A 72,089-nucleotide genomic window follows, 5' to 3' on the forward strand; every position below is an offset into this window, starting at 1 on the left:
AACCCACTCGCCAGTGGGAACAGTTTCTCCCTCTTTACTCTATCAAAACCCCTCATAGTTTTCAACACCTCTATTAAATCGCCCAATAACCTTCTCTGCTCCGAAGATAACAATCCCAGCTTCTCTAATCTCTGCACATAACTGAAGTCCCTCGTCCCTGGTGTTATTCTGGTAAATCTCCACTGCACCCTCACCTCCAATATAGGTGACATCATCTGGTAATGCAAAAAAATTCACCTGTTCTGAACTGCAAAAAGGAAACTTGCCGACACAAGCCCTTTGGGACAGCAATGTCACTATTAGAGAGACACACATGAGCAATGTTGTTCAAAGTTGGATTCATAGTCATTCACCAGCAATTCAGAATATTCCAAATCTGAAATGCTTACAATTGCACCATTTTCATGGGCATTAATCATTTTAATTTATCACTTTATATCACTAATTTGTGATTTGGCATCTAACAAAGCCTTCAATTTACAAAATGTATCCTTGAAGCTCTGCAACTGAATCCAAGAAATTTAGGTTCCTTTCAACTTATCTGAATTGGCTGAATTTGGATTTTTAATTCATTTGAGGCTTGATCCTTAACAAGAATTAAGGAGCAGCTTGCTCTGTTTGCATTTATCCCTGAAAATGAAAGCCAGATTATTCTGGAATTAACTTCTGAATTTTCCACTCTTTCTCAGGCACATACAGAACATTTCATTAATATTTTTACCCCCTGAGCTATTCAATGTATAACGATGGTCTGTGGGTAAGATAATGTCCCCTCCATTTCCTCAAAATTTATGGACTGGGAAGCTGCAAATTTGTGAATTGTTCCAGCAGTTGTAAACGGGGCTGCTCCCAACCCTTGGCCTGTAACCAGTGCAAACATTCCCCGGCACCCATTAAGCCGATGTTTGAGCAGCATTTTCGCAGCTGACACTTCCAGGAAGTTGGTTTACCTGAAAAGACCCTCAAATGGCGATAATAATCATTGAAGCAGTGCATTGAGTTGGAGGTTACACTTAGCGTGGAAGCTGCAGCTTATAGGCTGAGCAGTGGTGGGCTTTCACACCAGAATGTTATTTATTTGTGGTTTGGCAGACCTGTGAGGAATGGAGTGATTTTGTGCCATGTTCTAAAAATAAGACAAGATTGAGGTTTCCATTTTCTTCAGAAAGTGCTTCAAACAGACACAAGCCTCATTTGTTCTACATTTTGTTTTCGTTGTGGTCTGTATCTAGGTGAAGGTCAAGTAGTTAAAAATAATAAATGATAGAAAGTATCCTTGGGTTTCAGAGCCAGAGGAGCAATCCACAAAGTAGGAAGATTCCAATTGAGGAAATCAGTGGATTTCATAAATGTGTCTCAAGGCAATGGGCTCAACTTAATGTTCAGGAGGTAGAACATTAACCCTCGACCCGTTTGTTCAGAGATGGCACTGGTTGGGTTATCAATCATTTAGTTTAATAAGTGCTCTTTAGTTTAATAACCTGCTCTTCTCCAAAATAGTGCCATGGGATCTTTTATGTCCATCTGAGGGAGTAGACCGGGCCTCGGTTTAACGTCTCATCCAAAGGGGAACAACCAGGATAGGCGAGAGTAAAGGTTTTACTTGGGACAAGGGTGCCAAAGGTGAAGGAGGGAGTGGTCGAACAGATCAATAGGTGCAGAACTATTGTGGCAAATGGAAGGCTTAAGGCTAAGCAGTTGAGAGGTTAAAAGTTCAGTTGTAAGTGACTTGTGGAAGAATTTTTTTCCGGGGTGGATGCAGAAAGAAGTAGGTTTGGAATGGGAAGAAGGATACCCTGAGGTTTCCATTTTCTTCAGGAAATGCTTCAAGAGATGACCTTGTCTGTGATAAGGCTTGAGGAGGGGGAGGCAGAGAAATACATTTTTAAAAGAGATGTGAGAGGGTGAAATGAGGTGAGGTTCCTGAATGAGAAGAAGGTGCCAGAGGAGTAGAGGGAGAAACTAACGGTGACTTTTGTTGCTAAAGGACAGACAGCCATCACTGTGGTTTGAGCAGGGTATGTGATGGAAAGTGTAGCCAGGTGTGGACGCTTCATTAAGGGTCAAGGTGTCACCATCTGTGAGCCAGAACTGATCAATCTCGTCAGATTCTTTTGAATGAATTAGGTTAAAATTCATCATCATAGGCAGTCCCTCGAAATCGAGGAAGACTTGCTTCCACTCTAAAAGTGAGTTCTTAGGTGACTGAACAGACCAATATGGGAATTACAGTCTCTGTCACAGGTGGGACAGGCAGTCGTTGAAGGTCAGGGTGGTTGGGGAGTCTGGTTTGCCTCACGCTCCTTCCGCTGCCTGCACCTGATTTCTGCATGCTCTCGGCGATGACTCGAGTTGCTCAGTGCCCTCCCAGATGCACGTCCTCCATTTAGGGCGGTCTTAGGGACACCCAGGTGTCGATGGGGATGTTGCATTTTATCAAGGAGGCTTTGAGGGTGTCCTTGAAACATTTCCTCTGCTCACCTGGGGCTCGCTTGCCATGTAGGAGTTCCAAGTAGAGCACTTGCTTTGGGAGTCTTGTATCAGGCATGCAAACAATGTGGTCCGCCCAGTGGAGCTGATCAAGTGTGGTCAGTGCTTCGATGCTGGATATGTTGGCCTGAGCGAGGACACTAGCGTTGGTGCGTCTGTCCTCCCAGGGGATTTGCAGGATCTTGCGGAGACATCGTTAGTGGTATTTCTCTAGCGATTGGAGGTGTCCACTGTATATGGTCCACACCTCTGAGCCATACAGGAGGACGGGTTATCACTACAACCCTGTAGACCATAAGCTTGGTGCCAGGTTTGAGGATCTGATCTTTGAACATTCTCTTCCTCAGGCGGCCGAAGGCTGTGCTGGCGCACAGGAGGCGGTGTTGAACCTTGTCGTTAAAATTACCCCTGCCCCGAGTCACAGGAAGGGAAGAAATCAGACAAATGATTGCATACCACCCCTGCCTGAGCTACATTTTAAGAGAAACTTCAAGCTCAGATTTTGAAATAAATTTTGAATTCCCAGGAATTTTTTGTTTTGTTTTGGAAAGGCAGTGAAATGTATTTGCATTTGAATGCTTGAATGGCACATTTAAGCATAGAACTTCTGCTCTGTGTGGTAGAAGTGATTGGTACAGTCCTCCAACTATTCAGACAGCGTTCCTTTGTCATGTCTGATTAAATATTTAGCCCATAAGCGCTCAAAATAGACCAATAAACTCATGAACTCTAAATTTGAGCTATGCTTTATTTTAAGCTCACATTGCACTTATAATAATGCTTTTTGAATGCAAACTATATTTCAAAGACCTACATGGAGCAACAAGAGGAAGTATAATACTCCGTATGGAAAAATGAATGGCTGCTCTGAGATTATGTAGTGCCAGTTGTACATGTGGATAGACCTGACCGCTGTGTTAAAAGTCAAGAAGGCTCATGCTGTAGATGTTTGAATTCTTGTTCACGAGGCCTCTGCTTCAGTCCTATCGCCTACCAACTTGCAAACACTCCTTGATGGCGTCTCATGTTAGTAACACTCTCTCAAGCAAATGTAACAAGAGACTTACCTTACGCCACTATGACTGACATTGCCAGCTAATACGGAGGTCCTATGGAAAGACTAAAAGCTCAGATTGCCTCAACCAAGGAGCAGCCAAGTTCCTATGTGAATTGGTGGATGAAAAAAAAGTTCAGGTGGGTTAGAAAACTCAGAGTAACTTCTCTTCTATCCTTCCAAGTTTCTGTCTTTCCTTAGGTCCTCACGCTATTTAGCATTTCCAGAATGAATTTGCCATAAAGAGCACTATTTCTAAGCATCTAAGCATGCCAGGGTTTATCTAAAGGCGAAGATATGGGTAACAGTGGTCTTGATTGTTATTTTCTGATTTATACTCCTTCCTTGCAGGGAAGTACACAGTTTCCACTAAGTTTCTTCCTCGAACAACACAGCTGAAATTGGATGCGGGTAATTCTGAGAATAACTACATTGCAACAGTGGCTACATTCCCGAAAGTATACTATTGGCTGAAAAGCGCTTTGAGACATCTGGTGGTCTTGATAGGCACTATATAAATGCAAGTCTTTATTTATTTATTTATTTCTAAACCTTTGCATCCCCTAGCCACAGAGTGTGCGCTGTGGTGATGCTGTATGTCTAATGAACAGGATTCTGAGTTGGGGATGGAAGGTTAGCCTCACTGGTTCCTCTGAACCTCCCTTCCTCTTGTCAGGCACTGTGCAAGCACAAAGGTGGTAAGATGATTTTGTGCCATTGTGCAGCAATACTCCCAGATACTACAGTGCAGCCGCACAGCTTACAGCAATTTTAGAGAATGTAATTTCTCGTTTAAATTTTCGGACCTAACAACATCAGATTCTCAAAAATCAGACATTTCAAACCCATGTGTTTCTGAAATGTTGTTAGTGGGCCATTAATTATGGAGAATAACAGATAGTCTCCCATTTCTCTTTGCAAGAGGAATTTCACCAAATCTGCAAAACCAGGACTGAAACAAAAACAAGTCAGAAGGTTGGTACTTTATGAGGTGAAACCCACGCAGAATATTGCTGACTGAATTTGTGATGGCACTTTTCTCATCTAGATAAAATTCCTCCTGTATAAACTGAAATATATCTACATCATTTTGTAATAACATCTTTGTGCATTTGCCGAACGTTTTGAAAATTTTACAGCAGTTTGCAGAATATTATGAGTAATGTGAACAAAAACGCCCCACCAAAAAAAGCAGCTTGTTCTTTAAGTGTTGTTTGCCAAGATGTTACATGTCAGTGTTGGGAAATGGAACATTCTTTCCATTCTTTGTATCCAACATCAACACTTAAATCAGGCACCGAAATGATAAGGCTGGCTTAAAAATACTCCTCAAAAACTTCACCTCAACACCTTTCTCCTATATCTATTTGACATTGCACTTTGCCACAGCCATTCATCCTGGTGATGCCTGAAAAAGACTACTAATTAGTGCAGAATTATAGACCGGTTTGTACTGGAGACTGACTTCCGTCATCGGTTTGAGCTGCAAGGTCCATGATGTGAAAGGTCATTTGTAGAACTCACTGTACTGCCCAATCCTCTCAAATGTGCACTCAAAAGTCTGAATCCCGATTATTCTTGTCAGTAGTTCATATTTCCATAGTGTTGATCCTAAACCCTATACCTGATGGTAACTTGCTGTTAAGCCATTTGTTTTTAAAGGACCATTCTGTAATATACTATAAAAACTTTGTAACTGGAAGTATTTACCATGATGCCACTGATTGTATGGAACAAAAGTACACACTGTGGCAGCGCAGCCCCTGTTGCAGCATACGTTTGTCACAGTTACCAATTTTCTATAATTGTTCCCAGAGCTAAAACCCCACTCATAATATTACATAGAATAACATAGAATATACAGCACAGAAACAGGCCATTCACCACAACTAGTCTGCGCTGGTCTGTATACTCCACATAAGTCTCCTCCCATTCCATCTACCTTACATTAACGTTTCAGCATATCTTTCTGATCCCTTTTCTCTCATGTACTCGTCAAGTGTCGTTTTGAAAGAATCTAAGCTATTTGCCTCAAACACTTCCTGTGGTAGCAAGTTCCACGTTCTAGTCACATTATAGTGATGGCTCCTTTAATAGAAGCTGGTTGCATCAGCTTTCAACTTCATTCCATGATTCTGGCAGCAAAGAGTTTGCCTGCTGTTGTAGCTGGTCTTTGATCCACTTTTCAGTATAAATGGGGCCAATTAGAAATAAAAACATAAGAACTTAAGAAATAGGAGCAGGAGTAGGCCACCTGGCCCCTCGAGCCTGCGGTCATTTAATAAGATCATGCCTGATCTGATCATGGACTCAGCTCCACTTCCCTGCCTGCTCCCCATAACCCTTCACTCCCTTATCGCTCAAATATTTGCCTATCTCCGCCTTAATTATATTCAATAAACCAACCTCCACAGCTCTCAGGGGCAGAGAATTCCATAGATTTATAACCCACTGAGAGGAGAAATTCCTCCTCATCTCAGTTTTAAATGGGCGGCCCCTTATTCTGAGACTATGGGCCCAAACTTGGCAGAAGCTAATTTCCGTGCCAGTGCCGCCCAAAGCACCGCTGAGATACCTGATGGGTGGGAGTTTCGTGGGAAAGTCCTGCGGCTAGATTTTCCACTTTTTTTGCATACATAACGCTCACTTAAAGTGCATGGCTGAAATGACGTATATCGCCCAGATATTGCTCATTTAGCCACAAAATGGAAACTGATGCCCATTTTTCGGACACTTATCGGCGAGTGTTACTTTCCCCATGTGTGTAATGCCGGGAAAAAATAATATCGCCCGCCCACTTTTTTTGGGCGGAATCAACAGAATGGGCAATACCATAATATCGCCCAGCATTATTTTCCGCACGGAATTAACGCCAAGATTTAATAATACTGACCGCCCACTTTATTTTGTAGTGAAGATCACATTTGCCGAAACGAATGCCCAGGAGATCGCCCAACATCATTTTCACCACCTCACACACATCTTGCCCACAATATCGCTCGCCCAAAAAAACGCTGAGAAAAAGTAGAATTAGCCGGAACTACTCACAGCGTTATGGACACCACGTTCTAAATCACGTATCGCATCATTTAAAAGGCTGCTCTGCTTCAACCTCGGGGGAGTTCGGATGTACTCTGGAGGTCTTTGGAGGTGATGTGAACATCTGAACAAACATCTTTATCATACTGTGAACGATTGGAATTTAATAGGTGTCTTCGTCGGGACATTCATTTTTTGTGACCAATCGGTGGAAAACAGATAGCTATTGGAATGGGGCCTGTCCTTTCACACCCTCTCTTGATGACCAATTACATGCTGCAGACTCGAGATGGCAGAAGGTACGCTCCACAGCATTATGTGCCCAATGTAAGACGTGTCAGACTGATGAGGAGGACTAGACATTACATCCCACTCCCCCCCGCAAGTACAGGGATGTGGTCTTACCTCAACTTGCCCGACACCACCTGCCTTCAGAGGCTGCACTTCCAAAAATAGGTTATCACCGAGGTATGCCAGCTCATTCATGGTGGTGTGCTCCATGCTGCACAACTTGGCTATCAGGAGGGGACAAGAATTGCCAGAAGAGTCTGACAGTCCACCTCACCAGAGGGAGGAAGAGGAGGACGAGGAGGTGGATGCTGACCCCGGGCCAGACAATCAGGCTGACGTTGAAGCCATGCCCCCGTCCCCCTGTTTTCCACATGAAATGGCCCGTGGTGGCATGATAGCTGCAAGAGCCTTAAGTCAGGAGTTCATTAATGAGCACTTTGCCTGAAAGAACGTTGGTGTTATTTACAAGGCTGACACACTGCTGGGTGTGCAGGTCACACCTCAATGGCGGGCATCACCTTGGTGACAGTTAAAGTTTAAGTTGGTTGAAGTTAAGTGTAATTATAGCCTTTGATGTTAAGGGATCACAAGCGTGTAATGGTGTAGCTATCTGAGCCAATGTGCTACAAGATTTTGTTGAACAAAAAACATTTAAACCGAACATTTGTCTGAAATCATCATTATTTCTGTAAAATCCAACCCTTCTTGCGCACCCCCCGCTTCTCCTCCCCACCTCTACCCCTTCTACTTTCCCTCCTGACTCCAAGACATCTGCCGAGTTGCTCTTCAGGCGGTGCTTCACTGCGGGGGGAGGGATGACGGCCGAATCGCTGCTTGGACGGATACAGGAGAGGACGGTCCCGAGGTGGGAACGTGCTCCGAGTCAGAAGCAAGATGTTGCTCCTGGCTCTCATATGCCGTTGGCAATGGGGGTACAGCACCTTGGGGTGCAGTGCCACGCTCCGGGACCACTGGGAGCCCTCTGCCATCAGTGTTCCTGGCTACCAGCTCCAGGGCCTCCTTCATCCCTTCCATGTTATATATTGTTGTACAAAAACTCGGTGCCAACAACGTTCTTGATGCTTAATCGGCTATTTGCTGCTGGTGAGTCTCCCTCGTGCCTCCCACAACAGCCAAACAAGCACACACCACAGCCACACATGCCTTTAGTCCCTCTCAGCTCCCTCTCTCTCTTCTGCGCATGTCATGATGACCCTTGACCTCCTGAATTGCAGGAATCGAGTGTTGCTATGCCGTTGCTAAGGACTGTGACACTTTGGGCCCTAGTTTCAGGCCGCGCCTAGAACGACGCAGCCCTGACCTGGACGCCCGTTTTTCACGCTGGAAAGTGCGCTGATAAAATACTTGCATATTCTGCGGCTCCCTGCAGATCTTCAGCAGCTTGGTGCGGCGCGCACAGAACCGCGGGGGGCGGAGCAACAGACTCGCGCCGATTCTACAAGTAGTGGGGGGCGGGGCTAATTTAAATAAGGCAACGTTGTGCCGGCAACCCTGCGCGTGCGCATTGGAGCATGCGCGCACATGCAGTGGCACATAAACATTGGCACTCGGCCATTTTTAAAGGAACTAGAGGAAAAGTGAAGATTTGTCTCGTGGACCCCTGGAAAGGCTTGTGATTTAATTTTAGTGATTTTTTTTTGTGTCTGAAGGAGTGCTTTTAGCAGCACTGTTGAATAAATCACCAGCTGAAATCAGTGAGTGCAGCTTTTCACTGCTAAACTTGCAGAACAGGTGCTGCATTGGTGCATGCAAATTAAGGAGTGTGTTTTGAAAAATCAGAGAGTCAATTCAACTTTGTAATGGAACAACGTCCACCAAGAACAAAGAATTTCTTGGATGAGGAAGTGGCGATATTAGTCAACGTCATTGAGCAGAGATGGCAGGAGCTAGATACCAGCAACAGAAGTCGCATAAAAGTGGCACCAAAAGAAGTGAAGAAACGCTGGAACCAAGTTGCAGAAGATTACTGCGCAGTGGTGCATACCATGAGATCTGGAAGCCAGTGTAAAAAGAAATGGCACGACCTTGGTCAAATAGTTAGTGTAAGTAATATTTTCCATTTTTAATGTAATCGTAATTGTAACGTGACTATCTGTATGTTCCACCTTGCAGAAAGACGCACTCTGTAAAAAGTTATATTTTACTCTTTGCAGAAGAAATTGGTCCACAACAAAAGGGATGCAACTCGGACAGGAGGAGGCACGCCCAGTCTGCTTGGAACAGAAGGTAGCTGCTATGATGAGTCGTACATGGAGAAAAGCAATCAGTACAGCACAAGCTGGGCCCGCATGCGAGGAAGAGGGTAAATCCTGAAAATGCATCGTGGCCCTTCAAATCAACCTGCTGCCTAGCCTGCTATGTGTGAGAGTACTCATGCCACCCATCCTGCCCCCTCCCTTGCTGTTAAACATTTGACTGTTCTGATGTATTTTGCAGAACATGATGATGATGTTGATGATGATAATGCTGCTGCTGCCAACCCTGAGGATCCTGAAGATACAGAACAAGAACCAGTACAACCAGATGCGGACGATCCATACTGGATGATGGCAGCGATGACTGAAATGTCTGCAGGGGAGAGCTTCCAAATTAATGTTTATGAGCCCCCATCAAGGGGCATCAGAGTTTCAACCCCTTGCATAGGTTCTGGTTCCACCTTCCATAGTTTGGATTCCGATGTTGTGGGTCCCAGTGGTGCTGCTGGTGTAATGCAGCAGTCTACAGTCAGTGCACTACCGTCCGAGCCTGCGCCTCCTACTCGCATAGGTTCTGGTTCCACCTTCTATGGTTTTGATTCCGACTTTGCGGGTCCCAGTGGTGCTGGTGATATAATGGAGCAGTTTACACCTATTCAGTCACCATCCCAGCCCACGGCTCGCACTCGAGTGCTGTCATCGGGAACACCGAGAGCCCCACCTTCCCAGCCCGTGCCTTGCTCTCTAGTACTGCTGTCTGGAACACAGAGCTTCCCACCATCCCAGCCCGAGCTTCTCTCTCTAATACTGCTGTCTGGAACACAGAGCTTCCCACCATCCCAGCCCGAGCTTCTCTCTCTAATACTGCTGTCTGGAACACAGAGCTTCCCACCATCCCAGCCCGCGCCTCTCCCTTCAGTACTGCCTTCTGGAACATGGAGCGTCCCACCGACCCAGCCCGCGCCTCTCTGTGTAGTGGTGCCGCTTGCAACACCGAGCGTCCCACCGTCCAAGCCCGCATCTCCCTGTGTAGTGGTGCCGCTTGCAACACTGAGCGTTCCACTGTCCGTGCCCGCGTCTCCCAGTGTAGTGGTGCCACGAGGCAGACCCAGGCAGAGGAGAAGGAGATTGAATACACGCTCTCCTGACATGCAGTGTGCAACAGATGTAGCTCAGGTTGTGGCACTGGGTATGGAGACCAATGAGCTTATCCGACCACTCATCGGTGGCGTCAGTGCAGTGGGTGACGGGGTGACGGTCCTGACGGGAGAAATAGCAGTAATGACACGGGAACTTAGGGAGGGAATGTCCGAGGGAGTGCAATCGATGGCACAGGCCGTCAGGGAGGGCATGCAAGTGTTGGCACAGGCCATCATAGAGGTAGCTGCTGTAATAAGGGCACACAGCCCCGGCCAATCAAATGACACCCCCATGAAGAAGTGAAGTGAACATTCACTGAGATGTGGATGAGACATGGTTGTAGCCTTTCTTTGCTGCTTTTGTTTTTTGGTCTTGATGTAGCTGTAGTAGAGTTTTTCACATTGAAATTGTTCTTAAAATTTTGTTACTTTACAACTTATAAGTGATCTTAGGGTTTTTAAGTGATGCTATAGTGTAAATGCTCTCACATTTTTTATCTTATTTAATTTTGCACCTAAAAAGTGATCCTGAAGTTTAAGTGTCCTTGAGAGTGTAAGATTTTTCAAATTGAAACTGTTTTGTAAGTTTTGTAACTTTACAACTTATAAGTGATCTCAAGTTTTTTAAGTGATCTTATAGTGTAAATGCTCTCAAATTCTGTAACTTATTTAATTTTGCATCGAAAAAGTGATCTTGAAGTTCAAGTGATCTTAAGAGTGTAAGATTTTTCACATTGAGATTGTTTTGTAACTTTTGTAACTTTACAAGTTTATAAGTGATCTTAAAGTCTTTAAGTGATCTTCAAGAGTCATATTAAAAAGTAAAGTTTGATACAACAAATATTTTATTACAGTGACGTTAGCTTTTCAATAAAATATTTTTTCATTAAAACTGTTTCATGTTCCATTAACACAACACAACGTAGGAACAACTGCAAAGAATAAACATGTCCATGCGCAACAGTGGTCGCAGAGCCCTCAGACATCAGTAGTTGAAGCGTTCACGGATAAGCTGCTGGCGCAAGGCTCGAGCAATCGTTAAAGGAGCACGATGGATGACCCTCCTCCGACCTCGTGCTCTGGCATCAGGCACTTGCATGCTTTCCTGATTGTCGTTATCATCCACATCCTGGTCTTCCGTAATACTATCATCATGCACTGGACCCTCACGTCGGTTTTCTGGTTCCACTACCAGCTCCTGCTGCCTCATGATGGCTAAGTTATGGAGCATGCAGCACACAACAGTGAAGTGACCGACAATCTGAGGAGAGTATAGCAACTGTCCTCCGGAATGGTCCAGGCATCGGAATCGCTGCTTCAATGTGCCAATGGTCCTCTCAATGATGCTGCGCGTTGCAATGTGCGACATGTTGTATTGACGGTCAGCTTCTGTTTGTATCACGCGTAGGGCGTCATGAGTCAGGTAGTCAGGCCGTACCCTTTGTCTCCCAGTAGCCAGCTCTGCCCTTCTGGCTGCTGCTCAAACATGTCAGATATAACGCTGTCGTGTAGGATGAATGCATCATGGGTGCTGCCAGGTATCTCGCATCGACTGACATGATGCGCTGCTTGTCGTCACACACGAGCTGTACATTGATGGAGTGGAAACCTTTCCTATTCCGGTACTGCTCAGAATCCTCCACGGGTGCTCGCAAGGCTATGTGGGTACAATCAATGCAGCCCTGTACCTTTGGGAAGCCGGCAATCCTGAAAAAGCCCACAGCCCTCTCATGGATCGCTTGTGCGGTCATTGGGAAATTGATGAAGTCATTACTTCGCGCATACAGTGCAGCCGTGACCTGGTAAATGCAGGCATGTATTGCACGTTGAGAGATGGCACACACATCTCCAGTTGTAGCCTGAAACGATCCCGAGGCATAGAAAGAAAGTGCAGCTGTTACCTTCACTGCAACAGACAAGGCAGTTGTCCTTCTGCTTCTGGGCTGCAAATCTGCTCTCACCATATCACAGATCTCAGCGACAACTTCTCTGCGGAAACACAGCCTTTTGACACAATCAGTCTCGCTCATATCCAGGTACGAGCACCTGGCTCGATATTGTCGATGTGGGTAAGGTCTCCTGCCCATCAACCTGAGGGCTATGACGTTCCTGGTGGGGTGAGCTCTAATCAATTCTCTCCTATGCAGTGAATTGATGGCGAACCATTGCATAATACGTGGTGTTGAGAATACAGCACCCATTCTGCAAATTTAAATTTAAAAGTGTCTATCTGGCTGCCTCTCCCTGTCCCTCAGTCCACTTCGCAGCTCAAAAGCTGCTTGATGTTGCCTCGGCTGCCATCCAGCCACTGACGCCGCCTCTATCGCGTGGCCAAATGGCCTCAGTCCCCTGCAGCTCGAAAGCTGCTTGCTCTTTCTTCGGCTGCCGTCCAGCCACTGTTGGAAGGAAGGCCTGCCTGAAGCACCGCAGCTCGAAGGCTGCTGCTGCTTCACACAGGTAGGAACATGGAATATTTAATCTTTGCTTTCTTTATAAATTTTTATTCAGGTTGGATCTTTATTTGTATAAGTATGACTGTTGAATGATTGTAGAATTTAATTACTTCCCTTCACCCCCCCCCTCCCCCCGCCTCGTTCCCTATGCCTAATTTGTAACCTACGTCTGATTTGTAAAGTGTAGGCAAGGTTTTTCTGAGCGTACAAAAATCTTCACTTGCTCCATTCTAAGTTAGTTTGGAGTAAGTTTTCACTGCCTAAACTTTCAAATCAGGCGTAAGTGGTTGGACACGCCTCCTTTTAAAAAAAAATTCTGTTCTAAAGTGAAACTGTTCTAACTGACTAGAACTGGAGCAAACTAAATGCCGAGAATTAAGATACTCCATTCTAAACCAGTTGCTCCAAAAAAACAGAAGCAACTCAGGCCGAAACTTGGGCCCAGAATGTCAGAAGGTCAGAGAGATTTAATGCTAACGCCCATTTCATATCGCTCGTGGTAACGCTCAATTTCAAAAATGGAGACTAGATGCTTTGAGAATGGACAACAAGTCGGCGAACTGAAAACCCATTTTTACCAACCACACTGGAAACACCGCCCATTTTTGGGCGATTTGCACAAAAGTGTAAACTCTAGCCCCTGGAAAGACCGCCCGGCGGCAAAAAAGCGACTTACGCCCTGAATCTGGGTAGCAGCAGGTTGGAGCTCCCAATCTCGGCGGCAAATGCAATCCTCCACAAAGTCCCACCGAGGATTGAGTTGGGCCCAGGGAGGGGGGAACTCATCAAATAAAAAAATTCCAAAAAATAAAAAAAAACACTGGAAAACCTTCAGGGGACCCCATCCAGCTGAATCGCTGGGAAAAAAAATTAAGAAAAGAAGTTTATTAACCTTTTTTTGCAGGTCTTCTTACTTACTGTTGAGGTTAGACCTGCCTCCACACAGCAGTCCTTTCCCCTGCTGCAGTGGACTCCCGCCCAGACCAGGCAGCTCGGTGGGTGGGAGGACTCTTACATGCGTTGCGCGCCAGTGGACGTCAGCGGGTGGTTCCCAGCTGTCTTTCCTCCCCGCTGGCTGGAGGCCTCCACCAAACTCGCTCGGAGGGGAGACCGCCCAGAAAACTCGATGGCAGTCGGCGGCAGCAGGCAGTAAGTCCACCAAGTTCGAGGCCCATGTCCCCTAGTTTTAGTTTCCCCTATGAGTGGAAATATCCTCTCTGCATCCACCTTGTCGAGCCCCCTCATTACCTTACATGTTTCGATAAGATCACCTCATTCTTCTGAACTCCAATGATTTTGGCCCAACCTACTCAACCTATCTTCATAAGTCAGCCCCCTCATCTCCGGAATCAACCTAGTGAACCTTCTCTGAACAGTCTCCAATGCAAGTATATCCTTCCTTAAATACGGAGACCAAAACTGTACGCAGTACTCTAGGTGTGGCCTCACCAATACCTTGTACAGTTGTAGCAGGACTTCCCTGCTTTCATATTCTATCCCCCTTGCAATAAAGGTCAATATTCCATTTGCCTTCCTGATTACTTGCTGTACCTGCATACTAACTTTTGTGCTTCATGCACAATGACCCCCAGGTCCCTCTGTACTGCAGCACTTTGCAATTTTTCTCCATTTAAATTATAATTTGCTTTTCTATTATTTCTGCCAAAGTGGATAACCTCACATTTTCCCATCTACATAATTTTTGCCCACTCACTTAGCCTGTCTATATCCTGTTGCAGATTTTTTGTGTCCTCCTCACAATTTGCTTTCCCACTCATCTTTGTATCATCAGCAAACTTGGCTACATTACACTCGGTCCCTTCATCCAAGTCATTAATATAGATTGTACATAGTTGAGATCCCAGCAGTGATCCCTGTGGTACCCCTCTAGTTACTGTTGTGGGGGGTGGTGTCAGTGGGGTCAGGTTGCCTTCCCTGACCCAGAGCGGTTGCGAGTCGCTCCCACTCCCTGGTTCTCAAGTCTGAATTTATTAATCAGGGTGTGATAAAGTACAGCAGACAACTGTTTTGTACAAAGAAATGTATGGTTTTTATTCAAGAAGAATAAATACATCTTTTATTAAAACTGAAAAAACTTATCACTTTAGATGAGAGAAAACTTAGCACTTTAAATGAAAGAAAACTTATCACTCTAATGGGGAATCCTTTACTCAAACACAAGAGAATACCCAGCAGTACTACAACTCCCACCTCCCAATTCCCCCTATCTAACTAGGTTAGGCTCTGGGGCTTCAGGGGCTATGCTCACCAATCCTTCCTTGACAGTCAGTAATAGGTCACGGTTTCGGAGTGTGTTGGATTTTGTCGATCCTGCTAGCCGTACCCCGAACATAGGAGAGGACTTCTTGCTGCGTGTTCCTCAGTTGGGTGGTGTCCGCTGATGCAGTAGGGCATGTATTGGATTTATGGGGTGAGTACCCACTTTCTTCCTTCAGGTTTTAAAGTTCTTTTAGGTAATGTTTTACCCGTTGGTAGTGCAGGGATAGCTTGTAGAGTAGAAACAGCTTGCGAATCTTTGGGTTTTCGTAGAGTTGACTTCGGTTTGGAAATCGTTGGTCGCGGTGGCTCAATATTACCAATTTGGTTGCTGGTAATATCTTGGTGGTTGCTCCGTGAGCCTCTTGTTGCCATGGCGTGCTTGGTGTCCTAGTCGTTTGCGATGCTATCTTGGTTGATGTTCTGAAGAACCAGGTTAAAGAAGCTAGTGTGCTGGTCTTGAAGTCTGCCAGGTCTGAAGCATGCGAAGTTGGTGTAGAAGCCAAGTGCAGTCCTGGCTATAAAAACAGGCCTTAATTATACTTTGAGAGACTTCTTTATCTGTCCCCAAATCAACTTTGGTTCTTTGTTTAGGTTTTGCAGCCCAGCTAACTGAAACTTGATTAAATTTTAATCTGGCATTGATAGACTTTTCTGAGTTGATGAGCTCTTGTCCATGTGATAGCACTGTTTTTTGCTTCCGGAAGTCTGGCCTGAGCCAGATATTTCTATTCCTGTTGAAAAGGTGTTGGAATATGTATGTGACATTTGGGTCCTCTGGGTGGGGTGATAATGTTTCTTCCGTGGCCGATTGTTTAAATGTTAATGTTTTCTAGGGGCAGGATTCAGGTGTAAACACTTCCCAGACAATTTGATTAGCTCCAATGTCCAAACTGGCCTTTTAGAGATTGACCTCACCCCTTTTCTTGCAGATCCAACATTCACCTTTTAAAAATCCCAAACTTGGTTAAAACTCGTAGGTTTCTTCCATAAGCATTTTAGGATCCCAAACTTTCTGGTAGATAGTTCCAAATTAAATTTCCTTTCAAAACACTGGGAGGTCCTCCCATGAATTTTGCAACTCTACACTGTTTGCCAACCAGAAAATTACCCTTTTATCCCGACTCTCTGTTTTCTGTTAGTTAGCCAATCCTCTATTCATGCTAATATATTACCCCCAACCCCGTGTACTTTTATCTTGTGCAGTAACTTTTTATGTGGCACCTTATCGAATGCCTTCTGGAAATCCAAATACTCCACATCCACTGGCTTCCCATTATCCACCCTGCTCATTACATCCTCACAGAACTCCAGCAAATTTATCAAACATGATTTCCCTTCCATAAAACCATGCTGACTCTGCTTGATTGAATTATGTTTTTCCAAATGTCCTGCTATAGACAACTGGATCAGATAGCATTAAAAGCAGGTCTTCCCACAATATAAATGGGGCATTTGTCTACCCCCTAAAATTCCTCACTACACCAACAGCAACCCTTTAACAAAAGCTGTAGGATACATTACACAAAGAAATCAAAACTTATTTTAAACTGCGTTACACACTTGATGCGAAAAGGTGCAAGAGTATCGCAGTTTACTGAGAAAGCGTCTCAGGTAAAGATAGTTTATAGGAGAATAGCTAGTTCTTCATTGGAATTTAATGGTATAGAAATAATTGAAGGGAAGAAAAATAACATTTATTGGAGTCAATTTTAAGCTAGAGCAAGCTTGGGATTAGGCAGAATAGTTTCCAATTCCATTTTCACAACAGTCTGCTGTAATAGAGAATTTCAGGAAGTGATGAAATTCAGGACAATATTTCCTCTTGCATAACTGTAACTTTAAGACCTATTAAATCTGTTTTTCACGGCCAGTCCATTCCTTGCCAGTCTGTTGAGCAATATATAGGAGGTGAAGCTTCCAACAAATTCATAATTATATTACACTAACAATGACTGAAGCAAACTCATCTGCAGACACAGATTCAGAACAATTCAGATTAGTACTCAGGATAGCACTATTGTGTCCCCTATAGCATTTGAGTGATTTTGAAATGCTTGAACAGTTACGTGTAGTGGGTGCTCCTCTCAGCTGGCTTGATTTCCCAACCTTTATCATGCTGAAGCAGGGTTTATAATCATGATCCCGAGCCACATCTTTATGTCTTTATTGTTATACTGGAGATTTAGTACCAAATTCATCATAAATCCCGCGCCAAATCAGACCTCCAAAAATACATGGTTTGAGTGTGGTTTCACAGTGCAGCAACACAATTGGATCTCACAAGCGAATGAAGTCCATCTCATTACCGGCGGGTATCTGACCCCATCCTCCTCTACTGGGTTCGTCGAATGGCACTGGCAGTGGGTTTAATAGTGTACACTACAGCTGCACATACGAAGCCTGGGTATATGTGTTGGCATCACAAGTTGTGAAGTAAAACTCCAAGGGAGAGAAATTCGGTTGGATGGCGCGCCCTCACGGGGAAGCTCTACAGGGACGTTAAAATGTTTGCAGCAGCGAGCACCGACATTAGCGCCGCACGAATCCTCCAACTGAATTTCCAGCCCAAAGTGTCCTCATGAATACACGTAGAAGCCATCATAAATCAAAAGATAATTAATTTATATTATTGGCTCAGTGAATTATCGGAGCTACATAATACATAAAACATCATGAATAAGGAAACAATTGTATTTCTGTAATCAACGCTATGTTATTTCTGAAATGGTCTATTCTTTTACTTCACACAGATCACGTCATATATTTTTCCAATCATTTTACCTTTACAGGCATCTGTTTACAACTTAACTCTCTTTAATTTGTTGGGAGCTTTCTTGTTAGCTAACAAAGCTTGTTTTTTCAATGTTAAGCTTCTAATAATCAAAGTACTTAAAAAAACACTCTTATTGGTATTTTGTAATAGGCTGAGTGTATTATAAGATCAGCTGTTGTAAAAGTAACTTAAGATTCAAATTGGGAACTAAAGTCACATCATTTCATTTAGCTACAGCCAATCATGCTGCATGATATTGTCCCAGGATGTGGGAACTCACAATTGGAACATACACTTCATCTCCATGTCACTGTCCCTAACAATGAAGAAGTCTCATTATAACTCACTTCTTGTGATATATTCACAGAGCACAGCACACACAGCTCCTAACATGGCAGGCAGCTCTGTCGGAAGCCTCTGGAATCTGCCTGGTTCTATTTATTATTAACTCTGCAATTGCAGTACAAAATACATCCACATCCACAGTGTGGAGCTACAAACATTACAAGCTTACAGACATTACACTTCTCCCTCCTTAATGAAGAAGTTATTATAACAAACATCATACATAACTTTCATGTTTATACATAACACAGGATATAAACTTATTTTTTTTCCATATTTACAAATTTAACTTTACCACTTGTTTTCTGTTTCGAAGAGGATATCTTCGCTCTCGAACAGAACCTTCCAAACATGGTGTCAATTTCACACTCATTCGAGGCTCATCCTGAAGAACGTTTTCCTCCACAGAATTTCCTTGATTTTCAATTGAACTCACTCTAACTTCAGGCTCTTTGTTTTCCTGACTCGGACTCAGACTTTCATTCTGATTCTCTCCTGGATTTGTTTCCATTGGATTTAGGATTTGCTACTGGTATATCAAAACTATCTGATGAGTCAGAAATAATTGAATCATTCCCACCTTCAACTCCTTCCATGTCTGTAGGTAAAATATGATCAATATGAACAAACCTAACCTGTCCATTATCAAACATCTTTATCAAATATGTGCGAGGACCACATATCTTCACCACTCTTCCTGGTAACCACTTTAACCATTTATGGTGATGGTTCTTCACTCTCACCTTCTGGTTTAATTTCACACTTCTCTCTTTTACTCTACCTCTATCATGATTCTCTTTCTGTCTTAATTGTGTCTCTTCTACGGACTGTGCCAAATTTGGCTTTAACAACGAGAATCTGGTTCATGGCTGTCGTTTGAGAAACAACTCTGCTGGTGTTCTACCAGTAGTTGCATGAGGAGTATTTCGATATGTAATCAAAAAGTTAGCCAATTTGTGATCCAATGACAACTGTCGTTTCCTTGGATTTGGATCTAACATTTGTTTTATAAGGGCACATTTTACAATTTGTACAGTGCGCTCTGCTGCACCATTTGAAGCAGGATGTTATGGTGGAACCTTGGTATGTTTCACACCATTTTTGCTCATGAATTGTGCAAATTCTTCTGAGCGAAATTGTGGTCCATTATCCAAAACAATTTCTTCAGGGAGGCCAAATTAAGAAAATAATTTTCGTAAAATGTCCAATGTTTTACTTGTTGTTATTTTCCACCTCAACCCACTTCGAATGGCTATCAATCACAATGAACAATTGTTGTCCTTCTATCTCAACAAAATCAATGTGTAGCCTTTGCCATACCCTGGGAGGCCATTTCCATGGCTGTAATGGTACTGATGGTGGTTGCTTGCTTACCGATTGACATGTTATACACTGACTCACGATGTACTCTATATCTTTATCAAGACCTAGCCACCATAAATAACTGCTTGCAAAACTCTTGGTCATGCACATTCCCAGGTGCTGGTCAAGGAGGTCTTCTAATAATTTGGACCTGAATTTATTTGGTATAACCACTCTTATACCCCACATGATACAATCTTTATCGACTGATAATTAATTCCTATGAATGAAGAATGGATATGTATCTTTGTCTGTTACCTGATTTGGCCATCCATTTACAATGTACTCATACAACTTTGACATCATTGGATCACGTTTGGTTGGTCTACCAATCTCTTCAGTTGTGACTGGCAGTTCATCGATGTATGAAAAATAAAACACGTCTTCCCTATCGGGTGTAACTTGTGATGGGGAAGGCAATCTAGACATTGCATCAGCATTACTGTGATCAGCTGATCATCTGTATTCAATATCATATGTATATGCTGACAAAATCAAAGCCCATAGAAACTAGAAACTAGGTGCAGGAGCAGGCCATTCAGCCCTTCTAGCCTGCACCGCCATTCAATGAGTTCATGGCTGAACATGAAACTTCAGTACCCCCTTCCTGCTTTCTCGCCATAACCCTTGATCCCCCGAGTAGTAAGGACTTCATCTAACTCCCTTTTGAATATATTTAGTGAATTGGCCTCAACTACTTTCTGTGGTAGAGAATTCCACAGGTTCACCACTCTCTGGGTGAAGAAGTTTCTCCTCATCTCGGTCCTAAATGGCTTACCCCTTATCCTCAGACTGTGACCCCTGGTTCTGGACTTCCCCAACATTGGGAACATTCTTTCTGCATCTAACCTGTCTAAACCCGTCAGAATTTTAAACGTTTCTATGAGGTCCCCTCTCATTCTTCTGAACTCCAGTGAATACAATCCCAATTGATCCAATCTTTCTTGATAGGTCAGTCCCGCCATCCCGGGAATCAGTCTGGTGAACCTTCGCTGCACTCCCTCAATAGCAAGAATGTCCTTCCTCAAGTTAGGAGACCAAAACTGTACACAATACTCCAGGTGTGGCCTCACCAATGCCCTGTACAACTGTAGCAACAACTCCCTGCCCCTGTATTCAAATCCCCTCGCTATGAAGGCCAACATGCCATTTGCTTTCTTAACCGCCTGCTGTACCTGCATGCCAACCTTCAATGACTGATGTACCATGACACCCAGGTCTCGTTGCACCTTCCCTTTTCCTAATCTGTCACCATTCAGATAATAGTCTGTCTCTCTGTTTTTACCACCAAAGTGGATAACCTCACATTTATCCACATTATACTTCATAGAAGGACAACAATTGTTCATTGTGATTGATAGCCATTCGAAGTGGGTTGAGGTGGAAAATAACAACAAGTAAAACATTGGACATCTCTGCATTCGGGCTGCAGCTAATGTTGGAATTGGGGACTTTGGATGGAGGATTGCTGTTCGGGGCTTATGGTCCATAACGATGGTAAACTTATGACCATACAAGTATTTGTGAAACTTCTTGACCCCAAAAATTAATGTCAAAGTTTCCCTTTCAATTTGCGCATAATTACTCTCACTGGCACTGAGAGTGCGTGAAGCAAAAACAATTGGTCTCTCCTCCCCACTACTTGATACATGAGAGATTACTGCCCCAACTCCATACGGAGAGGCATCACATGCTAGCTTAATCTCCTTAGATATGTCATAGTGAACTAACATGGTGCTCTCTACCAATTTGCTTTTACACTCCTTGAATGCTGTATCGCATTCTTTTGACCACTTCCAATGGACCTGTTTTTTCAAAAGTTCATTCAGTGGGTGTAATTGTTATGTATTGTCCAGGTACATTAAATGTATAATACAATGGTGCACCACAGAGGGTGCTGTGGTGGGAGACCTGAAAGTACCTGCAAGACAGAGTATAAAAGGCTGCCCACCACACCTGAGAGGCACTCTGGAGTTACACAATAAAGGACCAAGGTCACAGCAGTTACTACAACACCAGACTGCATGGAGTCAGTGATTTGAATGCTGCATACACCACATTGGCGACGAGGACATGGATGAGCTTCACGCAACCATGGCTACTCTGGGCTCATTAAAGGATTTTACGGTGGGCAATGATTGGGAGGCCTTTACGGAAAGGCTCGAGTACTACTTTACAGCAAACGACCTGACGGGGAACACAGATGCACTGAGAGAGAAGCGTAAGGCGATATTACTTTCCAGCTGATGAGGTTTACTGTCTCGTCAGGGATTTGCTGGTCTCCGCGAGCGCCAGGGACAAGTCATATGAGGAGCTGATCAAACTCATTCGTGACCAACTGAAAACGAAGGAGTGCATCCTCACGGCCCGGCACAAATTCTAGAACCACTGCAGACCTGAGGGCCAGGATGTCACCAAATATGCTGCGGACCTCAGGAGACTCGCGGCGCCGTGTGATTTTGGCACACACCTTGACGAGGCATTGCGAGACGTTTTTGTTATGGAGATTAGACATGAGGGTCTCCTTCACAGGCTGCTAGCCACTGAACCTACAGTCACCCTGAAGCAAGCCATCACCATCAGCAGGGCATTTATGATCTCGACCTGCAGCACCAAGCAGATGATCCACACAGTCTCGAACCCGGCAGGCACTGTCCACAGGATAGCGCCCACCACGGACAAAACTGCAGAACGTGGCTCTGCCCAGGGCAGAGAGCACGGACCTTGGGGTCCTGGAACTCAGAGTCTGCCGAGGGGGGCTAATCGAGTAGCACCATACTGGCGCTGCGGAGGAAGCCATGGGGCTCACCGGTGCAGGTTTGCGGAGTATACGTGCAATGCCTGTCACACGAAAGGCCACCTTAAGTGTATTTGCAAAAGAAACCTGACTCACCATGTGGCTGAGGAGATGGTAGAGGGTCCATTTTCCAGCGAGAAGCAGGCAGAAGAAGATGATGCATTTGGACTGTATACGTGTACCGACGGTTCGGCTCTGGTGATTATGGAGTTCAAGATTAACGGAGTCCCAGTGAGTATGGAAGTGAACACTGGATCGGGTCCGTCGTTGATGAGTCAGGGAACTTTTGATAAACTGTGGATTAACCCAGCTGCATGATCCAAGCTGGTCCCGGTCACGGCGAAGCTGCGTACCTACACCAAGGAACTGATACCTGTTCTTGGCAGCATGGATGTGCAGGTATCTCACGGGGGCAAGACGCATGGTTTACCTTTGTGGGTCATTGCAGGTGATGGGCCGATGCTTCTCGGCAGGAGGTGGATGGGGAAGATCCGTGAGAGCTGGGAAGACTTCATTCCTCCACAGACTGCTGTTCCCCGGGTTCCCAAAGTGCAGCGCCGACCGAGCTGGAGGAGAAAGAAGCCGTTCAGCGGCAGTTTAAATCCCCACACAGATGAGCAGACCCTGGAGGAGCATTTGTTCAAGTGCGGGCTGATCGCTGAGGTGCGGGTCGACGACGCACTGCGAGCGATGAGCGGGAACTCCATCGATGGCCAACAAGTCCGGGGGGGGGCACACATGGAGAAAGAGTTGGGCGGCGGTCGCGGCTACCGTGGAGGCCGGGACAACAGCGGCGGTGGTGGCGGCTACGGCGGCCGCAGGAGAGGCGGCAGTTACTGGTACAATGGCAGGAGTGGAGGCTACAGGAGAGGCGGCAGTTACTGGTACAATGGCAGGAGCGGAGGCTACAGGAGAGGCGGCAGTTACTGGGACAACGGCAGGAGTGGAGGCTACAGGAGAGGCGGCAGTTACTGGGACAACGGCAGGAGTGGAGGCTACAGGAGAGGCGGCAGTTACTGGGACAACGGCAGGAGTGGAGGCTACAGGAGAGGCGGCAGTTACTGGTACAATGGCAGGAGTGGAGGCTGCAGCGGCGGCGGAGGCTACGGCGGCGGTGGGTGTGATTCGGGAGAACACGACAGCTACTCGGGTGGGTGCAGGAGCCAGAGCGGAGGATACGGCAGCAATCACGGGGGCCACTCTCACAGGGACTATGATGGATTGAATCCAAAGAGCCACTTCTGCCAGATTCAAGTTCGGATTGTTTTGGCTGTTTTCCTTCCTTCTTTCTTCTTTATTCCTTCCATTCCAGAGAGTAAAACGTCATGCCAGTGAGCTCAAGATGATGGCGAGCCTCGTGGTAGCAGAGCTCTGCAGACAAAGGCAAGCAGAGCAACTAAAATGGCGGCACCCAAGGGAAGCCTCGTGGGAACCACAAGATGGCGTTTTAAAAGGGAAATACAGCCGGGAGTCTTAAAAGGGCTTTACACCGTGGCGGGCCCCACAAAGAGACTGTTGTCTAAATGAGCGAGTCTAAATGAGCAATGTGATTTGTATGATGACGTGAGCTATGAATAGAATTAATATTTTTATGCTGGTTGGGTACTGTGCTTAAAATAAGGGATATGTATTACGAAAAGAGTTAATACCACAAGGTACAAGTAAAAGGGTAAATGGATCCATGACTAACATGATGAATGGACCAATGAGATTCTTGATTTATGTGATTCATGCAATAGTTCTTGCGGCTGCAGATGAGCCGCTAAGACGATCACTTTCTGAGAACAGAGGCAACGCACCAACTGTGATACCCTGCCTCAGTGCAGCCCATTACCTTGGGCAAAAAGGGGCAGTATACCGCCACCATACTTCACCCAGAGGAGCTGGGATTAAACAACTGTTCAGTGCACCTGCCACCTTTTGACATAACATCTGTACCACATATTATATGTATCATACAAATGTACTGTCTATGGATACCTGTTTTCTGTTGGAGGTTATGCCTGTGTACTTCATCACCCATGTAAGGACTGCAAACACCACAGTAAGGACTCACACTCACAAATCAACCAGGACGAACAAGACCGAGGTCACCGGCAATGGCTTCTGGAACTGGGGGGGAGTGAGATGTTATGTATTGTCCAGGTACATTAAATGTATAAGTACAATGGTGCGCCACAGAGGGTGCTGTGGTGGGAGACTTGAAAGTACCTGCAAGACAGAGTATAAAAGACTGCCCACCACACTGAGAGGCACTCTGGAGTTACACAATAAAGGACTAAGGTCACAGCAGTTACTACAACACCAGACTGCGTGGAGTCAGTGATTTGAGTGCTGCATACACCACAGTAATACTGTAACCAAATTTGGTAGGAACTTCCCATAATAGTTCAAAAGACCCAAGAATGAACGAAGTTCAGTGACATTCCTGGGAGTAGGTGCATTTCAGATTGTATCCAGTTTTTCCTTAGTCGGATGTAAACCATCTTTGTCTATTCTGTACCCTAAGTATTCCACTGAGTTTTGAAATAACTCACACTTACGAGCAGACACTCGTACCCTGTGCTTCTCTAGCCATTTGAGAACTTCATTCAGTATGTTATTATGAATTTGCCTGCTTGGTGCTGAATTAGTATGTCATCCAAATAACATACTACCCTTTCAATACCTTGCAAAATCTGGTTCATCACCCCTTGGAATATGGCAGGGGCGGACTGCCATATTAAATTGATATAGGCCTAGATGAGTATTTATAGTCAAACATGACTTGGACTCCTCATCTAGTTCAAGCTGTAAGTAGGCATTTGTAAGATCTAGTTTTGAGAAGATCTGACCACCTGTCAGTGTTGTGAACAAATCTTCTATATTCGGCAATATATTGGGGACATTACCCTCTAGAACCTGGTTTACCGTTACTTTATAATCACCACACAATCTTACCTTACCATTGGACTTAGGTACAACCACAATGGGTGTAGCCCAATTACATCGATCTATTTTCCAAATAATGTTCTCAGTCTCTAGTCTTTTGAGTTCTTGCTCAACTTTTTCCTTGAGTGCATATGGTATGGAACGTGGCTTGTCGTAAACCGATCTAGCGTCCTTCTGTACCCTGACACTCGCCTTGAAGCCTTGGATCGGACTGCCCGTTTCGCAGAACACCTTCAGATACTGCTTGATAACCTCATCCGTTGATGAAAATTTCCCTTCCACACAGAAAATCTTACTCCAATCCAGCTTCAGTGAGCTCAACCAATTTCTTCCTAGTAAGGCAGGCTTGTCTCCTTTCACTACTATTAGAGGCAAGTTCTGAAATTGATCTTTATATTTCACCGGTACGGTGATACGATTTACCACAGGAATTTTCTCTCCCAAGTAGCCTCGCAGCTCTATCTTGGATTTCTCCAGTTGAAAATCATGCAATTTGTCGTGGTACAGTGACTCCAGTACTACACTCACGGATGCACCCATGTCAATTTCCATTGGTATCTTGAATCCCACAACATCTATGTGGATTTTGATGCTTTCCAAATCGCTGTCCGTTAATCTCGTGCTCCTGATGACGTGTAACTCTAACATCTCCTCGTCCTGTTGTTCTTCCATGCTATGTAGTCTCTTGGGGTTTCTACTCATAGCTTTTAACGCTGGACTCATAACTTTAAAAGCTGGTTTACCCTTCAGTTGGCATGCCTTCGCAAGATGCCCAGTCTTTCTGCAGAAGAAACACTCTGCCTTCACGTATGGACAACTTTGAGCAATGAGTTGTCCCAGGCACCTATAGCATGACTTCGATGCTCTGTTAGAATTTCCAGTTTCTGAGACTTTGGGCCCCCACCATCTTTTACTTTGAACCTGCAGGTGATTTACCTCGGTTGACTGACGACCGTAATTATTATTTAATTCTCAGGAATATTGTTCGGCCATGCCCATCGATCTCGCTGTCTGACAAGCAATCTCAAAAGTCAAGTCATCTGCCGTCAATAACTTCCTTCTGATCGCATCATTTTTCAAACCACAAACAAAATGATCCCGTAATGCTCGGTTTTGAAAGTTTCCAGAATTACAGTGCATCGATAGCTTTTTTAATGCTACGATGCAATCACTGATATTTTCATCAGTCTTTTGATTCCAAATCCCAAAACGATAGCTTTCAGCAATTTCTAACGGTTTGGGGTTATAGTGCTGCTCCAGCTTCATTTAAATCTTTTTAAGTGTTGTGTCCTTTGGCTCATCAGGCACATGCAGATTACCAGAGTGTCATACAATTCCGGTCCTGCCTCCGATAAGAGGATCGCTCTCTTACGTTCCAACACAGCCCGGTTCTGGACTGCATTGTCTGAAACTTCGATTATGTTATTTGCAGTGAAATACATTTCTAGTCGATCCACATAAGCTTTAAAACGTTCCCGGTCATGTCTATATTCACCCAGATGTCCCAATACACCTGTGGGTGCTGCCATTTTAATCTCTAGCTGTTCAGACCGTGTGCTGTATTTTACCTCGGATTTTGTAGCTTTTTTCCAAAGACAGAAACTTCCAAAGTCTCTCTGTCGGCTGGCTGAATCCTTCACCAACAAAATTTAAACTTTAAATCATCCGAAAAATCCCATCTTATCGCCAAATGTGATATATTCACAGAACACAGCACACACAGCTCCTAACATGGCAGGCAGCTCGGTCGGAAGTCTCCGGAATCTGCCTGGTTCTGTTTATTGCAATTGCAGTACACAATACGTCCACATCCACAGTGTGGCACTACAAACATTACAAACTTACAGACATTACACTTCTATGAACGAGGTGGAACTTAGAGGCCTTTTTCCATTCCATGCTTTCTGATTTTCAGCGATAAGCAGAATCTGATTCATTAATGTAAAGGCAGTGATTACACAATATTTTGGCTTGTGCCATCCTATAACTGTAAGTCTAGATTCAACCATTCCGAGATCAGGGACACATAATGATGTCCACATGATGATGAGTAATAATCAGTACACCCACATTATTCCCAGAACATCTATACTTGGCTTCAGTCTCGAACATTGATTAATTTTGGGAATGGTGCATCATACTACAAATGATATTCAATCATGGTTAACCATCATTCATCATGGAATATAACTTCAGTACTGCTCCGTATATATAACAGCAATATCCTTTCACTCCATTCTTATTTCCCTTTGGTAATATGTGCAACAGCAAAGTCAATTCTCAGAATCCAAACACACGGGGCTGGATTGTCGGTATGTTTCTGGGTGGGCGGCCAGCTTCCAGCGCCCCGCTGGGACATTCGGTGCTGGGTTTGCGGAGGCGTGGAGCAGTGCTGCCCGGGAGAGGCGAGCTGGTGTGCGACGCCCCTGGTTGCGACACCGGCTCGATACTTGATTTGCACCCGATCTGAAGCGCCCCGTAGCGCCCTAGTGGGACCGTCTGTGAAAGCTGGCGGTCCGAGCTGTTGCAGCCGCAGTGAGTGAAGTAACGTCGACCTGTGATTGTTTTTTATTTTTTTATTTTTGCGATTAATGTCGATGTGACGTCAGTAATGTATTGGGAATGTTTTTGGTGTTTATTGTTCAGATTTTCTTTTCCACATATGCCTCTCTTAGGGTGAATTTCCATCCCCTACAGCGGTTGGAAATCTTGACAATCATTTGCTCATTGTTAGACTATGGCTTTGAATTTGAATCGCCATGTGAATCTGGGAACTGAACAGTTTAGTATTTAAAGGTGCAAAAAAAACTAATTGTTTTTGGAGCAATAGAACAGTAAGGACATAGGAAAGTACAGGACCGGAATGACTTTGGATATTTGGTTGGTCCCCCAAAAACTAATACCTCTCAATTACCCAGTCCCTCAAATTACTGTCCAATCCTCTCTTCATTTTGTTCATAGTATCTGCTTCTACTGTCTCCCAGGGCATTCCACATATTTATCACCATCTGCATATAAAATAGTTAAATCTAAACTGTTCATGCATATTCGCACTTCGAAGTTTCAGCTAAGGAGCAGTACACCAGCGACCTCCAAACGAAATCCGCACTTAGCTGGGCCCAAAGGAAAACTTGCTTTGAAATGCTGCAGAGTTGTGTGCAGCGTAGTGGGCCACAGATGCCAGGGGTGCACCGTTGTGCGTAAGCGTACCTGGGACCACGTGGTGCGGTGATCCTTTCACTAACCAATCAGGAAACAGAACTCTTTGATGCCCGACATCAATCAATTTGTAAATTAAATGGTGTGAATACTTATTTGGCAAGTGCAGTACTTGGCTTTAAAAAGCACAGCAAATACTTTGGCGTAAGTACAGATATTTACTGGAAGACTCTGCAAGAATTTTAAAAAAGATTAAAATATCTCATCCCTCAAACCGAGCCTTTTCAACTGCCTGGTAGGTTGATACACAGTGCTTTTATGTGTTCATTTTAAATTATTTATACAATTTTCTCATCTCCACCCATTACGCTGTGCAAACAGGCTCCTGTGCCTGTTTGCACCAGCCATAAATGTTTGCAGTGTAATTGCTGTGCAGTTGGTGGGCAATTAGCCCAAGTTCTCTCCAGTAATAAGAATTTGACAGTCGCAGCAGATGATCTGTCGAGTCAGAACTGGACAGATCGCAAGTTCAGGATTTATCTCTTGTAAGTGCATGCAGAAATCCCAAACTTCCGGTTAATTTCAAAGGCGGTGTAATGGTGTACTCTGAGAGTACGCCATCATAGCGACTGCAAATTCTGCCCCATTATTGTGGTTCTGTTTATCTGTTCCTTCAAGAGTATTGGATACTTGAATATCTCTCCTCAGTCTTCTCTTTGGCAGAGTACAAAATTACCAGGATCTTCAAGCTGACACATGTTTCAGAATCCTGAAGCCCAATTTGATTGGGCGTTTCTGCACTGCCTCCAGTACCTGGGTTTCCCATGCTGTAGAAAGGCGCTCAGAATTGCCCACAGTTCTCCAAATCTGACTGCACGAGCCTTGTACACGCTCATTATCACTGCCTGGGATTGGTGCTCTATCCGTCTGGTCACAAGATCTAGTCAGCTTTCCCTACAGCTGCCACACACAGCCCTGTTGGTTTCAGTGAGCTGTCCGCTAATACCCCCAGGTCCCTCTTTTGTGTTGCATCCTGTAACCTGGTGCCATTTTGCTCATATTCCCTGTTTTTCTCCTCCCTTGTCTCATTACCTTGCAGTTGTCCTCATTAAAGGGGTAATTCCTTGATCTCTCACGCTGAGTGGGGAGCCACATTTGCTGGGAGCATGGGCCAGTGAATTGAGGCTACAATGTTATTGCTTTATCTCAGACATCTACTCCCTGTGAGCACGGATTGACCACGAGCGGCAGGATTGTGGAACTACCTATTAAATGCCATTTGCCACTTATCATCCCACCTTCCCAGCCTTTCCAGATCACTTTTTATTTGATTTATCTTTTTACCTATGGTTTGAAACCCTCCTCAATTCAGTGTCACATGCCAACTTAGAATATTTTGTTTCCGTCATTAGCTCATGGAGCCTCCTCCTCCCGTTTGTTGTTTAATGGTGTTTTAGTGAGGTAATCTGTAAAGATGAGCTTGCTCTGCAGTAACACATGAACAAGAGGACTTTACTGTTGAGGGCCACTGGAGTCTCAGCTAATATAGGCATTGATACTGGATTATGGATCAAAGCAATAAATAGTACAGTTTGAAAATCAGCACTGAATGTGACAGGTTGTTCTTTCACGTTTAGAATGTCTGAGTTTCTTATAACTGTGGGCAAACTAGTGGGTGCAGAGAGATTGGGGGGGGCATGATGGAGGGGCAGAGAGATCGGGGGGCGGTCATCAATGGGGGGGGCGGGGGGCCGGAGAGATCGGGGGAGGCATTGATGAGGGGCACAGGGATTGAGGGGGCATCGATGGGGGGCGGGGGAGGCAGAGAGATCGGGAGAAGCATCGATGGGGGGCTGGAGAGATCAGGGGAGGCATTGATGAGGGGGCGGAGAGATCGGGGGAGGCATTGATGAGGGGGCGGAGAGATCGGGGGAGGCATTGATGAGGGGGCGGAAAGATCGGGGGAGCCATCGATGGGGGAGGGGGGTGCAGAGAGATACTGGTTCAGGGAGGGGGAGGGGGGTTGGGGGTACATCGATGCGGGGGCTCAGAGAAATCGCGGGAGAGCGGAGGGGATAGTGGGGGGGCCGGAGAGATCGGGGAGAAGGGGACAGGATTGCGTGGTGCCTGACCGCTCGAGTAGTTAACAAGTTTGCTTGGTGGGCCAGGGGAAGCACTCCTGCTCATCCTGGCCCACAAGCAGTGCTAGAAAAACACTTACCTGTTCCATGCAGCAGTCCCGGCCTCACTTAAGCTGCTGGGATTCTCGAGACCCAGAAAACCCAGCCGCCCAGCGATAAAGCTGGAACAGAGAAAAAAATCTGAGGCACGCAGATTTGTTAAAATATTTAAATGTGGGACCCACCTCCTGGGTGTGGGTTGGTTGCCCACCCTCTGCCCCGTCTCCAGTAATTCGTGGTGTGGGCTTGGTCCAGGTGGGTTGGGTTCAGGTTTGAGATTGTTTGGGCTGTATGTTTGGCTCTGCTCATTTCCGGGCGGTAAAGTTTGCACCCGGGAACAGTTTGCGCCTCAGTCACCAAAATCCGGTAGCTGGGCCCTGAGTGTGAGGAGCGCTAAGGGAGGCATTACACACCTCTCTTAAAGTGTTAGGCCGGCTGAGCAAGCGAAAATCCTGAGGTAAACAGCCGATCTCGGAGTGCTGTAAGAAAGGCCTGGGGAGAAAAACAAAGCTGAAAAAAAACACCAAAAACATTCCCAATAAATAACTCACGCCACAACATAAATGGCAACAAAAAAACAATCGCACTTACCTGAGGTCGACATTACTTACCTCACTGCAACCGCTACAGCTTGGACCGCCCGCTTTCACAGTGGTGCCAGCAGGGTGCTCTACGGAGTGCTATGTTATCGGGTGGGAGCCAAAAATCGAGCTTGTGTTACAGCCAGGGACGTTGCACACTAGTTCGTCCTCGTCCAGGCCAATATCCCAGCATTGAAGCACTGACCACACTTGATCAGCTCCGCTGGGCAGGCCACGTTGTTCGCATACCAGACACGAGATCCCAAAGCAAGCACTCTACTCGGAGCTCCTTCATGGCAAACGAGCCAAAGGTGGACAGAGGAAACATTATAAGGACACCCTCAAAGCTTCCCTGATGAAGTGCAACAGCCTCACTGACACCTGGGAGTCCCTGGCCAAAGATCGCCCTAAGGGGAGGAAGTGCATCTGGGAGGGCGCTGAGCACCTCGAGTCTCATCGCCGAGATCATGAAGAAATCAAGCACAGGCAGCGGAAAGAACGTGCGGCAAACCTGTCCCCCCGTCCCTTACCCTCAATGACTATCTGTCCCAACTGTGACAGGGACTGTGGCTCTCATATTGGAATGTTCAGCCACCTAAGGACTCATTCTAAGAGTGGAAGCAAGTTTTCCTCGATTCCGAGGGACTGCCTATGATGATGATTGTTGTGTTCCTAACACAGATGAGACTGCACACAGGGAGGTTAAAGTAACAGTGGCCTCAGTCTTTATTACGACACTCCAGAGTGAGTAACAGGCCTTAGGGGCCAGCTTATATACATATTGGGACTTCAGGGAATGCGCTCCCTGATGGCGGAACATGGGAGTGCATGCTTTACAGATACACAACATCAGTCCCCCCCAAAGTCAAAGTGAAAACTATTTGCAAGGTGAGGCGGTTGGGAGCATTTCTTTCCCTGGTGGACCGCCTCGGTACAAATGTCTGTTCTGGTGTGTTGGCTGTGCCCTCGCTGGGCTGGCGTGTTGTTGGACTTGCAGGGCTGTTGGGTGAGCCTGGCCTTGCTGGGCTCTTGGGCGTGATGGGTTCAATTTCCTGGTCCGGGGTGGTCTCGTTGATCCTTTGGGTGTGTGTTGTGGGCTCGAAAAAGGTGGTGTCTGCTGTGGGTTGTTCAGGGCAGTCTGTGAACCGCAGCCTCGTTTGGTCCAGGTGCTTTCTGCAAATTTGTCCATTGTCTAGTTTGACTACAAACACCCTACTTCCTTCTTTAGCTATCACTGTGCCCGCAATCCACTTGGGACCATGTCCATAGTTTAGCACATACACAGGGTCATTCAGATCAATTTCCCGTGACACAGTGGCGCGACCATTGTTTACATTTTGTTGCTGTCGCCTGCTCTCTACCTGATCCTGCAGGTTGGGGTGAACCAGCGAGAGTCTGGTTTTAAGTGTCCTTTTCATGAGTAGCTCAGCCTGGGACATCCTTGTGAGCGAGTGGGGTCTCGTGCGGTAGCTGAGCAGTACTCGGGACAGGCGGGTTTGGAATGAGCCTTCTGTGACTCGTTTGAGGCTCTGTTTGATTGTTTGTACTGCCCGCTCTGCCTGCCCATTGGAGGCTGGTTTAAACGGGGCCGAGTTGACATGTTTGATCCCATTGCGGGTCATGAATTCTTTAAATTCGGCACTGGTGAAACATGGCCTGTTGTCACTGACCAGTATGTCAGGCAGGCCGTGGATGGCAAACATGGCCCTCAGGCTTTCAATAGTGGTGGTGGCGGTGCGCCCCATCTTTATTTCACATTCAATCCATTTTGAAAAAGCATCCACCATCACCAGGAACATTTTACCGAGAAACGGGCCCGCATAGTCGACATGGATCCTCGACCGTGGTCTGGAGGGCCAGGACCACAAACTTAGTGGTGCCTCTCTGGGCACTTGCTCAACTGAGCACACACGCTGCATTGCCATACACAGGATTCTAAGTCAGAATCGATACAGGGCCACCACACATGGGGTCTGGCTATCGCTTTCAACATTACTATACCCGGGTGTGTGCTGTGGAGATCCGAGATGAACGTTTCCCTGCCCTTTTTGGGTAACACTACGCGGTTACCCCACAACAGACAGTCTGCTTGAATGGACAGCTCGTCCTTTCGTTGCTGGATCGGCTTGGTTAGCTCTTGCATTTCAACGAGGATGCTGGCCCAGCTCCCATGCAGTACACAGTTTTTTTTACTAGCGACAGCAGAGGATCTTGGCTGGTCCAAACCTGGCGGGCCATGACAGGTGACTTATCATTTTCAAACACTTCCATGACCATCAACAAGTCTGCAGGCTGCGCCACCATCAACAAGTTTGCAGGCTGCGCCATTTCCACCCCCGTGGTGGGCAATGGTAGCTGACTGAGAGCATTTGCACAGTTCTCGGTGCCTGGCCTGTGGTGGATGGTATAGTTATACGCTGATAGCGCAAGTGCCCACCTTTGTATACGGGCTGAGGCATTAGTATTTATCCCCTTGTTTTCAGCGAACAGGGAAATGAGGGGCTTGTGATCGGTTTCCAGCTCAAATTTGAGGCCAGGTACTGATGCATTTTCTTTACCCCGAACACACACGCTAATGCCTCTTTCTCAATCATGCTGTAGGCCCTCTCGGCCTTAAACAAGCTCCTGGAAGCATCGGCGACAGGTTGCAACTTCCCCGCAACGTTAGCTTGTTGTAATACACACCCGACTCTGTACGACAACGCATCACATGCTAGCACGAGTCTTTTACACGAGTTATACAATAAAAGCAGCTTGTTGGAGCATAAAATGTTTCTGGCTTTCTCAAAAGCAATTACTTGGTTTTTTTCCCCATTCCCAGTTATTAACTTTATGCAATAACAAATGTAGGGGCTCTAAGAGGGTGCTTAACCCCGGTAGGAAGTTACCAAAATAGTTGAGGAGTCCCAGGAACGACCGCAGCTCCGTGACATTCTGTGGCCTGGGCACATTCTTCATAGCCTCTGTCTTGGCATCTGTGGGCCGAATTCCGTCCGCCGTGATCTTTCTCCCCAAAAACTCCACTTCTGTTGCCATGAAGACGCATTTCGACTTCTTCAGCCACAGCCCTACGCGATCCAGTCGCTGGAGGACCTCCTCCAGGTTTTGTAGGTGCTCGACGGTGTCCCTACCCATGAACAATATGTCGTCCTAAAAAACCACCATGCGTGGTACCGACTTGAGTAGGCTCTCCATGTTTCTCTGGAAGATCGCTGCAGCTGACCGAATTCCAAACCGGCATCTGTTGTAGATGAACAGTCCCTTGTGCGAGTTGATGCAGGTGAGGCCCTTCGAAGACTCCTCCAGCTCCTGAGTCATGTAGGCTGAAGTCAGGTCGAGCTTGGTGAACGTCTTGCCTCCTGCCAGCGTCGCAAATAGGTCATCTGCCTTAGGTAGCGGGTATTGGTCCTGTAGCGAGAAACGATTAATAGTTACTTTATAATCGCCGCAAATCCTAACCGTGCCATCACTTTTGAGTACTGTAACAATCGGGCTGGCCTACTCGCTGAATTCCACTGGGGTGATGATGCCCTCGCGTTGCAGCCTGTCCAGCTCGATTTCTACTCTCTCCTTCATCATGTGAGGTACCGCTTGCGCCTTGTAGTGAATGGGTCGTGCCTCTGGGACCAAGTGGATCCGCACCTTCGCCCTGGAAAAGTTTCCAATGCCTGGCTCAAAAAGGGAAGGAAATTTATTAAGAGCCTGGGTACATGAGGCCTCATCGACATGTGACTCGGATGTCATCCCAGTTCCAGCGGATTTTGCCCAGCCAGCTTCTTCCAAGCAGTGTGGGGCCATCGCCCGGGACAATCCAGAGTGGCAGTTTGTGTACCGTGCCCTCGTAGGTGACCTTGACCATGACGCTGCCCAGGACAGTGGTAAGCTCTTTGGTGTACATTCTCAATTTCGTGTGGATGCGGCTCAGGGCTGGTCTGAGTGCCTTGTTGCACCACAGTTTCTCAAACATCTTTTTACTCATGATGGATTGGCTAGCGCCAGTGTCCAGTTCCATGGCTATGGTTAAGCCATTCAATTTTACGTTTAGCATTATAGGTGGACATTTCGTTGAAAATGTGTGCACCCCGTGTACTTCAGCATCTGCCTCCTCTCTCTGAGGCTCGAAATTGCTTTGGTCCACCATGGACCGATCTTCCTCTGCCATGTGGTGGTTAGCAGGTTTTGCAGAGCTTGCAGCTCGTCTGCAAGCTCGTTGGAGGTGCCCCATTGTTCCACAGCTCTTGCAAACATACCCTTTGAAGCGGCATGAATAGGCTAAATGGAAGCCTCCACAATGCCAACAAGGTGTGAATTGCCTTGCATTCAACTTTTGTTGTGGACTCTGAGTCATCTGGGTCACCTGCGGCCTGCTGGCAGTTGCAGACTCGTGTTGCTGCTCTGTACATTTCTGCTCGCAAACATTGTTCCAGTTAATTTATGAACATTGCTAGCACTTGTGTGCTGAGAGATTTGTTTGGTGTTATCACTGGTGGACATAAACGCCTGTGCTATCGCAATGGCCTTACTGAGGGTCAGTGTTTCTACAGTCAAAAGTTTTCGTAGGATGGTCTCGTGGCCAATGCCCAGTAAAAAAAAAGTCTCTGAGCATTTGCTCCAGGTAGCCATCAAACTCACATTTCCTGCAAGTCGCCTTAGCTCGGTGACGTAGCTCACCACTTCCTGACCTTCAGATCGCTGGCACGTGTAGAACCGATACCTCGCCATCAGCACGCTCTCCCTTGGGTTAAGATGCTCCCGAACCAATGTACACAGCTCCTCATACGACTTATCTGTGGGTTTCACCGGAGCCAGAAGATTCTTCATGAGGCTGTAGGTCGGTGCCCCGCAGACTGTCAGGAGGACCACTCTCCTTTTTGCAGCGCTTCCTTCTCTGTCCAGCTCATTGGCTACAAAGTACTGGTCTAACCGTTCAACATAGGCTTCCCAGTCCTCACCCTCAAAGAACTTCTCCAGGATGCCCACAGTTTGCTGCATCTTTGCGTTGGATTCGTGTACTTGTCGCCAGTTGTTGTATTTCTAACACAGATGAGACTGCACACAGGGAGGTTAAAGCAACAGTGACCAGTGACCTCAGTCTTTATTAAGACACTCCAGAGTGAGTAACAGGCCTTAGGCGCCGGCTTATATACAGTGCTCCCAAGGGATGCTGGGATCCCTTGGGACTTCAGGGGATGCGCTTCCTGGTGGCGGAACATGGGAGTGCATGCTTTACAGATACACAACAATGATGATGACACTGGCTTGCCTCTTCTGGGCAGTAATATTCCGCATCCCGCCGAAACCAGCACCAAAAACCCCGGTGGGGCACTGGAAGCTGACTGCCCGTCCGGAAGAGCTTACCGCCGCCATTGCTGCCCCTCTGGGCCGAAAACAGAAGCAGCAACAAGCAGAAAATCCAGCCCTTTATATTTTTATTTCCCACCCGACCCAAACCCATCCACTTTTGCGAGTTAAAATTCCTCCCACTGTCTCTCTCGGTTGATCGAGTTTAATGGAAACTGTAATGTAGCTGTGTTAGAGATAACCTTCAATTGCCAACCATTGCTCCAAATAGTGCAGCTACCTCAGACTACATGATTAGAGAATGGTAGATAGTAGCAGGTTGGGCTATATTAGAAATGTAGGAACAGGAGCAGGACATTCACCTATTTGTGCCTGCTCTGTCGTTTTGTGAGCTGCAGCCATTCTTATCTCTTTAATCCCAATTTCCTTTCTGCATATCCCTTAATACTCTCACTGTTTCAACTATGCATCTATTTCCCTTTTAAATGCCTCAATTGATTCTGCATCTATGCCTTCAAGAGTAGTGCACTCTGCTTTTGTGGGTAGAAATTCTTCCTGGATTTGCTTTCAACCACTTAATTCTACTTCAAAATTATGTCCTCTTGTTCCGGATTCATTTTAGTTAAAAAATTAGCGATGACTGTTGCCGTTCATTTGAGTTCTTGGCATTTTATAGAGCAAAAACAGGATTTCATCTATTTACAGAACGGAAAGTGGGTGGCATACTAGCATGCTGCAGGGCTTGCTGCACATTCACTGTTCGTCTAAACCTAGAGAAAAATGATTACATTTTTTCTTTCTGACCCTGTTATGGTAGGGTGACCATGCGCCCCCGTTCCGGCTGAGGTACTGTGTCCCCTGGCAAACAATTTCCCCGGAAGAGTCCCCGGTTCATGAAATGCTTCCCCGAATACCCTAACTTTTAATTTCATGTGTTGGGATTTACACACAAGTTTCCTGGGTGTGTTCATTTACACTCCTATTACTTCAGATATTAGTTAAAACTGGTGTCATAGCTGAAGATTCCGGGAACTTCGCTGTAGTGGGGCAGTGGGAGTGGCGGGGGACCCGGGTGGATTGGGGCGTGGCGCTGGGGGAGGGAGATTGGGAGTCGGGCATCTTTGGGCCTTGTCCAAATGCGCTTCAGTAGTGTGATGTCACATCCACGGTAATTATATGGACATTTGTTTTGCATTTGTTGTATATATGTTAAAATATAGGCTGCTAAAATATGTTGCCTCTCTACGCTGTACAACTTACATTTTCCGTTCTGGCTACTTTGCTGTGCTCCCACCCTGTGTGGTCCCAGATTTGGTTTAGGAAATATGATCACCCTATGTTATGGGCCAGATGCAAAATGAGTATGATGCATGTTCCTCGTAGATGTGGTTTCACAACACAAACAAGCCTGAGTTTGGCACTGATTCAATCACCCAAGGAAGGATAATGGTAAGAGTGCAAGTGGGGAGGGAAGCGGACTGTTGCTGAGAGATCGAGGTCAGGCACATTGTTAGTATTATGTAAGAAGAGCCATGAATTACAGGTGACCCGCTACACAGCTGCAGATTTGAGACTGATTTTGGCTGTTGTTATTTTAAGTAAATGAAAAATGCTCTTTCCTTTCAAGAAACTCATGGAGAGCAAGAAAGATTGATTTATATAGCATCTTATCATGTAACTCAGAAACATCCTAAAGCACTTCATATACAATGAATGACTCTGAAGTGTAAGTATGTTATGCAGGCGAGCAAAGCAGCTATTTCACACATGTCAAGATGCAATAAACAGCAATGAGATGAATGATCAGTTAAACTATTTTTGGCATTGTTGGTTGGAGATAGAATATTGAGGGAATACCTCCATACTGATATTTAGCATTACTTTCAGTGGCACAAGCTACACCCGATGTCAGAACAACCATTTTGATGCTGACTCAGCAGCGCAGGACGTTGATTTAATCTGCATTGTTTGCTTGGAGAACCATTCACTCTAAAACTAGTTCTTTTTGTATATGGAGTTATTATGTGCGGAAAGGGTTATTGCTGTCTTTGTAGGGATTCTGTTGCTTTGTAAAAGGCAGTCCCCCCCTGCAAAATGAAACAAGTCTACATGTTACTGTGTCACAATCGGGCAGCCCGTCAGACTGCGGCTGCAATCAGTGATTAACTAGCTTTTCAAGGATCTGAATAAGCATTTGAGGGAGTTTGAAAGACGTTTAAACAATGCTTGATTATGGCCAGCAATTTTGCACCAGCAAAGATAAAAAAAAGCAGATTTTCTGAGTCACTGATCCAATAAATGAGAGAAATTAGGGAAACCATATATGGCAGAGAAGGGCATCCCCATCTCCTTCCCCCAACCCCCGCCACTCCCTGAAGAACTTGGTACAGCATGCCTGGAAAGATATTGCTGAAAGGGTGAATGGAATCTCCACTACATTCACAACATGGAGGGACGTGAGAAAGAAGATGGCAGATTTGAACAAACTGGCCAAGGAATACCAGTTCTGCCCTGTATTGGACAGAAACTACTGACAGTAGCTCACTGGGACACGGAAAGTGAAAGTCAAGATGACAGTTTATCAAGGAGCTCACTCACAAGTACACTTGCTATGTCATGTACACAGCACGACATCTCCTAAACTAGACACTTTATTCACCGTTGTCATGGCCATGCACACACAACATTCCAATGCACACACACTGTGCAGCTCCCTGACATTGTTCCTGCTTTCTGACCTTTTGCCTCTCCCATGACTCTTCTGCTTCAAGGCAAGATAGCATTCAAAGAATGGTTACAGCACGGAAAAAGGCCATTTGACCCATCAAGTCTTTGCCAGTTCTATGCAAGAGCACCTCAGCGAGTCTCACTCCCTATCCCCGTAGCCCTGCAAATTTCTTTCTTTCAGGAACTTATCCAACTCCCGTTTGAAAGCTGTGATTGAGTCTGCCTCCACCACCCTTTCAGGCAGTGCATTCCAGATCCCAACCACTCACTGCGTAAAAAAGCTTTTTCTTATGCTGCCTTTGGTTCTTTTGCCAATCACCTAAAATCTGTGTCCTCTGGTTTTTGACCCTTCTGCCAATGGAAACAGTTTCTCTCTATCTACTCTCCCCAGACCTCTCATGATTTTGAACAGCTCTATCAAATCCCCTCTCAATCTTCTCTGCTCCAGTCTAGCCATGTAACTATTGTCTGTAGACTCAAAACTTTTATCACTTTTATTGCTTTCAGGAGCGACACGTTCTCTCCTGCCCTTACACCACAATGTTGTAGCAGCAGCAATAATAAAATCATCATGTGTACCGATGCAACACCTTGTTGCATCACTTTTACAATAGTGCACAAAATATAAACATGGCCAATAATGTTTTGTTTGACATGGTCTGCTTGAGAAAGCCTGGCACTTCAGTATGACCTTGTAATATTCTTTGATTAGTACTGAAAAGGTTTGTTTCATATATTTTTTAGTTACCTTTGATTTATTTTCAATATTGGGCCTTTTTAAGACAGCTCTCTCTCTCTCAGTGAATCCTAAGTGATGCAGAGCAACCTTTGCAAGTTTCGTGTGGCTGTCTGACTGACTAAAATTATGAGCTGTTTGTCAATCCTATTGATTACAGTGACTTCATGTGTTATGGTCTGTTGGATAATCAGGGATGATTTTCTGTCATGGAACTGCTCTCACCAAATACTGATGGAATGTCATTTCAATGCAGGAAAATACATTGAATAGTAAGGACATGAAGGAAAAGCTGATGTAACATTAATGATAAGAACATAAGAAATAGGAGCAGGAGTAGGCCATACGGCTCCTCGAGCCTGCTCCGCCATTCAATAAGATCATGGCTGATATTTGACCTCAACTCCACTTTCCTGCCCAATCCCCATATCCCTAGATTCTCCTAGAGTCCAAAAATCTATCTATCTCAGCCTTGAATATACTCAATGACTCAGCATCCACAGCCCTCTGGGATAGAGAATTTCAAAGATTCACAACCCACTGAGTGAAGAATTTCCTCCTCATCTCAGTCCTAAATGGCCGACCCTTTATCCTGAGACTATGCCCTCAAGTTCTCGACCCTCCAGTCAGGGGAAACAACCTCTCAGCATCTACCCTGCTGAGACCCCTTAGAATCTTAGATGTTTCATTGAGATAACTCTGGGTTGACTGATAATTCTGGGTAAACACAAGTCTGAGCAAAAAAAAAACATTTGGAAACAAGGACCAGAGGATGTCCCCATTAGTAACTGTACACATCTTCAAAAATTAGCAATAAAAAATGTTATGGCAATCATAGCTATTAACATCCTTCAGAGAAAACTTGGCGGTGTTAACTATGGGCTAATTAATGGCTAAAGTGAGTTCAATTCGAACATTTATGATGATATCAGCAGAACTGTGAGATTTAAATACACTCAAATTGTGTAAATTATCACTCATTCGGCAAGAGTTTCTGATATGTCTAAGGAGGCGGATGATTCAGCAAGTGAACTGAAAAACAGGGACCAGAGGGAAAAGTCCCAAACCAACCATTGCTAATATTGATCCCTAGTACAAGATAAGTTAGGTTTATGTGGTGGAAGATTTATCTCATTGGGAGGCTTCTTCAGCTCTAGTCTGTAGCTGGAAACAATGTAATTTTTACAGCACTGCAGTGTAATACAATAGGATTTATTTGCTGTGTTTATATTTTTCTCTTGACGATCAGTTTCTCTGGCTGTAAGTTGCTGCCAGAGATTCCTTTCTCAGCCAGGCGAATGGGCACTCAGGAATGGATATCATACCCATGACCAATGCCACTATATCTTGGAATCATAGTGTACCAAGTGCTGTGCCATGGATTGACAAAGTGTAAGTGGAACTTTATCCAGGCAATGAGGATGGGAGCAGCAGTGAGTGGAAAATTCACACTGCTGCATTATGGAGTCTTCTTCTGAAGTCGGGGTCCAGGCAGTATTGTTGTGGCAGAATAGGGAGAGCTTCATTCTCCATCTGTTGTATGCTATACCTGCATTTGAAGTGTGTTAAGATAATACTAAATAGAGACTAGTTATTTCCGCCATTCAGTGAGCAGGCTGTGAGGCGAGTCTAGGAATCTCACTGATAAGACAGAAAACAAGTCAATGGGAAAGTTATCCTTAGGATGTTCTATGCTCTTGTTGGTTCAGGCTAACATTGATGCAGGTTTGGAGTAGGTTGGCTGCACTTTTTTACAGCATAGGACTTGCAGAGACTAGGGAAGGACAAACAATCCATCCCAAATCATCCGATTTATCTGCCGACTTTTTATGCTAGTCTTACGTTTCCTAAAGCTTGCCTTCCGACTCTTGGCCCATGCAAGTCTCGAGTGGTGGACCCCGTTCTCTAATCACCTGAATGAGTACTAAATGTTGCTGATTGGTCAGTTGTAGCAGTCGTGGGCAGCGTGACATCCAACAGTGTTACGCAAACGACAAAGATAAAATGCTTCAGTGATACAATTACATTGATAGAAATATTTTGCAGCGGTAGAGTCCAAGGGTGTGCCATCTGAATATTTTACCTGTTGATGCTAAAATATCTCTTCAATATTAACGTGTTGCGGCTATTAGTGTTGCTGTTATTGCTATTTTCTTATGTTATTTCACAAATATTTAATTTTTATTCAGTGATATTATTTTATTATCTTTGTATCTCAGTGTCAGCTGTGGCTCGGTGAGTATCACTCTCTAGGTGGGAGGGGCTAGGAGTGAGCAGGTGCTGCTGATTACTGCAGGAGTTGGAGTGAGTTTGTAAAAAGTTGGTGGTTTTTAAAATCAGATTTGAGGCCCTTTTTGGCCCATAAACATCAGCCAGATGGCTGCGGAGGGGCCTGGAGTGCCGGACCCCTCAGAGGACAATGCTCCCAGTATGCATTTAACCAGAGGAGAGAATGTCTTGAGAAGGGAGAATAAAAAGCCCAAAGATTTGGGCCGGGACCTCAGGCGGTTTGGAAAAGAAAACACAGTGGTGGTTCACTGCCAGGATAAGGAGATGTGAGCTTGGGACATCATGTAGGTGGTACACGAGGACTGTGGTGGGGAACAGCCCCAGCAGTTTACATTGTACATTAATGATTAATGATTTAGACGAGGGGATTAAATGTAGTATCTCCAAATTTGCAGATGATACTAAGTAAGGTGGCAGTGTGAGCTGCGAGGAGGATGCTATGAGGCTGCAGAGTGACTTGGATAGGTTAGCTGAGTGGGCAAATGCATGGCAGATGAAGTATAATGTGGATAAATGTGAGGTTATCCACTTTGGTGGTAAAAACAGAGAGACAGACTATTATCTGACTGGTGACAGATTAGGAAAAGGGGAGGTGCAACGAGACCTGGGTGTCATGGTACATCAGTCATTGAAGGTTGGCATGCAGGTACAGCAGGCGGTTAAGAAAGCAAATGGCATGTTGGCCTTTATAGCAAGGGGATTTGAGTACAGGGGCAGGGAGGTGTTACTACAGTTGTACAGGGCCTTGGTGAGGCCACACCTGGAGTATTGTGTACAGTTTTGGTCTCCTAACTTGAGGAAGGACATTCTTGCTATTGAGGGAGTGCAGCGAAGGTTCACCAGACTGATTCCCGGGATGGCAGGACTGACACATCAAGAAAGACTGGATCAACTGGGCTTGTATTCACTGGAGTTCAGAAGAATGAGAGGGGATCTCATAGAAACGTTTAAAATTCTGACGAGTTTAGACAGGTTAGATGCAGGAAGAATGTTCCCAATGTTGGGGAAGTCCAGAACCAGGGGTCACAGTCTAAGGATAAGGGGTAAGCCATTTAGGACCGAGATGAGGAGAAACTTCTTCACCCAGAGAGTGGTGAACCTGTGGAATTCTCTACCACAGAAAGTAGTTGAGGCCAATTCACTAAATATATTCAAAAAGGAGTTAGATGTAGTCCTTACTACTAGGGGGATCAAGGGGTATGGCGAGAAAGCAGGAATGGGGTACTGAAGTTTCATGTTCAGCCTACTCCTGCACCTATTTTCTATGTTTCTATGATGATAGATTGAGTAGACTTGGTCTTTACTCGTTGGAGTTCAGAAGGATGAGGGGTGATCTTATAGAAACATTTAAATAATGAAAGGGATAGACAAGATAGAGGCAGAGAGGTTTTTTCCACTGGTCGGGGAGACTAGAACTAGGGGGCAGAGCCTCAAAATACGGGGGAGCCAATTTAAAACCGAGTTGAGAAGGAATTTCTTCTCCCAGAGGGTTGTGAATCTGTGGAATTCTCTGCCCAAGGAAGCAGTTGAGGCTAGCTCATTGAATGTATTCAAATCACAGATAGATAGATTTTTAACTAATAAGGGAATTAACGGTTACGGGGAGCGGGCGGTAAGTGGCACTGAGTCCACGGCCAGATCAGCCATGATCTTGTTAAATGGCGGAGCAGGCTCGAGGGGCTAGATGGCCTACTCCTGTTCCTAATTCTTATGTTCTTATGTTCTATGCTTGCCGACCAAAGCTGAATGTTGGATTCGAAGTGACAGTCAGTGGCCGAGAGGAGGTGGGCAGACTTTTACTGAGCCTGAAGGTTGGTGATAATTACTTAGATGTATCTTTGCTGTATTCTGAAGAGATGGCGGTCTCATTATTAAACCTGCTGGTTTATGTTGAGGACGATGTGCTGATAAAAAAGTTGGAGTCGTGGGACATTAAACTTTGCTCAGTAATAAAGAGGAGATACTATCCTGGAACGTGGGTAGCCGATGGAACCCGTTATGCAAAAGTGCGGTTCCCAGAGGGGGTGAAGTCATTATCCTACAGTATGAAATTCGAGACAATTGAAGGAGTGCAGTACTTCCTGGTTCTTCATGATAACCAGGCGAAGGTTTGCTATTACTGTCTTGGACATGACCATCTTGTAAGAAGCTGTCCATACCTGTACTATTATAACTGTGGCAAGTCTGGACACATCGCTCAGAACTGCAAGGCAGAGAGCTGTGCTGTTTATCACAAAGGCACCACCCGTTGTGAGTGTGAGGCAGAAGGAAGTTCCTTGAGTGATGAGGAGATGGGAGAAGGATCAGGAGGTGTGAGTGGAGTGGCCAGAAGAGCGGTGCAGGCGGAGGAAACAGTTGCCGAATGGAACGAGGAAAGAGGCCGAAAATTGCGGCACAGAAAACAGGATGGAGATGGTGGAAAACACACCAAGTATGGTGGAAAAGGACAAAGTCAGCGGAGGACATCATGGGTTAGGGACAGAGTCAAGCCATAATATGGCTTGCCTTCAGGTATCCATGGGGGGAGCAGACGTGGGTGTGGGGTAAGTATAATTACTCCAAAGAGAGACAGGGAGTGGTACATCTTGAGGAGCAGGAGGGGGCAAGACCAGGAGAGTATGCAAGAGGCAGGAGACTTAAAGGGGCAGCAGGATGGGAGCGGGGAGACAAAGACGCCAAAAGGGAGCAAGATGGGTGAAGATGCGCCATTGTCCCAGAGAGAGAAGAGTCGGGGAGCAAGAGTCAGCGGTGGAGGTGAGGTCGAAGGGAGTGGCGCTGTTGAAGAAACCATGTTAGTAGGAGGACTCTCGAAGGTAGATTCTGTATCTGACGGGGAACAGGGATGGAAGATTACAGGAGAGCTCGAGAGTGAGCAGTCAGTGGAGGATGGAGACATGGAATTGGAGGGTGGGACGGGGGGGTATCATGTGGAAAGGGAAAGGTTAGTGAGGGGCAGAAGAAGGTAGAAGGGACAGTTCTACGGCCTAAATTTATTTAAGGAAGAGGCTGAAACAGCAGGGAAAGTTCAAACAGGAGGTGAAAAAGAGCCGGAGGCTGCAGGAGAAAGCAACAGCTTCCCAAAAGGTTGGGAATGGGCATGAGAGGAGGGTAGAGCCAGAGATTTAATGATGATGGGGGGATTATCAGGCACACTTCTTTTATTAGGAGTAATGATTACATTGGTCTCGGTTAATATGAACGGATTGAATGGGAGAAGAAATTGCAGCAGTTGTTGCAGTGTTTTAAAGGCATGGACCTGTTGTGTCTGCAAGAAACCGTTTGGGATGAGGAGATCCTAGAAAAAGTTCGGATGGTTTGGGAGGGAGAAGCGTTTGCAAGTTGCGCAAATAATAACCGAAGAGGGGTGGCTGTTTTAGTGAGTTTGTCCATGAAAGAGAACATTGCATTGGTGGACAAAGACATTGAGGGGAGATTTTTACAGCTAAAGGTACAAATGAATTAATTGTATTGTGATCTCTTTAATATCTATGCGCTGAATGACCATTGCAAGCGTCGTGAGTTTTTTCGGTGGTTATTCACAGAAGTGTTAAAGACGGAAAACACTTGTATAGTGGGAGATTTTAATATATTTTTTATCTCGGATGGACATTTCAGCCCAGATGACCTTTAAGGATGATAAGATAAATGTAAAAATGAAGACACATTTAAATTTGAGAGACTTATGGAGGGATTGGAACCCCATAAAAAGGGAGTTCTCCAGAAGAGGTTGTGTGAGTGATGTTTTAATACAGAGCTGAATAGATTTTGTGTAAATGTGGGAAGGGTTAAATTCTGAGGTGATGGAGATTTATTATAAAAAAAGTAATTCTTAGTGACCACTCGGCTTTGGTTCTTAATATTAGGAACAGCAAAGTTAAGATCGGTCCAGGGGTGTGGATTTTAAACAATCAATACCTGAAAGAAATTGATTTTAAAGAAGGGATTTTAATATAATAAAGAATACTCGGAAGGAACCTTTATTCTTGAAAGAAAAAAGAGTTTGGTGGGACAATTTCAAATATGAGGTCAAAGTTTTTTCGGTACGTTTGGGAAAGAAAGAGCAACAGCTAACCGGCGTCAAGAAGAGAATATGAACATAAGGTTTACAGGTATCTGTAAAACAGTTGACGGAGGAATAAGGGAGCAGCGACTAAGTGGAAGGGTTTAAAGGAAGAGTGGGAATTATTGCAAGCTGAAAAATGCAAGGGGGCCATTCTCCACGCAAAGGCTAAAGATGCATTGGAGGGAGAAAGATGCACTAGATATTTTCTAGAGCAAGAGAAGTTGTGACAAAGGTTATCATTAATTGGAGAGTTGAAGGTTGAGGAAAAGATCATTAATGAAAGTGGGGAGATTATGGAGGCAACTAGTAGCTTTTATCAAGAGTTATATACATAACAAGACATTTCCAAATTGGCGATGGAGAAGGTTAGTGCTTTTATTGAAGAGGGTTTAAAGGAGGATGAGAGAAGCATGTGTGACAAAGAAATAGGATTCGCGGAAATAAAAGTAGCAATAAGTGGAATGAAGTGGGGGAAAAGCCCAGGGTCTGATGGACTAAGTGCACAATTTAATAAAGAATTTTTAGAGATTTTAAGTCCATTGGTCTTGGAGCTTTTTAAGGAGATTAAAACTGGGCCCATCTATGAGGAGAGTTATCATAAGCTTAGCTTATAAAAATAAAGGAGATAGAAGGGATCTTAAGAATTGGAGGCCCATCACATTATTAAATGTGGATTATAAGATCTTGGCGAGGGTTATGGCAAACCATACGAAGGAGGTGATGCCGCAGATAGTTTTGCCTTCTCAGTCCTATGGAGTCATAGGCTGGGACATCGCTGACTCTGTGATCTCAAATCGAGATGCGATAGAACTCATGGAAGCTTATGTGCTGAAGATGGATCAAGAGAAAGGCTTTGATAGAATCTCTCATGAGTTTCTATTGATGGTTTTGGAAGCAGTTGGTTTTGGAGAAAATTTCATTGAGTGGATAAGGATTTTTTATTCAAACACATTTAGCTGTTAAATGTAAAGGGTTTTTATCCAAGTATTTTCCAATACAGAGATCAGTGAAACAGGTTTGTCCCGTCCCCATTGTTGTACACATTGGTAGCAGAACCATTAGGTTACATGATGCGAAACGAACAAGGCGTAGGGGGTATTGTGGTTCCCAGTTCCGGGCAGGTGTCAGTGATACACTAATATACAGATGATACGACTTTAATGTTGGGAGATGGGGAGTCAGTGAGGAAAGGTATGGGAGTAGTGGAGGAGTATTGTAGAGTTTCAGGAGTCAGAGTAAATGATAGTAAGTCTCAATGCCTGGTTGTGGGAAGGAGTAGGGAGGAGTGGTTGGAGGAAAGCCCTTTAAGGTGGTGGAGGTTTTAGAAGTTCCAGGGGTGCATATGGGGTGCAAGAAGGATAGGGATGAAGTGGATCGACTAAATTGGTAACCGATTATGAAAATTAAAAAGATTTTGAGAAGCTGGGAAAGAACGTGGTTGAAAGTACAAGGAAGAGCGACAGTGGTGGCAGCTTTCCTGCTATCTAAACTATGGTACTTATTGACGGTGGAGGATATTCCTGAGTGGGTGGAAAAGTCTATCCAAGAGGCTTGTGTAAAGTTTTTATGGGAAAGGAAACCAGCTTTGGTTGCTTAAAATACCATCATTGGACAACAAAATCAGGAAGGACTCAATTTCCCAGGTATTGATTTGAAGAAAAAATCCTTTAGAATTAAATGGGTGAAGAGATTTCTTCAGAAGTCAAATACAAGTTTTTGGAATAGTTGTTTCCAGCATTTTTTTAAAATTAAATGGGATAGGAGGTCAGGAAATATTTTATATGGAATACAACAATATGTTTTTGAAATCAATTAAATCTCTCCCTAGGTTTTATAAGGGGGTTGTGGACACTTGGGCCCAATGTTTTAAAAGTATGCAGTTTATGCCCAAAGGTGCTGAGGAATTTTTAGAACAGCCCTTATTTTTGAACAGGTGGATCAATATTGAAGCAGAAGTATTATTTAATCAAACTTTTATAAAAGCTGGTATTATATATATGAAAGATGTATTATATGAGGTAATTCCAGGTTGGTTGCCGGTAGTGAGGGACATGGTTTGGGAGGAGGATCAGGAGGTAGAGGAAAAAGCAATTAAGATCATGTATGAGAAGATTGTGAGGGCAATGCCACAAGATTGGATGGAAGAAATAAATACGCAAATCTCCAAAGGAGGTATAATGTGTCCCGCTTTTCCAAGCTTTCTGCTGGAGAAAGGGGAGGAGTTGGTCCAATTTGACAACTGTAATACTCAAGCTTTCTATGGTGTGTTTAGAGAATGGTGATTTAAGACACCCGCTAGTCAGGAGTTTTGGCAGAATATATGCCCACAACTGGACTTCAACAGGATTTGGATGGGACTGTGGGTGAATTTTAAATGTCCAGAGTGGATTGAACTGGATTTCAAATTGACTCATAACTGGATTTTTACCAGATAAGATGATAGTTTTATGTAAGATTGGGCGAGTAGAGGTGGCAACTTGCCCAGTGTGTGGGACGCAGGATGAGATTCTGCCCCATTTGCTGGTGTTATGTCTGCAGTTAAAGGATTTTAAGTACTATGTTCGACAGTTGTGGGACGTTTTCTTGCTGGGTGTGGACCGAAGAATAAGAATGGGAATCCCGTGGGATTCAATTTTGAGATGGGGATTGAAAAAGAGTCTGCCCGAGTCTAGTGGAGCGGCAATTCATTTAATGTTCAGTTTGGCTAGATTTGTGATTGTGCAAAGAAGGAATACTCTATTTTTTAAGGGGAGAAGAATAAACCTAAAAGAGTATTTTAAATATAAACTAAAAGATCATTATAAGGCGCTGTGGATATTTTATTCAGAAAAGAATTTAAAGATAGTATTTTATGATCAATTTGTAAAGTACAATAGATTATTATATGTTACAGGAGACAAATTAAATCAGGTTTTAATATTAATATGTGTTGGAGGCTGTGCAGAGCGGCGGAATGGATTTGTATGATACAATGGAATGATCACGATGTTGTAAATGTTCTAAGGGCCCAAAATTGGTCGATGCATAAGGCCCGCCCATTTTTCGGCTGTATGCCGATGGTGCGTCGTTCCAAACTGCCAGCATAACGCCGAGACCGAAGAGGACAAAATTGGTCTATTTTTTTTCGACGTTATGTCGGTGGTATGTCAGCGGTCGGCAGTGGGTGGTATGTAACCTAGTAGTCGATCCAGATCGACTTTCTCTTCGATGGACAGTGCGGCACTGAACTGCGCATGTGCAATTTTTGTCTTTTCTGTTTTTATTACAGAAGCGTTTTGCCCCCGATTTCGGGGGTCAGGGGTCACCCGCGCATGCGCAGTGAGTTGAAGAGGAGAGAAAGAGAGTGAGAAGGAGCAGCAAGATTGTCGACGGGCAGTTACTTTAAAAACACATTTCAGAGTTTAAAAATATTCATAACAACTAATAATTCTACAGTTTGAAGAATACGAAGACATATTTTACAAAGCAAAAATCATAACAATAGAAATATAATGGAAATGTTAAAAAAAAATCCAAGCTAGGAATGTCGAAAAGGATAGGAGGTTGAGGGCGCCCGCTTTCGACGAAACAGAGTTACCTGCCCTTCTCGAGAATATCACAGAGAGATACTTCGAGCTAACGCAGGGTGGTCGTGGAAAGCCCCTTCTCCCCCCTCTCAAGGAGTACAACAGGATATGGGACGAAATTGGAGAGGCTGTGTCCTCCAAAAATACCATGGTACACACCGGGGAAAGGTGCCATAAGAGGTGGAATGAACTGGTGAGGGTAGCAAGAGTAAGTAATGATTTTATTTATGCACCCCCATGTGCCATGTACCATGTAAATGTAGGTTTAGTGTCACACGGACGATTTTATTTATCTTAAGGTTACGCCAATGTATTCATGCTTTCAGGCAATGACAAGAGGATCAACGCAGTGTTTTTTAGTGTGTGTGTGTGTGTGTGTCTGTGTGTATGTGTAACCCTATGTGTGTGCAGTGTTAAATTGATTGAAGATTTTTACTTTAATTTACTTTACTTTCTGCAGAAGAAGTCATCTGCAATAGCAGCCGATCAGTATCGCACGGAGGGGAGGGCCCACAACCCAGGAGCCTCTGACTGAAATTGAGTCCCTGATTGGGGATAGCAACCGTGCCACCATCGGCATTGGAGCTGACCCACTCACACAGGATGGTAAGTTGAATACAATCCAGTCTGTGTTGCGGTCATGGAACGTAACTGTAACTGTAATGTTGGTCTGATGTAATATAATGTAAGTTTATTGCATTGTAACATTGGCCTCATGTGATGTACTGCAATGTTGGGGGCATGTAACGCAATGCATATATGTATTCTGTCTGTGATATGTAATGCAGTACTGCAGCAGTGGTGGACATTTAAGTAAGACTGCAATAAGCCACTGTATTATGTACTCACATAACCCTGAACCCTCCCCTGGTGCCAAGCATTTTTAAATGTTGTTTTGTACTTCCAGACTCGGATGATTCAGACCACACTATCGCAGAGAGATCCACTGCCTCTACCTCTGGCGTCACCCAGCCCTCTCCCGACTTCACTAGCAGAGATGAGGAAGACGAAGAGGAAGAGGAAGAGCCGCTGATCCTGGAGCCAGTGGAGGTGGAGCTGGTGGTGGAGACAGAGGAGGATGCACCAGCTCCATGTGGGACAGCTGGAACATCCTCTACCATGGAGTCTGTATTCAGGGGATTCCCCCATGGCTCCTCTGATTATGCGGGACCCAGTGTTGCAGTGCCTTTGCCGCAGCGACGGAAGTTGCTGTAATCGTGTATCAGGACATGGTGCGTCTGTCACAGGCCAGCGTTGACATAGGTCGACAGCTGCTCAAGGCCATAACTACAATAGCCACAAGCATCGCGGCTCTATCAGAGCGGCAGTCAGAGGATATGTCACGTATGATCACTGCGATGGAACGGACCAACGATGCCGTCGAAGCCATGCGGCAATTGACGAGACCAGGACATGGCGCGGTTACCCTAGGGCATAGTAGTCAGGTCGACAGCACCTGAGAGTGGGGAGCTGACATCATCTTCCTACCCTGAAGCCATGTCTTCCACATCATGAGCTTCTCCTGAGGCCACATTTATCGTACTTGCAATATCTGACCCCCGACAAAAGCAACAGCACTCGAGGTGTGGTGCTGCATGCCAGCTTGGTACCACCACGAGGAGGTCCAGGCTCAGGGGCAGTGGGAAAGGGAAGGGTGGCAGTAAGAAAGGAGGGAATTGTCCCAAGGGTGGTGTAGCACACGGTCAAGGGTGGAGTTGAGGTCATGGTCGAGGACAGTAAAGGGTTTTTTGTTGTACTTGTTCATTGAATAATTGAAGTTTGATTTGTAAAAGTTTATTAAAGTTGTAAAAGTTTGTTAAAGTTGTTATTAAAGTTGTAAAAGTTTTATTAAAGTTGTTAAAGTTTTGTTAAAGTTGTTATTAAAGTTGTTAAAGTTGTTTTATAGTTATAAGTTTTACAAAGTTTAACATTGTTGTATATTTTTGACATTTTTACATAAACATTTGAATTTAATTTAAGCTCTCTTGTACAGTGACAAACTTTTGGGGTAACAGTCATCAGGGTCCCAAAACGCAGCTCTCCACATTCAAGCAAAGCGTTCATTTATAAACCTTCTCACATCTGGTTCCTCCATTAGACAGGTTGTCAGCAATATAGACTGAGATATTACAGGCCCCATTCTTTTTAAATCTCCACAATATTTTTCATTGAAAAAAATATAACTAAAATGCCTTCTATCTTAATCAGTTACTTAGTGCCATTAAAACAGCTTTTCCACTCTAAATTGCACTGCAAAATCACTGTTCACTTCAGAAATACAGAGGTGCTGCTTTAGCTGGCTGTTCCCAATTTAAAAATGGCAGCTCTGAGCACTACTGCCCATTCCTGCCCACTTAACATCGCGTAAAACTACCTTTTCCAGGACAGTATGCAGCTCCGGTGATATGTTGGCGATATGCAATGAAAATCAGACTTTATGGCTGGTATGCGGGCGGTTCTGCATGGCGGACGGTGTGCATACCACTCGGCGGTATGTCAATGATGAATATTCTGTTGAACGGTATGTCAGTGGTATGTAGGTGTTTTTTGATCAAATTCGCATTTTGGGGTGGTACGCGGGCAGTACGCAGGCAGTAGTGAGTGGTATGGCAACCAATTTCGGGCCCTAAATGTTCAATAAATGTTAATTATTTAAAAAAAGTGGGTGGCACACTCACCTCTGAGTCAGAAGGTGATGGGTTCAAGTCCCACTCCAGGGACTTGACCACATCGATATAGGCTGAAACTCCAGTGCAGTGATGAGGGGGTGCTGTACTGTTGGAGGTGCCATCTGTCGGATGAGATGGTAAACCGAGGCCCCATCTGCTCTCTCAGGTGGACGTAAATGATCCCATGGCACTATTTTGAAGAAGAACAGGGGAGTTATCCCCAGTGTCCTGGCCAATATTTATCCCTCAATCAACATAACAAAAAAAACAGATTATTTGATCATTATCACATTGCTGTCTATGGGAGTTTGCTGTGCGCAAATTAGCTGCCACATTACAACAGTGACTACACTCCAAAAGTATTTCATTGGCTGTAAAGCACTTTGAGATGTCTGGTTGTTGTGAAAGGCGCTATATAAATGTAAGTCTTTTTTATTAATTACTGGGGTCATTTAAATTTTTTAAATTGAAAACTTCAGTTAATAAATAACAATTAATTAGAAACCGTATTGCAAATGCAAATTCAGCTTAAAGTTATTTTTTCCATTTTCGTTCCATTTTCTCCCGTCTTCTCATCTCCTGAAGTGAACCTTGCTGGGGTACAGTTCACCGACGTCTTACCTGAGTGGTTATTATTTACGTGTACTTTGTCATCGTGGGTTAGCAGCCTATGTGACTGCGAAGAGGGCATTACATCTGCGCTGGCTGTTAATCAGGAGCTACTGGGTGGCAATCAGAAATGGGAACCCTGGATAACATTCCCCCTCCAACCCAATGATGTCAGGGGCAACTGTAGCATCCCTAATGTCATCTTGGCTGAGACCAACTAGCTCAGTACCAACCCAGGGTCCTTCCTGGTCTATAGAACTCACAGGACTACCTCAATAAATAAATTCCTTGAGCGATTGTGGAGCTACTCAGTTTAGGTTTCCAAAGTGATTCACTGGTCTCTGGAGTCTGGCAAACCTGTCTGATGATCCAGCGAGTCTCCATGATGCCATCTTTTACAGTGGTAAATCATTATAAACAGAACTGGTTTGTCCTTTTGGAAGTTATGAAACTGACTTGAAGCTTCCAGACCATTTGAGAAAGGGACATGTAATGTATTTGCTTCAAGCGTTCTTTGCTTAAGAATTCATAGCTACACATTGTTATTAACAACTAGGTGGTTTATTAGCAAAAGGTTTGACAATCACATTACACATTACCAGTTAATCCACCAGGCTCACAACCTGTCTTATCGTGGATCCCCCGAACCCAACTGGCTGGGGTTTTATTGAGTCTTGTGAACATCACGTGACTGGCTAAGCCACTCCCGACTCAACAGCTCAACAAACCTATTGCCCAGATTGGTGGTGTGAGTCCCTCTTTTGCCGCCCGCCACCCTTTGAAGGACTTTTCCAATGAAAACCCCACCCAAAGTACTGTCAGGTACTTCGGCGGCCATCGGCAGTCCTTTGAGTGGCACTTGGGCGGGCACCTTATTTCGGCTCCCTTAACTTTTGTGATATGGTTGATCCTGCTGACATCATTTTCACATTATCACGAGGAAGTTTGAGTTAAAATTAAATTCAAAGATTGTAAAGGGTATTTCCAAAAGATGTTTAGCACACTGAAATATGGGGACAGAACTTCCCCATGAGACTGCCCTTTATGATTCTTGTCTGCTTGTTTGTGTATATTTATCTCATATGCAGAAATGTTGTATGTCTCAGTTATACAGTCTGGTTCCTTGTTTTTGACCAACTGACTTTCTTTATGTGTCAGCAGCCTGTGAGAGATGGAACACTAGAAGTGGCTGCTTCCGTGTCATGTAAGAATCAAGACCTTGCTTAACAGCCTTTAGAATTTCCATTGCTCCCTGCTGCAACTTTACCATATTGTGCTTATTAATGGCAATGATGAATAGTTGGTCATTTCTCCATTGCTCACTGTGTCAAGCATCTACAGCTGTACAGAGTAGTAGGTGAATGACAGTGGTCTGGGATGACTGGGCCTTATAATTCTCCTTTCCTGCTGCCTTGTGAGGAAGTGGCTGGATTTTGCATTGTAATATGATTAAACTCTGAGGCCGAAATTGCCCCTTTCATTAAGGCCTATGGCTAGTGGAAAGTGGCGGCCAGGGCTAGTTGTGGAATGGCCGCCAATTTTTTGTGGAATGTCTGTCGTTCGCGCAATTGCCCTCAAGCGATTTTCTGGCGGTGACCATATCTGCCCCACTCTCCCCCCATTTCTGTCCTGCTGCTGCTGAAGCCTCTTAAGTGCATCAGCAGAGCGCGCACCGCCGAAGTCCCGCCGCAGAAGCGAAATTCACCTCCAAAAGTCTTGCAGCTGCCGATTGGTGCCCCCGACAGCTTTTTCTGTCGGTGCACTCCTTGTTGGTCGGGGGCGCGGCCGCCCTTCAAGGGGAAGTGGCGCTGCCGGCGACGCCATTTTACTTTTTATTGTTGGCCAACTGCCATGTTAGACTGACAATTATTGCCGCCGGTTCGGCCGGGTCGCCAACAGGCATCCTGGCACCCTCTCTTGGGTGCCAGGCCACTGGCTCGGCCAAAACCCTCCCTGGTGGCCCAGTGGACTAACTAAAATAAACGCAGAGTTTGCAGCGGCTCTCCCCTTTAACTGAAGGGGAGAGATGTGGTGATGTGACAGCCCGATTATGTCATCAGCCCGGCGCTGATGACTAACTGCTGCGGCTATTCCGTCCCGTCTCCACTTCCACCCCCATTATGACCGACTTCCGCCCCACTCGGAAAAAAAAAGACGAAGAGCTGAATTTCGCTGGATAGGCCGCCACAATATAACAAAAACGGGAGCTGTGCCCCGCTTCCGGCGGAGGAAAATTTATGCCCCAGGATCTTAATGTGCTGGCTGTGATGCCACATCCTACCTTGACCTGCTGTGATGCAATGGAGCTTACCATTACAAATTCCTACAATACTACATATTGGAGCAGAGACAGAGGTGCTTCTGGAGACTGAGCTGAGCACAGGAAAATACTTCCAATTACCAGACTTGCTGAAAATGAGAGTTGGTCCATACTGCACTAAAAACAACAACTTGTATTTATATAGTGCCTTTAACATAGTAAAACATCCCAAGGCGCTTCACAGGAGCATTATCAAACAAAACTTGACACCAAGCCACATAAGGAGATATTAGGATAGATGACTAAAAGCTTGGTCAAAAAGGTAGGTTTTAAGGAGCGTCTTAAAGGAGGAAAGAGAGGTAGATTGGTGGAGAGGTTTAGGGAGGGAGTTCCAGAACTTGGGGCCTAGGCAGCTGAAGGCAGGGCCACCAATTATGGAGCAATTAAAATCAGGGATGTTCAAGAGGCCAGAATTGGAGGAGCGGAGATATTGCAGAGGGTTGTAGGGCTGGAGGAGTTTACAGAGATAGGGAGGTAGGAGGTTGTGATATCGTCAGAAAGCACACAACACACAACCTGTAAAATGGCTGCAGGTTCTGAAATTTCTGACCTGCTGGTCAGGTGACCTGCTCTTTATTAAACAGCACTAATTGCAGTAAAACAGGCATCCACAGTGTGGAGCTACAGACAATACACTTCTCCCTCCTAAATGAAGAAGTTATTATAACAAACAATCATCATACATAACTTGCATGGTTGTACATAACAAAGGATATGGACTTATTTTGCCATATTTACAAATCAAGCTTAACCACTTGTTTTCTGTTTCGAAGAGGATACCTTCGCTCTCGGACATGGTGTTGAAATTAAACTCATTTGAGGCTGATCCTGAGGGAAGTTTTCCTCCAAGGGATGCCCTTGATTTCCATTTGAATTCTCTCTAACTTCAGACTGTTTGCTTTCTTGACTCGGACTCAGACTTAAATTCTGACTTTCTCTTAGATTTGTTTCCAGCACATTGGATGTAGGATATGCTACTGGTGTATCAAAACTATCTGATGAGTCAGAAATAATTGAATCACTCCCACTCTCAACTACTTCCATGTCTGTGGGTAAAATATGATCAATGTGAACAAACATAACCTGTCCATTATCAAACATCTTGACCAAATATATGTGAGGACCACATATCTTCACCCTGGTAACCACTTTACCCATTTATGGTGATGGTTCTTCACTCTCACCTTCTGATTTAATTTCATACTTCTCTCTTTTACTCTACCTCTATCAAGATTCTCTTTCTGTCTTAATTGTGTCTCTTCTACGGACTGTGCCAAGTTTGGTTTTAACAACGAGAATCTGGTTCGTGGCTGTCGTTTGAGAAACAACTCTGATGGTGTTCTGCCAGTTGTGTGAGGATTATTACGATACGTTATTAGAAAATTAGCCAACTTGTGGTCCAATGACAACTGTCGTTTCTTTGGATTTGGATCCAACATTTGTTTTATGAGGGCACGTTTTACAATTTGTACAGTGTGCTCTGCTGCATCATTCGAAGCAGGGTGGTACAGTGGAACCTTGGTATGGTTCACACCATTTTTGCTCGTGAACTGTACAAATTCTTCTGAACGAAATTGTGGTCCATTATCCGAAACAATGTCTTCAGGGAGGCCAAATTAAGAAAATAATCTTCGCCAAATGTCTGATGACATTGGAAACACCTCGACCCACTTCAAATGGCTATCAATCACAATGAACAATTGTTGTCCTTCTAACTCAGCAAAATCAATATGTAGCCTTTGCCACATCCTGGGAGGCCATTTCCATGGCTGTAATGGAACTGGTGGTGGTTGCTTGCTTACCGATTGACATGTCGTACACTGACTTACGATGTACTCTATATCTTTATCAAGACCTAGCCACCATAAGTAACTGCGTGCAAAACTCTTGGGGAAGCACATTCCCAGGTGCTGGTCATGGAGGTCTCCTAATAATTTGGACCTGAATTTATTTGGTATAACCACTCTTGCACCACACATGATACAATCTTTATCGACTGATAATTCATTCCTACGAATGAAGAATGGATGAATATCTTTGTCTGTTACCTGGTTTGGCCATCCGTTTGCAATATAATCATACACCTTTGACATAACTGGGTCACGTTTGGTTGGTCTACCAATCTCTTCAGCTGTGACTGGCAGTTCATCAATGTGTGAAAAATAGAACACCTCTTCCCTGTCGGGTGTAATTTGTGATGGGGAAGGCAATCTAGACATAGCATCAGCATTACTGTGATCAGCTGATCATCTTTATTCAATATCATATGTATATGCTGACAAAATCAAAGCCCATCTCTGCATTTGGGCTGCAGCTAATGTTGGAACTGGGGACTTTGGATGGAGGATTGCTGTCAGGGGCTTATGGTCCATAATGAGAGTAAACTTACGACCATAGAAGTATTTGTGGAACTTCTTGACCCCAAAAATTAATGCCAAAGCTTCCCTTTCAATTTGCGCATAATTACGCTCACTGGCACTGAGAATGCGTGAAGCAAAAGCAATTGGTCTCTCCTCCCCACTACGAAATACATGAGAGATTACTGTCCCAACTCCATACGGAGAGGCATCACATGCTAGCTTGATTTCCTGAGATATGTCATATTGAACTACAATGGTGCTCTCTACCAAGTTATTTTTACACTCCTTGAATACTATATTCTTTTGACCACTTCCAATGAACCTGTTTTTTCAATAGGTCATTCAGTGAATGTAATACTGTAGCCAAATTTGGTTGGAACTTCCCATAATAGTTCAAAAGACCCAAAAATGATCGAAGTTCAGTGACATTCTTGGGAGTGGGTGCATTTCTGATTGCATCCAATTTTTCCTTGGTTGGATGTAAACCATCTTTGTCTACTCTGTACCCTAAGTACTCCACTGAGTTTTGAAATAACTCATACTTGCGAGCAGACACTCGTACTCTGTGCTTCTCTAGCTGTTTGAGGACTTCATTCAATACGCTATTATGAATTTGCCTATTTGGTGCTGAAATTAGTATGTCATCTAAATAACATACTATCCCTTCAAAATCTTGCTAAATCTGGTTCATTACCCCTTGGAAATTGGCAGGGGTGGAAGACACGCCAAATGGTAGCCTATTAAATTGATATAGGCTTAGATGAGTATTTATAGTCAAGCATGACTTGGACTCCTCATCTAGTTCAAGCTGTAAGTAGGCATTTGTAAGATCCAACTTTGAGAAAATCTGACCCCCTGTCAGTGTTTGAACAAATCTTCTATATCTGGCAATGTATTGGGGACATTACCCTCTCGAACCTAGTTTACGGTTACTTTATAATCACCACACAATCTTACCTTACCATCCTACTTAGGTACAATAACAATGGGTGTAGCCCAATTACATCGATCTATCTTAGAAATAATGTTCTCAGTCTCTAGTCTTTTGAGTGCATATGGTATGGAACATGGCTTGCAGTAAACCAATCTAGCATCCTTCTGTACCCTGACACTCGCCTTGAAAGCCTTGGATCGGACTGCCCGTTTCGCAGAACACCTTTGGGTAATTCTTGATGACATCATCCTTTGATGCAAATCTCGTTTCAACATGAAAAATCTCACTCCAATCCAGCTTCAGTGATCCCAACCAATTTCTTCCTAGAAAGGAAGAATTGTCTCCTACCACTACTAATAGAGGCAAGCTCTGAAATTGATTCTTGTATTTCACCGGTACGGTGATACGACCTACCACCGGAATGTTTTCTCCCGAGTAACCTTGCAGCTCTATCTTGGCTTTCTCCAATGGGAAATCACGCAATCTGTCGAGGTATAGTGACTCAGGTACTACGCACACGGATGCACCAGTGTCGATTTCCATTGTTATCTTCAATCCTGTAACATCTATGTGGATTATGATACTTTTCGAATCACCGTCCATTAACCTCGTGCTCCTGATGATGTTTAACTCTAATATCCCCTCGTCCTGTTGTTGTTCTTCCATGCTATGTAGTCTCTGGGGATTTCTACTCATAGCTTTGAAAGCTGATTTACCCATCAGTAGGCATGTCTTTGCAAGATGCCCAGAAGAAAAACTCTGCCTTCACATATGGACAACTTTGAGCAATGTGTTGTCCCAGGCACTGATAATAGAACTTCAGTGCTCTGTTACCATTGCCTGTTTCTGAGACTTTGGGGCCCCACCGTCTTTTACTTTGAACCTGCAGGCGATTCACTTCGTTTGTCTGATGACTGAAGTTAGTATGAAATTCTTGGGAATATTGGTCGGCCATGCTCATCGACCAGCTGTCTGACAAGCTAAATCAAAAGTCAAGTTAGGCATCGTCAATAACTTTCTTCTGATCGCATAATTTTTCATCCCACAAACAAAACGGTCTCACAATGCTCGGTTCTGAAAGTCTCCGAAATTACAGTGAATAGATAACTTTTTTAATGCTCCAATGTACTCACTGATATTTTCTTCGGCCTTCTGATTTCGTATTCCGAAAAGATAACTTTCAGCAATTTCTAACGGAACGGGGCTGTAATGTTGTTCTAACTTAGTTAGAATCTGTTTCAGCATTGTATCCTTTGGCTTGTCAGGCATAAGCAAATTTATCAGCGTTTCATACAACTCGGGCCCGGCCTCAGTTAAGAATATAGCTCTTTTTCGTTCCAACACCGCCCGGTTATTGTCTTCATTAACGGGAATTTCGATGATATTATTTGCAGTGAAAAACATTTCTAGCCAATCCACATACGCTCTGAAACTTCCACGGTTATGTTGAAATGCCCCCAAATGCCCTATAACTCCCATAGGAGCAGCCATTTTGACTCTGGCAGTTTAACCAACTGTGTTCGTAATTTCCCTCAGATTTATAGCTGTTTCCAAAAACAGAGAAGCTCTCAAAGTCTCTCTGTCGGCTGGCTGAATTCTTCACCAACAAAAATTTCAGCTTTGTATTATCCGATTACATCCCATTCTCATCGCCACATGTAATATCTTTAGAGAGCACGCAACACACACCCTGTAAGATGGCTGCAGCTTCCGGAAACATCTGACCTGCTGGTCAGGTGACCTGCTCTTGAATAAACAGCACTAGCTGCAGTAACACAGGCGTCCACAGTGTGGAGCTACAGATATTACAGAGGTCATTGAGGAATTTGAAAACAAGGATGAGAATTTTAAAAGTGAGGTGTTGCTTAACCGGGGCCCAATGTAGTTCAGCTAGCATATGCCGACACTAATATAAATCTGCCTATCTTCCTAAATATTAATTGCTTGTCTTTGCATAGTATTGTGCAAATATTTCATAACCTATAAACAGAATGTTCAATTTGCAGCTTTAATTTCATTAATAATTGCTGCTGGTCATCCTGTCTCCAGATATTATGTCATAACAGCCGCTATTCTGAAATACCTTCCAGTCGTATGTCTTAAAAGTGTTTGATTGATATAAGTGATGTGGCAGTTACTGAAATATATTATTGATACTGAACTACATTGTTCAAATCAACGAGATGCTGAACATTCACAACATACTGCCAATTCAACTTTGGCAGAAGTACATTGGAAGCGAAAGCGGATTGTGCCCCCTCCCACTTCCCCCGCACTCCGTTATAGATCCAGCAAGATTTTCCTCTCCATTGACTTGAAAATGAAGTGTGGTGAATAACAGGAGACCCATCCTCTACCACTTATTTTGTGCCCCCGCTAGGGTTGATTTTAACCCCCATCTGTATTTTGTAGTTATCCATTTTAAGACATAAATTGCATTAGGATTATACCCGAGACAAATTACAGATCATTGCCAAACCTGTAACGATGTTTCTTGGTCACAGAAAATGAAAGGTTCCTTATTTCCATTTCTGAAATACAGCTTCAGAAAACCACAAACTAAAACACTCTTTGCAGAAATGGTTCAAGTCAGTTTGGAAATTTAAAGCATATGGCCAACCTTCTTAATCTCCAGCAACTACACCAGTACGTACGGCTAGCTTTGACAATTTTGTGCATATCGCCCAAACATGGCCGTTATTTCCGGCGTGGGTGGTAAAAATGGGTTTTCAGATCGCCGGCTTCTCGTCCATTCTCAAAGCACCTAGTCTCCATTTTTGAAATTAGGCGTCACCGCGAGTGATATGAAATGGACGGTAGCATTAAATCTCGCTAACCTTCTGCCGTAAAGTGTCGTCGTCCTTAGCAATGGCATGGCAATGCTCAATTCCAGTGATTTGGGAGGTCAAGGGTTATCATGACATGTGCAGAAGAGGAGACAGAGCGAGAGGGAGTTGAGAGGGACTGAAGGTGTGTGTGGGTGTGGTGTGGCTGCTTTGGGAGGAAGGAGGGAGAGTTTAGAGCTTTATAGCAAATAGGGAAACAAAAATTAGCTGTTACCAGCCACATATTTGCCCAAATTTGGCCTATAATGGAGGGAGAGGAGGAGGCATCACAGCACGTTGACGCTGGAGAGAACAGTGAGGTGGGAGAGGAGCACATTGGAGGGCGCAAAAGAGCGAGGAGGTTCTCAGATGAGGCAAATGCCTCCCTCCTGCAGGAGGTCGAGTTACGCTGGGGTGGTTTGACACAGGGAGGGCGTGGGAAGCCCACTCCAAAGGTCTACCAGAAGATATGGACCGAGATAGCAGAAGTGGTCTCGTCGGCGACCAACGAGGTGTGATCTGCAAGAGTTTGTATTACATTTATTTACATGTACTTGTGTATTTATATAATTTGATTTGTAACAGTCATGAGTGACCATCAGCAGATGTGAGGTCTTGCACTTTTACCAGGAATGTTTTACTTAAAGCCTGCGGTCACAGTGCACGTCTTTAAGTAAAGAATAATAATGATCATAATACATCTGTCGGTTATTGTTGTAGCAGTCTTTGTGACAGTACCTAGCAATGATTTCACGCAATGATCACATGCCACGTCATCTGTCACCTTTTACAGAAGAAGCTATCGACGATGAGGTCCGTGCAGAGGCGAACGGGTGGTGGGCCACCAGTCCCCAGTGACATCACTGAGATGGAAGAGCGGGTGCTCGCACTCATGGGGAAACACCCCCGGACAGCCACGGAAGCATCTGCAGACCCTGAAGTGATGTCACGTGAGTAAAACTTACACGATTGCGTGATGTAAAATCAATAGATGCCACACTCACTCATATCCGAACAATCATATATGACAGATGATTTCTAAAATTGGCATCGAAATAATGATGGCCTAATGAAAATCATTGCAATGCAAATGTGTTGATGGTCATGAAATGTGATGTCTGCGATGATTTTGAGAGCGGTGGTGCTTTTCTCATGCATATGCTGTGTGTAGCGCTGGACTCACCTTGTGACCCGAGCACCCACTTCTCCTCTAATAACCTCATTTGTGTTTTGTAGCTCAGCCAGCAGCACGGCCCCAGGCAAGACCACAGAGGCCAGAAGGTCGGGGGGTGGGGCGGGGCCTGACTCTTCGAATGATCCTACATCTGCTGCTGAGGAGCTCCGATTCTCACCCGTCAATGCGCTGGGTCTGTCCTCTACGGATGAGAGCGCGGACTTCGAAGAATTTGCATCGCCACGCTCCAGAAGCCATTCCACCCCAAGGCCATCTAGTGGGCCTCTGGTCATTCCTGCCTCCACTCTGAAGTTACCAACCCCAAGCACCTCGCCACAGGGCACCCCATTTGTCCCCAAGATGGCGCCGACCCCACGGAGGCCTCGTGGACATGGCAGGTCTGGTCCACGAGCGCCACATGACAGCGGAGAAATGGTACAGTTGTCCAGGAGGACTGTAGACATTGGTGACCAGCTCATCGAAGCATTTGGGGAGCATATCCCGACAGCTGGCCACCATGACTGAGTATGTTCCGTGGATGGTGGAGGCCCTGGATGCAATAGCCAGGGACACTGCTGGCACAGGCCTCCCAGTGGTCCCTGAGTGCGGCACTCCACCCCTAGGCTCCGTACAACCACTTCGAACAACAGATGAGAGCAAGAACCAAGATCCTGCTTCTGCATCAGAGAATGTTGCCCCCTCGGCACGCCCGCTCCCGTACCGTGCAACCACTGCCTCTGCCTTCATCCCCCACAATGAGGCACCGCCTGAGGAGCTCCTCGGCTAGGCGCATGGAGTGAGGAGGGAAAGGGGTAGAGATGGGGAGAAGAAGGGGAGGGTAGAAGGAAAGTGAGGTACATGTCCGCAGGAGATGGCTGTGTTATATCTCCATCTGGATGAATGCAATTTGTTGTAATGTATGGGGGGAGGGGACCCCCTCCTGCTTTGCCTTTGTATTCTGTGTTGCTGGACATGTTGAACATTTGATTGATGTCAATGGTGGAAAAAGTGGGGTGTGGGTTGGGGTTGGTTATTTTTGCCCGTGATACTTATGATTTCAGACAAATGTTGGTATAAATTATTTTTTATTGAACATAACCTTGTTGCGCATTGTCTCAGATAGCTGGACCATTACACATTGGTGATTCCTTAACATGAAAGGGTTAAATAAAACTTAACTTCAATCAACATAAACTTCAACTGGCATCAAGGTGATGGGTACCATTGAAGTCTGAGCTGCACACACACAGCAGTGTGTCAGCATTGTCACTCACAGCAATTCTTTCAGGCAATTCGTTCCGATATCAGCTCCTCACTTAAGAATCTTGCAGCCATGTAGGTACCATGGGCCCTTTCCTGCGGTCTGGAGGGGTCGTGGGCATGGTTGCATAGCCAGCCTGATTGTCTGGCCCTAGATCAGCATCCAGTCCCTCTTCGTCCTCTTCCTCTCGCACCTGAGGTGCAGCATCAGTCCCTTCTGGCAATTCTTGGTCCCTCCTGATAGCCAGATTGTGCAGCATGGAGCACACGACCACGAATTTACCTACTTGCTCAGGGTTGTATTGTAGCTCCCATCCTGAGTGGTCCAGACATCTGAAGCGCTGCTTAAGCACAATTATTATTTACTGGATCACATTGCGTATGTCTCTGTGGCTCTGGTTGTATCACTTCTCGGCCTCAGTGTGGATGTCAAGCAAGGGGGTCATCAGCCAGGTGGCTGGACCATATCGGTTATCACCAAGCATCCAGCATTGTCCTTGTGGCTGACTCTTAAAAATGTCAGAGATAGTGCTCTCACGCAGAATGTGAGCCTCATCGAAGGTGCCCGGACATTTGGCATTCACTGCCATTATGATCTGGTTGTGGTCGACAACTAGTTGGACCTTCAGGGAGTGAAATCCTTTTCTGTTACGAAAAAGCTCCGGGTCCTGAGAAGGTGGCCAATGGCGATATGAGTGCACTGAATTGCTCCCTGCACCCTGAGAAACTGAGCAATGCGGTAGAATGCTCCAGCCCTGTCAGTCTGAACCTCCGTAGTTATGGGGAAGCTGATAAAGTCCATCCTTCTCGCGTACAGGGCTTCCGTGACCTGTCTAATGCAGCGATGGGTGGCATGGTGAGACAGAGGGCAAATCTCGACCGCGGAGGCCCGAAAGGAACCGGACGCATAGAATGACAGTGCTGCGGTGATCTTGACCTCAACCGACACTGATATTCTGATGGAAGACTGCATATGTGGCCTGATAAGCTCACATATTTCATTGATCATCATCTTGCAGAAGCACAGTTTCCAAAGGCAGGTGTGGTCGGAATCGTGGAGGTAAGATCTCTGTTCCCTGTTAATGTGGGGTGTGTATAGTCTGGCCCTCCTCCTCATTCTTGCATATATTAAATTGGGGCCATATTGATGTGCATCACACATTGAGCCATCTGCACTCTGCAGCATCTGCATATTAATCGATGCAGGCTGAGAAATGGCTGGCCCCATTGCAATGGAAGTATAATAGCCATTGATCAGAAGCAATAACTTTCTCACTAAAATACACCTAGAATAAGCCCCCAATAGTCCAGAGTCTGAAAATATGTCTGTTGAGATGGTCACTTCACCTAAGAAGAACTCCAGAGTCAATGCAAACTTTCCCGAAGTTGAAGCAGCCTTTTGATTAAAGTGACCTGCGATTTAAAAAATGGCAGCCACACCGCTGGCGTTAGTTCAGAACAGTTCCACTTTTACTGGGCGGTTTTTGGGCGAGCGATATTGTGGGCGATATGTGTGCGAGGTGGTGAAAGTGACGCAGGGCGATCTCCTGGGCGTTAGTGTCGCCAAATGTGCTCTTTATGACAAAAAAAAATGAGCGGGTGGTATTATTGAATCTCGGTGTAATTCCGTGCGGAAACTAACGCTGGGCGATATGGGTGCTGATTTTGCCCATTCTGATGATTCCGCCCAAAAAAAGTGGTCGGGCAGTAATATTTTTTCCCGGCGTTACACACATGGGGAAAGTAACGCTCGCCGATAAGTTTCCGAAAAATGCCCATCAGTTTCCATTTTGTGGCTAAATGGGCGGTATATGGGCATTATACGTCATTTCAGCGGTAAAATGGACGGTAAGGGGGCATTAAGCATGCAAAAGCTGAGGAAAGTCTAGCCCATAATGTTTCCTCAAGTGTCTGTCTACTTCTAATTACAAGATCGTTTCATCTTTCCTTTCAAAAACATTGAAGAAAGTTAAGGTGTTCAGGTTAACTCAAACTATCTTTCAACCAGTCTTTTTATTCACTTGCTATGAACAACGTGTTAATACAACAACAACTTGTGTTTATATATTGGAATAGAATCGTTTCCGCCAGTAAGATAATCGGAATCAGCCAAACCAGCATGAAATATCGAGGAATTTTAAATGCAGGTGAATTAGAAACATAGAAAATAGGTGCAGGAATAGGCCATTCGGCCCTTCTAGCCTGCACCGCCATTCAATGAGTTCATGGCTGAACATGCAACTTCAGTGCCCCATTCCTGCTTTCTCGCCATACCCCTTGATTCCCCTAGTAGTAAGGACTTCATCTAACTCCTTTTTGAATTACGCCCAAAACCATTTGCCTTCCTGTTTTTCACAATCTGTTACGCTAGTTCAAGATTCAATTTGCCCGAATCAGGCCTCATTCACAAAACTGGCCACCACGCCTCCAGGTCAAAATTAAAAGATTGTGTCAATTGTGCTGGTTCGGGAAGGCTCTTCAAATTGCACCATTTTCTTAAGCGCACAGGTAGCACGTTTTAAAAGATTTTTCATGTCAAAAAATATTTCATTTACTTGGATGTGCACTTGGAGTGCTGTAACCTACAAGGCTACAGACCAAGAGCTGGAAAGTGGGATGAGGCTGGATAGCTCTTGGTCGGCCGGTACGGACACGATGGGCTGAAATGGCCTCCTTCCGTGCTGTAAATTTCTATGTTTCTAAGTCTGACTAGTGTACACCAATGAAACTATTAAATGGTTCATTATCATTTATTTTAAATCATTTTCAGTGATTTTAAATCAGATTACTTACAGGTGGAGGACTGGGCACCCTTATTAAAACACTTATTTTTTGTGATAAACTCATTTTCAGATGTATTAATAAAACTGCACCTGGTTACCACTTGCAAATACATCAAGGAATACTTGAATGGAAAGAAAAAAAGATACAATTCCATTCTATTATGCTGCGTGATTGCGCTGGTTCATGGAAGATTTTGCATTTGTGATTATAGAATTAATTAATTTTAGCAGACGTTTGAACTGTAACCTAACCAGCATAATTTTGGGCGCAATTTCCCAATTGCACCCAAAGTGGAAACTCTACCCCATTGCCTTTAATGGAGAAAAACTCAAGGCGCTTCACAGAAATTTAATCCGAGCAAAATCTACACAGGGTCAAGAAGGAAAGGTGACTAAAGACTTGGTCAAAGAGGTGGATATTAAGGAGGGTCTTAAAAGAGGAAAGGAAGTTGTGAAGGTGGAGATGTTTAGAGAGGGAATTCATGAGCGCAGGACCTAGATGGCTGAAGGCACGGCAGGCCATGTTGTGGCAAAGGTGTAGATATAAAAGAAAAACTTGGATTTCTATAGCGCCTTTCACGATCACCAGACGTCTCAAAGCGTTTTACAGCCAATGAAGTGCTTTTGGAGTGTAGTCATTGTTGTAATGTAGGAAATGCGGCAGCCAATTTGCACACAGCGAACTCCCACAAACAGCAATGTGATACTGACCAGATAATCTGTTTTTAGTTATGTTGATTGAGGGATAAATATTGGTCAGGACACCGGGAATAACACCCCTAGTCCTCTTCGAAATAATACATGGGATCTTTTACGTCCACTTGAGAGACCTCGATTTAACGTCTCATGTGAAAGATGTCACCTCCGATAGTGCAGCGCTCCCTCAGCACTGCACTAGAGTGTTAACCTAGATTTTTTTTTGTGCTCAGGTCCCTGGAGTGGTAAGGGGGGATGCACCAGAGTTCAGAGTCAGAGGTGTGGAGGGTTCGAGGGGGGAGTTGATGTAGAGCTGGTGAATAACAGTGGGCCCTTTTCTGGCCCACTAGTTCATCGCTGCATTGAAATCTCAGCCTAGATTAATTGCTCAAGTTTTTGGAGTGGGCTTGAATGCACAACCTTCTGACTCAGAGGCGAGAGTGCTATCCACTGAGCCAAGGCTAATACTGTGTAGGAAAACAGTAACAGATTTCTTCCAAAGATACTGTACAACCTTCCAGAGTTTTAAAATAATTTACCTATTCATCAACTAAGCATTATTTGTTTATTAGTTATAAAGTTTAGGAGTTGTGGGCTACTGCAGTGCCTTTACAAGTGGGAGAGAAATTTTGTTGAGTGTTTCCTGAATTGTCTGCAGGTTTACTCCCTTTATCCCTCTCCCAGGAGACTGTGTGGATAGGGTTTGGGTCTTGGTGTATGTTGCTGCATTATGTCTGGATCGGTGGGATTGAAGGGCTCGATGAGCTTTCGTATGTATGTACGTGCCCTCAAGCTGCCATCACTGATCATAACAAAAAACTGTTTTGCTGAAAAATTAATTATGCAACTTAAAAGAAATAAAAACTAGAAAGATAACATAGCTTTCCAGAATAATTTGATCAGGCTGCAATGTAGAAAATGCCACCAGTGTCTAAATATGTCTTTAGCTGTGTTGTACTGTAAAGCAATCTACAGCAGGAAAGTTTTTTCTATATATGATGGCAGCTTTAGGACACTATTGCAGATTAGCAGATAAATGATTTTTAAAAGTTCCAGAGTCTAAGATATCTTCGGAAGAACATGTACCATTTGTGGCACCAAGCCCTGAGGACGTGCAGTGCACTGTCGATAAATTGGGATTTTTGTCAACAGTCATTTGTGGATTCAACACCTGGATTAATAAACTTGGGCATTCATACCGGTTCAAGGGATTTGTTGGCTGGTTGCGACTGGGTAAAGGATCACGACTAAAGGTGCAGAGTCACGAATTGGCCCTCTGTGGGGTTTAGCTACCTCTGCTTGAGTAGTAGCATCTCCTCCTGCTGTGTGAGGGTGCCAGAGTGCGCAAGTCCACAACTTAGAAAGTAACACATGATGGACACTAAGGAGATTTTGTACTGAGCGGTGGTGGGGGAGGCGGCAGGGTTAATGTCTTCAAAAATGTTTGAGTTCTTCACCATTATATGTAAGGAGCCTGGTTTAATTCATTCGTCTGCAAATCCAATTTATACCAAGCTGGCCTTTGCTGTTGCCTAGTGATGGGCAGAGCCACAGGAATGTGTGGCCTCCCCGTCCTCCTATGAGGGCTGCAGGGTCTCCCATCAGTAGTGGGAGCCTGGTCATCCCATCAGGTCCCATCAGGAGGGCTGGAGGGTGCTGGCCTCTTGCTCCCGGTGCTGGCCCTGATGGCCAGAGGGGTAGGGCCAATCTGGGGCAGGGTGCCAGTAGTGGTGCCTGTGCAGTCCACTGATCGCTGGCCCTGCAGTGGGTAAACTCCCACTGTATGTGGCCACACTCCCTGGGCCATCACCTTGGTCCCGGAGGCGCAGGCTACATGATTGGGTAGCCTGCTGGACCTGGGTGCTTCAAACGGGAGATTGCCCTTGGTTTTGTCAGCGTATATCTTGGACACGGCATCACATATTATTCCATCATTTACATTCATGATACATTGGCTCCGCTCTCAGGTATGAGTTCATATTTGTCAATTACATCTTTACCGTCAATTACATATTTTCCCTGTATAGTACCAGCATCGCTGTACAACGTTACATTTAGATACTTGTGTTCATCAATTACACCTTTTTCATGCATCCTACCGGCATCGCTGTTCAACGGTACAGTTAAATACTTTCATTTGTTAATTACATGTCTCACATTAGTATCACCGGCATCGCTGTACAAAAAGTGAAACTGTCCCTTTAATTGTTCTGGGTTGCTGGTCTCCTTTAAGAGGGCCTTGCAATCTTTACCCCAATCCGGTTCGCTGCTCGGCATCACATGTTGCCCCCTCAAAGCTGCCCCTCGTGGTCTGGTCGCGGCTATCTTGATTTCAGGCACTTTGCCTTGTGGTGCGGGCGCCATCTTTTCACTCTCCTCGAGATAGGCTGCGGTGATCCTTTTCTACCCAGCCCTCCCGATGGGACCTGGGATGACCAGGCTCCCACTGCCGCTGAAGGGCAGCAGGGAGACCCTGCAGCCCTCAAAGGAGGACAGGGAGGCCACACATTCCTGTGGCTCTGCCCACCATTAGACAACGCAAAGGCCCTGAGACCCAGCCAACGGAGCGATCCAAGCCCACCCAGCTGGCAGGGAGTGCAGCGCCGCCATCAGACAATCCAGACACAGTCCGATCACTCTGGAACTAGCATCCTCACCCACCTGCACCTACACCCCAGGGGCAAGACTGTAATACCACCCTGTAATACCTTATCTGTAAAATGTACTTGTTCCACTACTGCTAAGCCCAAACAGTCATGTAACCAATCCTATTTTTTGTACATGCATGTAATTGCAACTGTCAAGCCACACACATGGTCTATGTATGGGGGGGGGGGGGGTGGAATGGGGGTATGTAGCCATGGACATATGGATCACACCCAGAACCCACTCAAACCCCCACTTCAACCTCCAATCGTCCATTGCTGACCATTTCCAATGTTGTGGCAATAAGGGAGAGAGCCATTCCCAAGCACAGACAAAGTGCAAGGGCTTTGGGCACTCAAGTCGAGGGCCAGAGCACACACTGCAAAGGCCAGTGGTACAAGACTTAGGGGGGAGTGATGTTGTGTATGTATATACCCTGTACACTCAATGTACAGTTACATAAGATCAATGAATGTATGTTTACACTGTATACAATATGCCTGTACCACCAGAGGGTGCAACAGGTGGAGACCTAGAAGTTACCTGCACACCGCAGGTAACTGGGTATAAAAAAGAGCCCACCTTACTGTAACCTCATTCTGGAGCTGCACCAAATGGACGAAGGTCACAACAGTTCAAGTTACCTCATGGAGTCATTACTAGAGTGCCTGCAAACACTACAAGTAAGATGTCAACATATAATGCTGATAAGGAGGCAGACAAAAAGTAGGAAATTATAGACCAGTTAGCCTAACATCTTTCGTTGGGAAAATACTGGATTCCGTTATTAAGGAAGCCGTAACGGGACATTTGGAAAAGCATGATTCAATCAAGCAGTTTCAGCATGGCTTTATGAAAGGGAAATCATGTTTGACACATTTTCTGGATTTCTTTGAGGATGTAACGAGCAGGGTGTATAAGGGGGAACCAGTGGATCTGGTGTATTTGTATTTCCAGAAGGCTTTCAATAAGGTGCCACATAAAAGGTTACTGCACAAGATAAAAGCTCACAGGGTTGGGGGTAATATATTAGCATGGATAGAGGATTGGCTAACTAACAGAAACCAGAGAGTCGGGATAAATAGGTCATTTTCTGGTTGGCAAACAGTGACTAGTGGGGTGTTGCAGGATCGATGCTGGGTCCTCAACTATTTACAATCTATGCTAATGATTTGGATGAAAGGACCAAGTGTAATGTAGCCAAGTTTGCTGATGATACAAAGATGGGTGGGAAAGCAAATTGTGAGGAGGACATAAAAAGTCTGCAAAGGAATATAGACAGGCTAAGTGAGTGGGCAAAAAATTGGCAGATGGAGTATAATGTAGGAAAATGTGAGGTTATCCACTTTGGCAGAATAATAGAAAAGCAAAGTATAATTTAAATGGTGAAAAATTGCAAAGTGTTGCAGTACAGAGAGACCTAGGGGTCCTTGTGCATGAAACACAAAAAATTAGTATGCAGGTACAGCAAGTAATCTGGAAGGCAAATGGAATGTTGGCCTTTATTGCAAGGGGGATAGAGTATAAAAGCAGTGAAGTCCTGCTACAACTGTATAGGGTATTGGTGAGACCACACCTAGAGTACTGCATGCAGTTTTGGTCTCCGTATTTAAGGAAGGATATACTTCCATTGGAGGCTGTTCAGAGAAGATTCATTAGGTCGATTCCGGAGATGAGGGGGTTGACTTATGAAGATAGGTTGAGTAGGTTGGGCCTATACACATCGGAGTTCAGAAGAATGAGAGGTGATCGTATCGAAACATATAAGATAATGAGGGGGCTCAACAAGGTGGATGCAGAGAGGATATTTCCACTCATAGGGGAAACTAAAACTAGGGGCCAGGGACTAGATTTTACACTTTTGTGCTTATTGCCCAAAAATGGGCATTATTTCCGGCATGGGCGGTAAAAATGGGTTTTCAGATTGTCGGCTTCTCACCCATTCTCAAAACACAGTCTCCATTTTTGAAATTGGGCGCTACCACGAGCGATATGAAATGGGCAGTAGTGTTAAATCTCACTGACCTTCTGCCGTAAAGTG

At 44.9% G+C, this 72,089-nt stretch overlaps 1 long non-coding RNA gene across 2 annotated transcripts; it reads left to right on the plus strand.

Moving 5' to 3' along the window:
• The first annotated feature begins 27,653 nt into the window (after window positions 1-27,653).
• Window positions 27,654-51,510, plus strand: LOC139275810 (uncharacterized). Of its 2 annotated transcripts, none has more exons than XR_011595761.1 (3): window positions 27,654-27,705; window positions 50,233-50,378; window positions 50,680-51,510. It is a non-coding gene; the product is annotated as an uncharacterized lncRNA (long non-coding RNA). The 2 variants fall into 2 exon arrangements; XR_011595760.1 differs by lacking the exon at window positions 27,654-27,705 and adding an exon at window positions 49,632-49,980.
• The last annotated feature ends 20,579 nt before the right edge of the window (window positions 51,511-72,089 follow it).

The sequence above is a fragment of the Pristiophorus japonicus genome, chromosome 11 (genome assembly GCF_044704955.1).
Source record: "Pristiophorus japonicus isolate sPriJap1 chromosome 11, sPriJap1.hap1, whole genome shotgun sequence".
In the NCBI taxonomy this organism is placed as follows: domain Eukaryota; kingdom Metazoa; phylum Chordata; class Chondrichthyes; family Pristiophoridae; genus Pristiophorus; species Pristiophorus japonicus.